Source organism: Hippopotamus amphibius, chromosome 1 (assembly GCF_030028045.1).
Source record: "Hippopotamus amphibius kiboko isolate mHipAmp2 chromosome 1, mHipAmp2.hap2, whole genome shotgun sequence".
Lineage (NCBI taxonomy): Eukaryota > Metazoa > Chordata > Mammalia > Artiodactyla > Hippopotamidae > Hippopotamus > Hippopotamus amphibius.
In genome coordinates this window covers 89708713-89780801 of record NC_080186.1, presented here as the reverse complement: position 1 = coordinate 89780801, position 72089 = coordinate 89708713, and positions in this window count along the sequence as shown.

Sequence of the window (72089 nt, the reverse complement as noted above, 5' to 3'; positions counted from 1 at the left end):
TGACAAGAAATAATCTGACTAGAACGATACTAAGCCAAGAAATACAGTCAGTAATATAAAGATGTTCAACAAAAGAAAGTCCAGTCCTAGATGGACACACTATTGAATTCTACCAAATATTTAAAGAACCTTCCAAATAATAAAAGAGGAAGGTTCACTAACCAACTCATTCTATGAAGGCAGTATTATCTTTACACCAAAACCAAACAAACACATCAAAAAGAAAGAAAATCATAGACCAATGTTGTGTAAGAATATAGGCACAAATACCATTCATAACATATAGGCAAACTGCCTCCAGCAACATATAAAAAGCATTATATACCATGGCCAAGAAGTATTTAGCAGGACTACAAGGTCACTTCAACATAAATCAATCAATGTAATGTGCCATGTCAATAGGCAAAAATATAACAAAAAAACAAGTTATCTCAATAGACAACAACAAAGCATTTGACAAAAAATCAGTACTCTTTCCTTCTGAAATCATTCTACATGCTAGGAATACAAAGGAACACTCTCACTCTTATATAGGGCATTTATGAAAAACCCATAGCTAATATCATATTTAATGGCAAAAGACTGAAAGTGTTCCTGTTCAAGAACGATACAAGGATGTTTATTCTCACTACTTCTATGCAATGCTGTACTGGAGGTTCCAGCCAAGGACACAATCAAGAAAGTGAAAAGATGACTCAGATAATGGAAGAGAACATGTGCAAATCATATACTTAAATGACTCTTATTTATAATATATGAAGAGCTCTTACAACTCAACAATAAGAAAGACAACCCAATTGGAAAATGGCCAAAGTCTTTGAATGGCTATTTCTCCAAAGACATACAGAAATAACCAATATGCACATGAAGATGTGTTCAACATCACTTCTTAAGGAAATGTAAAATAATTGAGATAGCACTTCACACACACTAGGATGGCACTGATCAATATAGACATAATAACAACTGTTGATGAGGATGATCAATTGGAATCCTCTACGTTGTTGGTGGGAATGTAAAATGGTGCCACCACTTTGGAAAACAGTTTGGCCATTCCTAACAATGTTAAATATAATTAGCATATGACCCAGCATATTTATTCCTAGATATACACCCAAGAGGACAGAAATCATATGATCACACAAAACACGTGCATGCAGATTTTAATAGAAGCTTATTCATAATAGCTAAAAGGCAGAAACAAGCCAAATGCCTACAAACTGATGAATGAAGAAACACAATTTCATATATCCATACAATGGAATAGTATTCAGCCATAAATAGTAATGATACACTGATATATGCTATAACACGGATGACTCTTGAAACATATTATGTAAAAAATCAAACATAAAAGGCCACACATTGTACAATTCCATTTATATAGTATGTTCAGAATAGGTAAATGTGCAGAGACAAAAAGATGAGTGTTTGCTAGAGACTGGGAGAGGGTGGAAAAATGGCTGCTAATGGGTATGAAATTTGCTTTGGGGGTGATGAAAATGTTTGATACTGGTGATGGTTATACAGCTTTAGAATATACTAAAATTCACTGAATTCTATACGTTACAGCATTAGATTTTACAGTATGTTTATTATATCTCAATAAAAAATAAACTTAAAAATCAAGCCTAGAAAAGATCAAGATGTTACACAAATTAAATATTAGTCAAATAAAATTGTAAATTCTAAAAGAAAAGAACATAATTTAGGCACAAAATGCATAATGTGATAATGTTAAGCATAAACACAAAACCTAATAGACGTGCAGAGAAGTACGTATTAATGTGATACATAATGAGGAACATAACCAGTCAATAGAAACAGAATAAAATTATGCACATGAAAAGATATTAGCAAACAGAATCAAGCAATACAAAAACAGGCTAACACCTCATTACCAAATAAGGTTCATCCTATAATTGCAAGGTTTGTTTAACATTGAAAATCTATTAATATTGGTGTAATTCATTTCATTGGTGAAATATTGAATACTATAACCTTAACTTCATGAAGAAAGAACAAAAGTTTATTGATACCTATTCAAGATAGTATTCATGAATCTCTTCCATGATACAAAAAATAAATTTATAGTAGTTATCTTAGAGAAGGGGTGGAGGGAGTCACAAATTAGTGTGAACTACTTGACTTTAAAGATATTTTAATAAGAGAATGTTTCTTCTGAGTTACTGAGAGAGTTTACAGGTCTCAGTCCCCAGAGTTTTGGCATATGCCCATCATGTTGAACAGTGGGCAGGGCAGGTTAGGTAGAAAAATGAAGTTATAGTGCAATACACTGTGTGCAAAATTTCTTTTTCCTCTCCCCTAGACCAAGCGTGCTTCACCTCTTTTTCTTTAGAATGGGTCGTTTCTCACATATATTCTAATTCTTCAGTCAACAACATCCTGATAATTTCTAACTCACCACACTGTCATGTGGGAAGACATTCAGGAACCTTTCTGAAACCTTGAAAATGTTAAAGTATGTGGGCCGAGCGATGGGATTCAGAATGTCCTGCTTGAGCAGTGGAGGAGCTGAGGGTGCAGGGCGTGGAGACTAATATCACCCTGTTTGGTCCTGAAGGATGGCTGGTTAGCCAAAGACGGGTAAGATTCCTCAGAGGAGGAACAACCTAAGACAGGCACAGCCGCAGAGGGGCCAACAGCGGTGGTGCATAGAGCCTTCCTTATATCACCCTGTTTGGCCCTAGAGGATGACTGGTTAGCCAGAGACGGGTAAGATTCCTCAAGGGAGGAACAACCTAAGACAGGCACAGTCGCAGAGGGGCCAACACGGGTGGGGCACAGACCCCCAATATCTGAGAGAGGTCTCCTGCCCCCAGGGCTGTTTTGCTCTCCACCCCCAGCTCAAATCCACACCTGCTCAACTCGGACCCAGGAAGTAAACAAAGATAATTGCCTCAGTCATGTGAGGCCTTTGATTGTTTATGAGTGTAACCTGAGAATGTTAGCCCACGAACTCAATAAAAGCAACCTGGGATGAGTCAGCAGGGCTCTTGATCCGAGAGGCCTTGAGCCCCCCGGTCCCACTTTTCTCTTCAGTCTGTGTCTGTGTCTTCTTCAAGCTTGCGGCACCCGTCACTCGCCTCGAGTTGCCGAGCTGGTCTCAGCACTGTCATCTTCATTTGCCCAAACGCATTTGTTTTCCCAAAGCGAAATATCCAGACAATCCATTTCACAGACAGTAACTTATGGGTCATTAAGAATTTTCTAAAATGCAGTTCTCATGTTACTGAGTTTTGTGCTTAAGCATTTTAAACATCTAGTTCCTCTCACTATTGTTTATCTACTATATTAGAAGACAATTCTCACTATAAATATAATTAATTATATCACATTTTAAAATGTGAGAATATATTCATGTTAACAATCTGAGAACCTCTATCTGCATGTGACCTGTTTTGAAATTCTATGTACCTACTGCTCCTGTTTCAGTTAACATTTTTTCCCCTGGCTTTGGCTATCTGAAGTCCCAAGTATTTTCAAAAGTCTAGTCAATAAATTATTTCACAGTGTCTTGATTTGAGGTTACTTTTTCCTTAGAGTATTTTAAATTTTATATTAAAGGGAAATGGCTCAGATAATTATATGTATTCTTTTACTTACTATACCTAAATGTGATAATTATTATCACACTTTGTAGTACTCTCCATTAATATGTGTTTCATTTTATGCATTTACATCATCTTAAGGATCACAAAAAAACAGCCATTTCTATTACAAGCGTACATCCAAGATGTTTTTGAGGAGACATGTAGGAACTGACTGAAATGAAAATCAAAAAACTGTTTTCAAAGCCATAACTGAGAGCTTCATTTGATGTCTAGATGTGATAAGTAACTTTCTTTGTCACAAGTATGTAGAATTTGGAGTTATTCCATCTTTAGTAGTCACTTATAGTACATACTAGATTCTTAAATATGTGATATACACTTTTGAGCCAGATATTCTTTTTCATTAGAATTCCTCTTTATCATTGTGGCCTCCTACACATACTGATCTCCAGTCACAAATAATTTTGAAACAAAATCTTTTAAAAATGACTATATTTTTCAAAAATGTTAATTTTTTTAAATTATTTTTTTGGGGGTACACCAAGTTCAATCATCTGTTTTTATACACATATCCCCATATAAAAATGTTAATTTTAATTTTCAAGTATAGATCAAAGCAAATAAATATGAAGATTAGCATTTTGGAGACAGTATTAATGGCTAAAGATAATAAATGATATTTCAATAATGTTTAATGCAATCTTAACTTTCTGCTAGTTCAAGTGTGACACCTTCTTTTAACATACAGCAAAATCACCAGCATTGGCCACAGTAATTGGCTGTTTAACTATAAATGCCATACGTTACTGAAATACTAAAAATAAATTTGGAACTCAAAATAGACTATATACCATAATTATTATTAGCAATGCTCTGAGGATATATGCAGCCCCTAACAAAACCACAAGTTCATATCAAGCAGTGCTAATAAGAATTGAATAAAGGATACTTGGTAGTCCTAACTAAAGCTCACTTCTTTTACTTCTTGGCATCAAGAAAAGCTTAGTTAAACAGAGCAAGAGGCAAAGGAAAACATGACCTCCCATATAGTACTTGGTAAAGAACTTTGGTTCATTTCGGTGTAGTTTTCTCTTTTATCCTTCATTGGGCACAGCATGATTTTCAGGTGATCATTTTATATAATAAACAATTATCCAATGAGAGCTCCAAAAGACAATTTTCCCAAGGGTAAGTAGTACATTGCATTTGGAGAATGGGGTGCATATAGGACATTGCCAGAAGACATGACTCAAAATATATTCTCAAGTTTATCTTCCTATAAAAAAATACCATATCAATGTCTTTCTCACACATATTTAAACAGGGAAAATATGGCAAAATGTTAACTTAGAGGAAATTTGGTTGACGGTTATACAGAATTCTTTGTACTACTCTAGCAACATTTCTGTGTTGAAATTTTATCAAAATAAAAACAAAAAGGCCCCACTTTCTAAAATTCTTGACTCTGTTGAACTGTCATTCAGGAGGATAAAAACAGACATACACACTTTTATGAAACTTAAATAAAAGAGAGAAATCCAAGTTCTATAAAAGACGGAAGCGCAAACCCATTTAAATAATAGTTTCTTTCCAGAGTTTATAGGGGACAACGGAAATAAGTATGTGAATACCAGAATCTTCCATTTTACACAAAATATTTACTAATAGTTGTTTCTTAATTCCATGAGGCATACCTTTCGGGGGGAAAATACTGTTCCAATGTTCTGATTTATGAAATGCAGTAAGTAGTACTATAAATCTCTGACTTGGTAATGAAGAATAGAAAATGAATTCCTGTAACTTTCTCCCGGAGAATAAAATATAATCATTTTCTCTATTATCTATGTGTAATAGAAATTTTGTATCCTAATTAGATTCATATAATAGTAGGTGTGGGAAATATATATAATAAGGAAGTGAATATCAATTTGTTCCTGCTATATTACTGCCAATATATGCAGGCACAATTTATGGATAAGTAAATGGACAGTATGACACATATCCTCTCTTGCTTGATTATATTTCAGCAGGATTTTTTTTTTAAATCTACATTTTAAAAAAGTGGGGGATTTTTATTCCTTCTTTAGTATAATACATAGTTAAACTTGTCATATTATAGAATAGTAGTAATCCTGCTGATAACAGAAAATCTAATAAGTTAGAAATGGATCCTCAAAGTCCTTGTATCTTTACAAGGATCCCAATAAAACCATACAACTGTTTGCCAACCTTGACTATCCTATTATACAAACAAACAAAGCTTTACAAGTCATTTATTCTTTCAACAAACATTTGAGTGTCTCTTATGTGCTAGTGATTCTCTATTCTTTGGAGACTGGTAATTAACAAAATGGAAAAAGTAAAATAAAATCCCTGCTTTTTATTGAGCTTACATTTGAATAGAGGAAAAATAAAAATAGATAACTAAATACAATACAATGTATATAGGATAATTAGTGTGGCACATTAAAAAATAAAACAGCACAAAGGGAAAAAAATCTATCTATCTATACCTATACCTACACATCACAAGGGAAGGCCACTATTTTAAATTGAGTGGGTAGGGAAGTCCTTTCTGATAAACCGACACTTCAGTATCAGTGAAGGAGTAATCTATGCAGATAATTTGGAGAGAGCTTTTCAGTGCAAAGGTCTTAACACACCAAGGACTACTTTGGTCCTGTCAGGGAACAAAGAAGAGGGTGTAAGAAGAGAAGAGAGAGAAGGTAAGAAGATTGCTAAGATCCCAGAGGTAGCGAGGGGCCAGACCATGCACTGATTTCAAGAACTTTGGTTTTACCTCAGAATGAAATGGAAAGCCACTGGAAGGTTTTGAGCAAAGAAGTGATCTTACTCTGCCTGCTAATAATTCATCTGGGGCACAGCTGGGAGGGAGACCATCTGAGAGGCTACAGTTGTAATGCAGGAGCCAGACAGTAGTGGATTGGATCAGTCAAATGCCTCCCAGCTATTGCAGACAAGGTTGGTCCAAACTTGGAAACTCTGTCCCAGTTTCTCCATCTAGAAAATTAGTGAATTAGATTTGATGATCTCTTTGTTTCAAAGCTTAATATCCCATTAGCCTTTGAGCGCCCTAGAATTAGGTAGTCACAGCCAACTAGAGTGGAAAATAAGTTCAATAAGACAAGCAAAATGTTATCATGTATATCAAGATGCCTACTGCTCCTCCTTCTTTTAACATTTGTATTTGTATTTGCAGAGCAGCAGTGGAACTGAGTATATTTGTCACAGTCTTAACAGAAGACAGATGCCACATGCAAATTAGGATAATTCGAAGAGAATTTATAAATACGGAGACTAATTACTGAGGTGTGGGCAGGGTGCAGAGGACCCACAATGGAGAGGGCAGAAATCTTGGCCAGCAGCCACGGAGCAGTCACCATTTGTAGGACCAAAAGAACAAGGAGAAGAAGAGGTTACTGGAATTACCAGTGAAAGAGAATCCCGTAGATCAGCCTCATTAAAGAGAAGAATGATCCATTAGGGAGAGAAATACCAGTTTAGGATTACCTCTCAAGGACAGAATGATCCTTGGGCAGTAAATAACCCAGTCTCACTTTCTTCCCTTACTGTGCTTCCTCCCTCTACTTTCCATTTTCTGAATGGAGATGAGAGCCCCAGGCCTCCAGAAACTAATGCAATCTACACGGGTTACCTCTCAAGGAAAGAGAACAGGGGAGAGAAACTTTAAGAGAAGCTCAGAAGGGACAACTGGAAAATACTTGGCACAGAAGGCCATGAAAATTGCTCTTGTTTATTTATCATTCGTATATTTATTCACATATTTTTTAATCACGAAAAAAAGATTATGGAATATCCAGTGTGCCAGTACTGGTAATAGATATAGGGTTTATGGTGACAATTTGAAGAAAGGGAGGTTTTCTAATAATATAAAAGGCACAAAACCCCAAACTTTATTCTAGTCCATTCTGTATCTTACATTCAGTTGCACAGATGAAGATAAACAAGAAATTATGTACTATTAGCTAGTCTAGCTTTTATTTCATTATTTTCTTCTAATGAAGAGGAGTTTGGACCCTTCTGGAAATCCTATCTGAAAATAAAAGGAACGCCAACCAAGATTTACAAGAACAGTTTGAGGTATGAGGAATCCTTGATGGAAATCCTGTATCTTTGACATGGATGGCTATACCTGCACATGAACACATAGAGACAGCATACTGCCAATTACAGCATAAACAGTCATCAGGGGCCCAGGTCTGATTATCACACCCAAACTAATCAAGCCCATAGACTAATGGCCATTTTTACTGATGTAGATACAAATTAATGATGTAGCCAAAATAACTTAAAATCGAAATCAGATCACATCATTCCTCACTCACAATACCTTAATGGATTGGCAGATCATTGAGAATCAAAGCAAAATTTCTGAATAGCATCTATGAGAGAAAAAACTTGGGCCTCCTCTCCTTGCTATCTCTCCATCCTCATCACTACCTATGCTCCACAACCCCTTGTCCTCTGCTTCAGTCATACTGCCTTTTTGCTGTTCTTTGAACATGCCAGGCTTCTTCCCAACCCATGGCCTTTGCACTGCCTGGTATTTCTGCCTGGAGTATTCTTTCAATGATATCAGCAAAGCAAATTCCAAAACATTCTCATATTTCTGCTCACATGTCACTTTATCAGTGATGCTTTCTCTCACCATCTGATGCAAAATAAGAATTTCTCACTCCAATCCATTCCCACCAAGATTATCTCTAATTTCCCAGCTTTATTTTTCTCTGTAACATTGGTCACTATTAGTACACTTATTTACCTTATAGATTTCTATTTATTATTTCCTTATATCTTATTTACTTATTTATTTAGCTTTAAAAATAAAACACAACTAAACCTTCATTGCCACAAGGGCAGAAATTTTTGTCTGTTTTGCTCAAGGTTTTACTCCCAGGTGTTAGAACATATAAACACTGATATATGGTAGATACCCAATGAAATTTGTAGAGTAAATGGATAATGTGAAGTTTGGGGTAGTAAACTAAAAGATATGCATGACCAGGTAATAATTTTACAACTCTAAAATTTCAGTTTAAAAGTTAGAAGCAGGCAAGGAGGTTCTTAGAAGTGGCTATATAAATGATTTCCTACATCATAACCAATAATACCAGAATAAAGGTCTCCTAGAAAGTAAAGGAATGAAACTCAAAGAGACAGCAGAAAAATATGAAGAGAAACTACAGAACAAAGCATTATTAAAAACAATGTATGTTTCACACAAATAAGCAGCTTAATGAATATGATATTATAATAATGGAAGAGTAGGTTATATCACTTTTTAACAGCTACTAGATTATGAATAACAAAATATGTATTTTGATTTCCTTTCCCAGTTTATTTATATATCTAAGATATTTATGTCTAATTATTAAAAATAATTTAAAAGTTAGAAAGTACAATAACTATGTAGAGTTAGCTTTTTACCAGATTATTTTAGTCTATTGAAAGTTTAAACATTGTTCTTAAATATACTGTTCCATGAGGAAATCCTTTTTACAACCCAGTGAGATGAACAAGAAGGCAAGAATTACTGCTCTTCTTTTGCAAGATCATAAAGTAGCTTCAGGTAAAGGTCTATTTACTTAATCACAGATGTACTTCTAGTAAGTGTAAAACTGAGACAAATTCAGGTCTTCTTTTTTTAGCCAAGATTTATTCATCAAGATACTAACATATGCATGTAAACAACGTATCCTAACAGATTGAACAAATGTTCATATGCAATACACACACAGTGGTGGTAAAAGTCATGATTTCTTTGGTTATCTATAGAGTACCCTACTCAGAAAAAAGCAGAGTAGTTACCAGATCCTTGATTTGCATGACAGTTCATCAGAGCACAGAAAAAAACATCATTGTAAATGTTATCCAGGACTTGATTTTTAAACTACACAGAATTAATTGATTTTATGCAAGTATCAAGAACCTAGGGGGAAAATAAAAACTCAGAGATGATAATAGTCAAGAAATTGAACTAACGTGTTTAATTTCAGAAAAGCAGACATCAAAACCATTCTTGGAAATGTACTAGATTTCTTTCTGGGTAGCACTTGGAAGGATAAGTCCACTGTCAATATCATTCAAGCTATATCTTAAAAATCTGTGCATGTTACTAAAAATAAGCTACAATTCAAGTGCATGTGTGTGCGCGCGTATGCGTCTTTGTAGCAGGGGTCAGCAAACTACTGCCTTTGAACCAAATTCAGCCTGCTGCCTGATTTTATAGGTAAGATTTTACTGGAATACAGCCAATTCATTTATTTATATATATTCTAGGGCTGTTTTTATGCTACAACTGTTGAACTGAGAAGTTGGAACAGAAAACTTATGACCCTCAAATTCTAAACCTTTACTATCTGGAATTTACAGAAAAAAAAGTTTACTGAACTCTGATGTGTAGCATTTGATATATAACTAGGTCTAGATTTGGAAATAGATATGAAGAACCAATTACTGCTTCATATAACATTTTTTTAAAGTCCATTTCCTTAAAATAATATGAAAGTCATGCAATAATTTTAAATATACCATTTTATATGGAAATTGTCAGTCTCAGTTATTGTTGAAATATTACAAAGTAGCCAGATCTTATACCTACAACAGGAATCACTTTTAGAATCTCTGTGAATGCAATACTAACAAAAGAAGGCTGACTATGTTGTGTTGTATGTAATAGCTCCTTAAATACTGTGAGCAGGGTTGTAGACAGGGATGTGATTTTATGAAATATTAAACAACAACTTAGTAAGCTTTTAAGAAGATACTAAAATAATTTCTTGATTTACATGTCACATGCATTCCTGGAAAATTTGCTGCATATTAAAACCTTGCAAAAACATTGTGTGCCTACATCTGAAATGGAATTAGTGTATAGATTCAGATCATTCAGTCCTTGTGCAGGACTGTCCTTAGAAGCATAGGGGACCTAGCATCTCTGACCCCCCATCAGCAGCACTCCCCAGGAACTGGGACAATCAAAATTGTACCAAGTTTCCAAAAGATCCCAGGGATTGTAACAGAGAAGAACAAATCTGACTCCATATTGGATCTATTCCTTTAGTTCTAACCTTTGTGCTCTATTGCCTGTGCTTAGTCATGCTGGCTCTTCACCTTTGTAAAAGGATGCTGCCTATAGCTGGAAATATACATAATAGCCCTTTCTCAATGCTCTGCTTCGGAATATTGTGTCCAGACTTACATGGACAAAGAGCTGCCACAAGAACAAAGGATTACTGCAAGAACAAAGGATTACCACATCCCCTCTGGGGTCTGGCCAGCACCAAGAAGCCTAAAACAACTAGCCACACCCCTCTCTATTTAGTATAAAACAAACCTGAATTCTAACTTGGATAAGATGAAACTTTGGGACACTGGTTTGCCATCTCCTCAGTCTGCTGGCTTTCCTGACGAAGTCACTATTCCTTGCCCCAACACCTCTTCTCTTGATTTATTGGCCTGTCATGTGGCAAGCAGTAGGAGCTTGGACTCGGTAACAGGATCAGTGCCACTTCTATGGAGAACCACTGGCATAAGTGATCTGATTGTACATTACTACTGTCATGATTAGTTTTATACTCTTGATCATATCTTATTATCACAGCTGAATCAATCAACAAATCATGTTTATTGAAGCTATTTTATATAAACCTACTTTCTGTTCTTTTAATGTTTCATAGATTCAAGTACTGGAGTTATATGGTTATCTGGGAGCTCCAGAATAGTGCAAACTATAAATGTCCACCATCCTTGTTAAAGGTCAAATATCATGTCATTGTCATCACTAAGGTTAGCTGTGGTAAGTGTGATGGAATACAACAGAGTGTGGAAGTACATAACACTTGAGGGAGTGAACATTCAATCTTTTGGAACTGAAACTCCTGTGAAATTTCCAGGTTCACACCCAAAAAGTCCATTGCTTGTGATTTCAGAACAATATGTGGAAAACTATACAAAGAATTTCTTTGCAAAGAATTCTAAGTACAGAAAATTTACACATTTGGGCAGAAATGAGAGAACTGCGATCCAAATATAAAATTACAGATCTGCCAAGATTTGTTTGACTTTAAAATTGCAAAGAGACAGTCTATGGTATAGTGGTTGAAAGATGTGTGATCAAGAAAAAGAGTTCTACTACCCTGTAAGTATGATCATTGTGGGCAGTGAAGATATCCAGGAACATGGTCCTTGGGCACTTTTTTTCTTATCTGTCCACTAGTTCAAGAGTAGAGAGCACACAAGATAAATTACAAGAATTTTAGGAGGAAAACTGTAACATCTTTTCTTTACACAGACTGTTTCTAGTCATGATCTTGTTGAATTTTTGACCCCACTCAGTGCAAACATCTGTATCAAATTCTCTGAACATTCTATGATTTTTCCTAAAAATATCTTTAGATATTTATTTTTAAAATGCCCTTCTTCCTAAATGATATTTTTCTACCATTGGAAGACAATATTATATAAATGAGCTGATTATTATGAAACAAGAAAAAAACATACTATGAAAGGAAGACAGAGTAAAAAGCATTTCGGAAAGAAAGATAGTTTACTAGTAAAGATTATGTGCAGGAGTACAGAAACATATCAGGTTTTTCACAAGATTACCAAAGGAACCAAGTTTGTAGAATGTCTGTTCATGGTGGAAAAAGAGCAGTTTTTTTACCAAGATATTCATATCTGCAAAAGTCATCATATATTTTCAGGCATCAGCATCACAAAAGTAAAGAAAAAGTTGTTTTGGTTATAGACTGATTTACAGAAATGGCCCCCCTTTTTTAAGCCTAATTTCCACCACACTCCAACACTTAAAAACTTTTCCACTTGCCTTTGGAATACACAATATGTCATCAATACAATTATTTATGTCCTCAACCCCTTCTCTTCTCCTCTGTGTAACAAAGCTTATTTAACTAAGCCTGATTCTCCTGTGAGATCACAAAAATCTATAAATTCTCTTAGATGGTAGGTATTTGCTTTTCCAAATCCCTCATACCAATAGATCCAGATTATTTCTCTCCTCATTTTCACTGCTATTTTCAAACCACTTTTTCCATTTACTCCTTAAAACTACCATTTTCCAATCTCATATCAAAACCTCTGTTCCTCTCTATTGTGGTCACGTAAAAATCTCCAAAACGTTAAGTCCTGCTTCATGATCAGTTTCTCCACCACGACTCCTGTCATAATTGTCAATGGCACGCTGTCCTCTCATTTATTTGGAGTGCTCTTCTCAAAATACCACGTTTTCCATACTACTTTAGCCACTTATTTCTATGGTCACAGCCTAGTCCTTGCAACTACCAATAATGGTAACCATTCCATAATCAAAATTTCAAATTCCTGTGACTGCCACCTCCAGTTTTTCAAGCTAATTTCATTTAATACTGACTCCAACAATAATTTAGAACTCCACTGTGAACAATATTTGATCTTACTATCTTCTCCATGTTCTTTCACTTCCTTCTTGTAATCACTTACATCCTTGCCTGGCTTAAATTCTGGTCCATCTTTGTAATCATTCCCTCGCATGTACCCTTAATTCCTCATTTCCTCTCTTGCTTCATCACACCCTCATGGCAAAACCCAGCTGTGTTTAATTCCGGCTTTGTACCTGTCACACATTAGCACCTGTAAAACTACATATGACTAGAAGAAAACAGAGCGACACATTTTATTCTGTTCAGTAATAAAACATTAACTGCTTTGTCCATTTATTCTCCTACACTTCATAACGACTCTTTCCTAACTTTTCTTTCTCCTCAGATGTCTAAATCTTCTGGCAATAATCACTGTCCCCTGATGATGTTACTGACAAAATAGAAGTAAACTTAAGAGAATTTCTATCAGCTCCTATGGCTAAATTTACTCACCCACCTACATCTTGCTATATACTCTGCTTTTTTTCCTATTACTAGGAATAAATTGTTTGAGTTCCTAGCAAAGTCTAACCTCTTCACTTTTTCCACTAGATCCCATCCCTCACTGTCCTGAATCAACTTTCCCTTCCCTACTGAATTGTTCCTATACGTATACAAACATGCTGTAATGTATCCCACATTCAGTAAGGCTACGGTGCCAGCTTAGTTCTGACTATTCACATGTTTACTCTTGGAAAACAGAAAACAACCACCACCACAAACCCCCACAAACTTTATATCATAAGGAGGCTCCCTAGGAAATAGACTTTAAGGCAGAGATTATTAGGTAGGAGGTTTATCAGAGATTTCTCTCAGGATTAACACTTATAAGGAGTAGACACCAGGATTGGGCAGAGGGAGAAGTTGAAATGTAGGTACAACAGAAGCCTAGTTATCTACAGAGGATTATGACAGAGGTCACAAGTCTGGAGCTAGGATGGCCCTTCATATTGTTCCAAAACAAGGCAAGATGTTTTATATTGCCATGTTGCTGAGTCAAATGTATGCAGCTGCCTTGGGGGAGAGGCATAACCCTCAGTGAGCCAAGCCCTTTAGCTGAGGATGATTCCAGGAGAGGAACTCTGTGCTACCTGGAAGAATGACTCTTGGTTACAAAGGGATGCTTGAGTGGCACACCAGAGGAACAGTTCACACTATATTTTCAGGAAAATTAGGGCACACAAAATTTGCATACACTAAATTATGTGTAAATCATGCCTAAGTTAGAACTAAACAGGAAACCCACGTAGGTGATCCTCCCTTTCACATCCCTAAACAATCTGAATTGTATCCACCTCTTAGCATTAGCACCAGTGTCCAAGTAATTTTTAAAATCATCTGAAATACAGTAATAGCCTCCTAACTGATCTCTGAACTACTACCCTTTCCCTACTTCATTTGATCCTTTTACAGAATATTAAGTGATCATATTAAAATATAAGTTAGTTTTTGCCACCTCCCTATTCAAAATTTCCTATTTCATTCAGACTAAAAGATAAAGCCCTTATATGGGCTTTCACGGCCCCCTGCAGGATATAGCCCTGCAGATTGTGGCTTAACCAGATATTCTCCTTGCCACTGGATCCTGCCAACCTCACTGTTCCAAAACATTCCAGCTTTTTGCCTCAGAGCATTTTCAATTGCTATGTCCTCTCCCTGGTATGTCTCTTCCTTCGTATAATAGCATTACTCACTCCCACATCTTCTTTATTTCAGTCACTTTCTCAGTGAATCCTTCTCTAACGACTCTATTTTAATTCGTTAAACCCTAAAGCAACTTAATACTAAATATTTTACTTATTTTTTTTTTTACTGCCTGCTTCCTCCAACTAGAATGATAGCTGGACATCATCCTTAATTATTTTCTTACTCTCACAGGAGACATCTGATCCAAAAATCTAAAATTTGCCTCTACCATCAAAATACATCTTGAATCTTTTTGCCATATCCATTGTTGTCACTCTCATCCAAGCCATCTCATCACCTTTTGCCTAGAATTCGCCTCCTAACTGCCCTTGGAATTTCCAGTCCCCATTCCCACCCCCACCACACACAAACACTTCTGTTTCTTCCCCTCAAGGAGGCAGAGTGATATTGAAAATATAAGTAAGACCATATCATTTCCCTGCATAAAAGATGTCAGAGTTAGAAACAAAATTCAAATCCCTTAGCAGGTCCTATAAGGTTCTGTCTACTCTCCTGACATCATCCCTCCCCTATCACTCTTCTCTTCACTCATTTCACTAGAATATAAAACTCTTAAGGAAGATAAGTGATTTTTGTCTCTTTTGTTTACTTTGGTATCTCTGGTATTTAAAAAGGCACCTAGCACATGACACAAGCTTAGTGGATACTTTGTGAATTCAGTTCTCATTTCATTTGTGTGGCACACTGCATTTTCCAAAACTGGTTTCAACAATACTTCCCATTCCACTTTCTCTTCTCACAAGATGACCTGATATTCCTCCTATCAGAAGGTAAAATTGATGTTTCCTTTCCTAGGAATCTGGATAGAATCCTGACTAGAGCAGAAGAGATGCCCCATGACCTACAAATCTAGGTCATTAAAAGAAACACAACTTTTTCCTGATATTCTTGAAATGTTCATTCTTAGAATCTAGCCATTATACTGCAAGGAAACTCAATTAGAATGTGGAAAAGCACACATGTTAAGGAACAGACATAATGGCCCACAATCCCAATTGAGTTCCCTGACCATGTGAATAAGTTATCTTGAAAATAGATACTCCAGTCCTAAGTTCTCAACCCCTACTGAAGTGAAAACGAATCACTCTCACCAAATAATGTCCAAATTGCAGACTTATGAACAAAATAAGTGATTATTTTTTAAGCCACTAAAATATGGGGAAGTTCGGTATGTGGCATTGGTAATGGAAACATCTGCATACATTCTACATTCAATAACTTCCCACCCTCAGGTCTTTTCACTTGCAGTTTCCTCTGCCTAGAATTTCACTCAGAATTCACTTGTCTTGTGTCTTCAGGTCTCTGCTCAGATACTACTTTCTCATTCACTCAGCCATTGGGTTTAGCATCATATACACAGAAGTCCAAAATAGCTGGATGTTGGGATTTGTTCAACAGATCAAAGACGTCATGGATGAGCTTTCTCTTTGTTTTTTTCTTCCATTTACATACAAGGAAGTAAGGGAAAGGACAAAATTTCCCTTGCCAAATGAATCAACTACTATTAAATTATTATTCAGAAACTTCATACAATGAATTCTATTTTTATTTCATTGGTTAAAATTTGTCCTAAAGTAATCCCTAACTATAACAGAATATGATATATTTTTAAAAAGAGTGTAAAATACCATATTAATCATTTTATATTAATTACATGTTAAATTATAATATTTTGAATATATTGAGTTAAAGTCTACTGTATTATTAAAATTATTTTCACCTGGTTTTAATGTACCTACTGATAAACTTTAAATTACATATATGGCTCACATTATATTTGCATTAGACACTGTTATTCTAAATGGGTCAACCATGACCACATACAGATCTCATATTGAAGGACAGCACAGTATAACAGAAAATCAAGAATTTTGGAATCAGACAGACAATAATGAATTTGTTAGTTATTAAGAATATAGACTTGGATTCATAACTTCTCCCTAATGTTTAGATTCTATATGTGTAAATTAGGAATATCAATATTAGGCCTTCAAAATTGTCAAGAATAATCATTTATAGGATATTCCCAGGACAATACCTGGAAAAATAATAGGTGCTCAAAAATGCTAACACTTATAAGTACCTTTTAATAGTGTGGTTTAATAGCACTAAATTTTACAAGTATCACAATATTTATTTTGTGCAGGGCAGTAATGCTGGCAATGGAATACAGCAAAATTTAACAAAATTTGGCCTAGGACTACTTCTTAAAATAATGGAGAAGATGCATGACAAGAATCTGATATGATATCAAAAGGGATTGTAATGATTAAAAACCAAGTATTATGGGAAGTAGTGTGAAAAATGACAGATTTCACTTGAAGTGCTCAGGAGAAATAAAGAACATGTCACACAAGATGAGCCTTGAAGAATAATATGAACAGTTGACGAGTCAGGGATTATAGTACTTTCAACAATTTATCAATATTTATTACCATCTTTACTTGCATTATTTCATTTAATCTTTACAACCTCTTATGAAATTATCATTATAACCCCCACAGTAAAGGTAATTAAATAAAAAAATGAAAATTAAAATGACTTGTTTAAGGCCACCATGGCATAGTAACTTAGTAGATGGAATTCCAAAGGAGGTGTAACATGTGGAGAGTTTGGGACATGTGTTGAAATAGTAAGCACCTAGGACTAACATTATCTTTGACTGAGGGAAAGGATGTATTTGATGTTGAGACCAAAAGGGTATGCTGTGGTTGAAATAATAGTTTAAATGTCATATTCAGAGGTTTGATCTTCATTTATTAAGTAACGAATCACCTTTAGGGGGTTTCAGAGAAGCATTATGAATGTTTAAAGTACATTAAGAAAATAACTGGTTTGGGAATTCATGAAGTTTGTAGGAGAAAACAGATTATTGTATTAAAGCAGTAATTTTCAACTGGCGACAATTTTGCCGCCATCTCCAGGGAATATGTGGCAATGTCTGGAGACATTTTTGGTTTTCACAATTGGGAATGAGGTGCTATTGGCATCTAGTGGATAGGGGCCAGAGATGCTGCAAAATATGCTGCAATATATAGGACAGACCCCCATAAAAAATTATCTTATTAAAAATGCTATTAGTGCTAAGGTTGAGAAAAAAAAATTGTGTCATAAAATTGGTATCCCCTAGTTTGTGCTCATCTAGTACCTATAACTTCTGAATTACACTTAAAGCACTAGATAATTACTTTTTTGCTTTCCCACAAAAGACTTCAAAAAGTAAACTACAAGAACTGTTTTTTTTTTTAAATTTCAATATCCCTAGTACCTTGCACAGCTCCTACCTCATAGTTAATAATTAATGGATGATTGCTGATGTGAATGAATTAAAGTAATGAGATCCTAAACTAGGACAGTAGAACTGGGAATAAAAAAGAAGTAAATAGCTAAGAAAGGCATTGCAAAGTTAGAATCAATGTGATTCAGCAATTGATAAGAATGATATAGGAGAGTTTAGCATCAAAAAGATTTTGACACAAGTAAGCAAGGGGGTAATAAATACAATTTTGAAAATATTTTGAGTTGATGGGAGAATATCATAGTAGGTTCCTCAACAGACAGGAACAATACAAGTCATAAGCATATAACAGTTTTCAGAGTGATCAATGCAAATTACTACCTCACCTATAAATATGAAGATATGGTAAGGTATGAAATTGTCTAGGGATATATAGAATAAAGAAGAATACTGGCTGAAGACAAACCCCCAAGAATACTTTTACTGTACTTAATGTGTAGCTGGTGGAGGAGTAGGAAAAAGAGTCTTAAGAATATTAGTTATAAAAATGGAAGGAAAATAAGAATACTATAACATAAAGCTGCAGATAAATCAAGTATGATAAAAAAAATCCAGAAAAGATCATTACATTAAGCAATTATATCTTAATCTCATAAAATTTTTTAAGTGCATGAAGATTAAGTGATTGCTTTAAGGCCAATCTTCTTTATCATTATTTAGTTTTATGTAAAAGTGTCATAGTCCAGACTCTACTTTAAGACTAATCAAAATCATGACACTTAACCAGCTAGAACTCCTCCTGAAATTTCAACACCTAAAAGTGAATCTGTCAGCGAGGGTCAATTTATTTCCTTCTCAGTTTTACTCAGTTTATTTCCTTCTATCACATTCACAAATATATTGGGAAATTCTGACCTACATTAATGAGTATACTAAAAATTCAAATTTTCTTTTCTTTGGGGAGGATAAGCAGACCATCCCTATCATTTTTTAAAAAACATTTAATTGAAGCAAACATAAAGTACACACACAATACTTATATAAATCAATCACTTAAGTGAATATTCCTGAGTAACACACTGACAGAGAAATAGAACATAATCAGCATTTCAGAAGCCCCACCCTGTCCCTGACCTTTTTCTGCAGTCACTATCCTGCCATGATTAACCATGTATTTGTTTGCCTATTTTGAAATTTATGTAAATAGAATCACACAATGTGAACTCTACGTATTTGGCTTCCTTAACTCAATATTGTGTTTGAGATTCCCGCAGAGTATGTGTCTCTGGTCTGGAGACATGTACATTTCTGTATATCTATTTCATTAACCCATGTATGTATTTCTATTGGATATATAATTAGAAGTGGATTTGATGTGTCATAGGGCATACATATGTTGAGCTTTAATAGATACTGCCAAAGAGTTTTCCAGAGAAGTCAAAATGAATGCTCACCAGCTGTGTATTATAATACTGGTTGCTTCACATCATTACCCTGAATTTATTTGTTTGTTTTAATCTTTTTCATTTTAAACATTCTGGTGGCTGTGTAGCAGTCTCCCATTATGCTTTTAATTCATATTTCTCTTTTTTATTTTTCCTATTTTTTTAAGCTCTTTCACGGAATATAACTGCTTTACACTGTTGTGCCAGTTTTTGCTGTACACCAAAGTGAATCAGCTGTTTTTATACATATATCCCCATATCCCCTCCCTCCCATGACTCCCTCCCACTAGTGAAGTTGAACACATTAGTGAAGATATACTGGGCATGTCAATGTTTCCTTTATAAGGTGTACTTAATATTTTTTTCCTAATTTTTCTATCAATTTATTAAACTTCTATTAATTATTAGTAGTTATATATTCTGGATGTAAGGGATTTGATAGATATGTGTATTCTAACTATCAATCAATCTTTATTGATTCAACTTTCACATTTAGTTCTGGAATCCTCCTGAAACTAGCTTTTTTGTAATGTGAATTTGCATGATATACATACACACACACACACACACACACAAAGATTTTCAACATTTTGATATCCAATTGACCTAGAACCTTTGCTTAAAAAGACCATTTTTACCCATAGTAGGGCAGTGTCACTTTTTTCATAAATTGGATGATCATATAGGTGTGAATCTTTTCTTGGACTCTCTAGTCTGTTTTATTGTCAGTTTATCTACCCCCGAAGTAGTATTCAATATTCTAATTTTATTAGTATACTGAATAGAAGTATATATTCTTTTAGTCTCCTTCTTCTTCAATTGTCTTAACTTTTCTTGATCATTTGCATTTCACATGATTTTTATAATAAGATTTGATGTACACACAACTATTGGGATTTTTAATGATTTTGTGTTATAATACAGATTGATTTGGTGAAAACTGACATATTTACACTATTGTTTATTCAAATCAATTTTAAGTTTTCTTTAACATATCTAAACTATGTATGTACACATGTATATACACACATATGTGTTTATACACATTTTAAATTAGTTTCCAGTAATAAAATCTTACACATCTTCCATTAGATTTAATCCTGCAAACTTTAATTTTTATAAGATAGCAACTGTTATCTTTTCATACTTTTAAAATATCTTTGTTTATCTATAAAAATATAATTGATCTTTATGTATTGATCTTATATCCAGCAAGACTGCTAAATTTACTTCTAATTCTGTCAGATTATTTCTTTTTTAAGATATCTTCCTTTTCTTACATAGATGATAAAACTGATATTAGGTAGGTACTTCACATTGAAAATGAGCTGAAGAATATCAATCTGTACACGTTTTATTTTACACTTTTATTTCATTGCACCATCCACTTCTCCCAATTGGTTAAGTAGAAGAGGTGGATGGACAAGTTTCCTGTTCTGGACTAGAAATTTCTTATTGAAATTGGTGCCTATAAGCTTGAGAGACTGGCCATGAGGAAAGCTAATGCTTACAGATTTCTAAATGATCCTTCTATACTAATTTTGTGAAAAAAGACAAAGAAATGTTTTATATTTAATCAGCTTTCTTTCTGAATACCTCTTTAATCTTGACTCTTCTCCCATTTATTCATGCAATAAATAATTAACTAAATGACAACCATGTGCCTTGTACCTGGGGCATTTATGCTATTTTAGGCAAATCTTTTCTCCTATCTTTACCATTTATCACCATCGGACTAACTTTTCTATTTTTAAAGTATCCTCTCCAAATTTTCCTCTCCTTCTTTATCTGGATTTTTACTCGGTTGTGATGATTTATTTATTCAACAAATTTTAAGAGCATCATATGCTAGACACTGAACTGATCTCATTAGAGTTATCTGCCATATGCCAGACTGACATAAAAAATTGTCTCTCAAAAGGAAAGTGTTCACCAAAGTTAAACTCTAATTCAATGTATTTCTGGTACATAAATAAATGCCCTTCACTGTGGATGGGGTCTTAGTAAGGCTTTGTTATTGCTGGAAAAGTGGATTATCCCTTCATGTGTTGGAGCTGGGGTCCACCGTTCTACCTGGTGAAGAAATATTTTTGAGGAGGAGGAATTTCCTGTGATTCTGTCTGCCTACTTTACTTTGAAAATGATATTCATTCCCTAATTTTCTACTGTGCCAAAGAAAAAATATTAGATAAATTTACACTCACGGTTCTCTCTTATCATCGCAGGTAGAACTCAAGAGGTTTAAAAAAAACTCTAAGAATATTTATGGAAAGCAATTGTCATAATAAATCAGAATAACAAAATAAAAAACTTGGATGGTCTGAATGGTTTACTTGGCTGTAAGTACAGGGCACAAAATATTGACATACCCAGAAAAATTATGTAGACAAGGGGATAGAACCACAAATTGTATTGTTATTATTAAGGATAGAAGTAGTACTAGCAGCAACAGTAGCAGTATTAATTCTATTTATATTGTAGAGTTTTATATTAGTCAACAGTAGCCAATTTATTTTAATCCTTCAAATATCCTTGAGATGTAATCAAGCAATTTAATATACAGACAAACAGAAGCGCAGGAAGGCTTAATAACTTCCTCCAATCCTTATAACTTGTCTCAGGACTAACAGGCTGGCTGCAATAGCTGTCATAAACAATAGATTACAGCATACATAATAGACTGTATAACACTCTGGAACAAACAACATTTTTATGATAGTAGAACATAGATAACACCTGATGAATCACTACATTTTATACCATATAATGAGCAAATTAAGGCTAATCTCTAGGACCCGTTGAAAGAAATAGCTCATTAAATTACAATATTACTTTTTTCCAAGGAAAAGAAAATGCTTTATTAGTGTTTCAAACTCGAAGAAACAGAGTGTAAGCAAAGGGAGAAAGAAAATAAGTGGAAGCAGACATATGATCATTTAATATTAATGATATACATTGATTTCACAATAATTGGTGAGTTTCTCCATGTATCTAGCATAGAATTACATACAGGAAATATGGAGATGAGACTCAGGTTCTCTAAACAGGCAGCACAAGAGATAAGCCTATTTGGTCTTTTGCAGGAGATAAACACTTTAAAAGCAAATTATGCAATATAGTGTGAAAGTTTAAATAACAAAAATAAAAATATATTAGAGGAAGGGCACGTGCTCAATTAGTCCAATAATATCTGTGATAGGCTGAATAATGGCCCTCAAAGATATCATGTTCCAATCCCTAAAATCTACAAATGTTACTTTATGTGGAAAAGTTTTTTTGCTCAGATGTGATTAAATTAATTGTCTTCAGATAGGGATATTATCCTGGATTATAGCCCCTAAATGCAATCATAAGTTTTCTTATAAGAAAGCAACAGGAAGAGATTATACAAAGAGGAGAAGGCAGTGTGACCATGAAGGCAGAGATTAGAGTGATAAGGTCACAAGCCAAAGAATGCAGGGAGTTGTCAGAAGCTGGAAGAGCTAAGGAACAAATTTTCCACTGGAGCCTCCTGAGGGAACATAACCTGTCCATATCTTGATTTTGGCACAGTGAAATTCATTTTCATTCTCTTGCATCACGAACTGTGAAAGGTTAAATTTCTTTAAAATTTGATATTTTAAACCATCAAGTTTGTGGTAATTTGTTACAGTAGCCACAAAAAACTAATACAATATATACCAAAAACAACAAGGAAGGTCAATTTCAAGAAAAAAAGACATCTAAACAACTTTAAGGTGGAATAGTTCTTTTGGACTTTGATATCTATATGTCTTTTTGAAATTTTCAACTCAGTTTTGAACATGGATTTTTCTGATCTCTTATGGATACTCAAATTTGTACAATTTAAACAGAGCAAATATCCATCTATATATTCTCTCTTACTATTTCCATCTTGTTGGATATTAGGAGGAAGACCTGAGAAATACTTCATGGAAGGGATGGAGGGAAGGGATCTGAAGAAAGAATTCAAGTGAAATGAAGAGAAAAAGGCACTCTAGGCAAGTATTTTACATGAGGAAAAGAACAGAGAATCTGTTCAATTTGTCTCAGTTGATTTGGTTGAAGAGATAAAACAATATTTAAATACTTTGGAGTGTTCATTTAAAATTAGTGACATCCCTAAATGGTGGTAGTGGATAAAGCCACATTAGGTAATAATGAGGAATTTGGATGACATTTTATTGTAATGAAAGTGAAAGTATACCAGGGACTTAAAGTTGATGATTCAGGGAATTCTCTGGGGTCCAGTGGTTAAGACTCCACTCTTTCATTGCCCGGGGCATGGGTCCAATCCCTGGTAAGGAAACTAAGATCCCATGTGTGGCCAAATAATGATGATGATAATAATAATAATAAAAAATAAAGCTGATGATTCAAACACAGTTCAGATGACCATCCCTGGGCTCCTGTTCTGTGGGTATGCAGCCTACAGTTGTTGCCCTTCCTAATAACGTCATTTTTGAAATTTTGTCTGAGGGCTTTTTTTCTGCTGAATGAATGTCTTTGTAGAATTCTAGTCCTGGTAGCTGACCTCAACCAAACACAGACAGGAATTGATTATAAATACCCCATACCCTTCACTCCTCAGGTGAGACATCTCTGAGGTGAGTGTTTTATACTGACTCCCAGAATCCCCAGCAGGTTTAAGATCTAGTTTCCCACAGTGGCAATCATTGTTTAATCACAGCGCTTACTGTCTGACTAGCTTTCTCTGTCTCTTTTTCTGATTCTCCGACTCTTGATTCCTAAGATTACCTCCAAATAGCCTACCTGCTCTCTAATCCTTGTCTTAAGAACGGAATCAGGAAAGGCCAAATTAAGACAACACTTTTTCAACTTTATTTTTCCATCACATTGTCCCAACAATTAATTTTCATATAGTAGACATTCTGTGTAATATTGTGTTAACTGCAGGGCTTACAGATAAAATATAGTTCATTCACTCAAGTTTGAATTTCTGATAAACAATGGATAATGCTAAAATATTATTCATTGTTAATATGAAATTCAAATTTAACTGAAAGCCCTGTATTTTTATTTGCTAAATCTGGCAACCCTAGGAAAGGGGTATGTAATTGCCAAATTTGGAAGGACTTAAATGTCAGACAAAGAAGAACTCTAACCTGAGTGAAGCCAACTTTTCATGTAAGAGACTCATTAAAAATTGAGATGCTTTTAAACTACAGTTTCTAATGTGTCATCATTATGTGTAGGTTAGTCTACTCTGACACTGAGTACAACTTGCAATAAATTTGATAGTTTCTCCTACAGTATCTTTTACAGACCAAAAATGTGACCTCAATTTTTTATTATTCAATTATTTTAATAGTCAATTCTTGATGAGTTAAAAGCATGTGTGATAGTGCTGGACCTTGAAACATTTTGTGTGGTTTTATTTCCTGTCTCAGATAAGTTCATGAGCATAGAGCCATTTTGTTTTCTTTTTTTTTTAATATAATGTCTCTTTCTCTTCCACATTCCATATGGTTCTCCTCTGCTTTTGTCTTTCTCGCTGACAAGTTTAAAATTACACAGTATTTAATAGAACCAGCTATATTCTATCTGAAAATTTATTTTATTTATTTGCTCCATCCAGTGCATGTCACTGTGCATTATATTCACCGTTACCTTCCCCTGGATCCATTCCAGAGTGAAAGTGATGTTTCCAATGGTTTTGGAAACAGTACTTTAAAGCTTGAAGTTAATTTTAAGAACGATTAAACCCATTAAAGTAAAATACTTCAAGCATTTACCTTTGATATTCTCTACCTTCTCCACTCATCAGTTGTATTTTTTTTTCTTCCTGTAAAGCAGTGAAAGTACTTGGTAATCTACCTATGGAATTATTTTAGATACTCCCTGTTCACTGGTGTCTTCCCTCCCTAAATTTCCATATCATTTAATAATTACAATGTAATCATGCATTACATACAGCTTGCTTTTTTGGTGTGGATTTATGCACCTGATTTAAGACCTCTGAAACAACTACACACTTCTTAAGAGAAAAGTGCATGGTTTTGCTTTAACTCATCTTTCTCTGACCAAAAAATATTTCCTCCTCTGTGAAGAACCGTTTATTAGTTTAGCGAATGAATAAACGAACACATTTGTGAAATAATGAGAATCCCTCAGATTATTATTCATGAACTTTAAAAATATTTTCTATTTTTAATATACACAATTGTTTTTACATGATGGTAGCTCATTTTTTTCATTGTGGTAACTTCTTACTATAGTTCTGTAAAATAAGGACATTGTAATTTGATTTATCTTCTAATCAAGCAAACATCTCCCATCTTTTGAATTACAACACAGCAAGTTTGTGCTGTCTTGATAGTTCTAAGATTCTATTTCCTTACTTCTCCACAACTGTTAATAGCTTCAAATCCCTTGTCTCACTTCCCACATTTTTTCATTTAAAAGAATCTCTTAGCTCAAACATTTATGTCCCATAAGATCTCACCACAAACCAAAATAGATGCTGATGAATATCCAGATTCCACTTTAGAGAATGATTTTTTTTTCCTATGCAGTATATAATTCTCCAATGCAGGAGTGATTTGCATGGAAAAGAGGATGCTAGCAGATTCTCCACTGTACACACTGGGACAAAGTAACAGCCATAATGTGCAGTGTATCTGCATGTAGAAAATTCTTTAACACATTACTCTTAACAGAATGGTCTATAATGACCACGTTAAAGAGGTTATTCTGATATGTTACAGATAAGTAATCCAATTCTTAGCAAGGAGATGGCAGTGCTTTCAACCTGCAGCCAGGTTCCCAGTCTTGCACACAAGATTTTGGCTTTAGGACGCACGAAAGCTCTTTGGTAGACCCAGATTTTGTGTGCAAGTCCAATGTTATTTATGCACAGAGTTAGTAAATAATCAATAAGGTGTAATTTGAAGACTGTTTGAAAATATCTTGCTCTGTGATAATTTTATTATTAATGTTTGAATTAATCAAAAGGTAATTAATATTTATTGAGGGTACTGGGATAAAGATCATACATTTAAATACTTATAAAAATACATGAGGTAGGTAATATTATCTTCATTTACAAAAAAGTAAGGTTCAGAGTGCTGAAATGGTAATAAATCATGTATCTGAGGAAAATGTGACTCAGTGAAATTCAATAAATTGCCCAAGTAGCATCAGAGCCAACATTCAAATCCAGGGCCTTCTGACAACTGACACTGATATCAATCACTATCTTAGTTTGTTTTTCTGTTTATTTATTTGTTTGTTTCATTCATTCTTTCTAAAATAATTAAGATTTAAGATATAATGAAAGATGTGAGTGTAATTAGCACTTGCTTACAACTTTAGATTTTATCTTACGAGTTGTGTTTTGTGATATTTAAATTTTTTATTGATTTAAATTTGCAATTTCAACTTTGATTTGCTACAAAGTTTCAGGTATTTGGATGTTTGTTGTTATTTCTGATATCTAACCATTTATAATCAATTTCCATTACAGTTTTTTTCTTTGAATGTCAAATTTTTATGTTAATACTCCTACTCCTTTATTTAACTTTTGTCATCTAAAATTTTTCCAGCTATTAATTTCAATATGCATTGCATAATTTTGTTTATAAGAATTTTTTTGTAATTAATATTATCCTAAAGTAGGTAAGTATGCTTTAAATTCTGTCAGGGAGACTTTTTTATATTGAAATAAAAATTAATTATAAAGTAAGCATATGCCACATAATTATTCAAAAATACTGAGTAATATAAAGGAACAAATTGTTTTCTTTGCATAAAACTCATTCATTTAAACTGATCAAAATTAGATTAGATTTATTTTGAATCTTTCTGCACCAAACAATATGCTCACACAACACAATTAAATATATTTTCATGTAGTTTTGTTTTGTTTTTTAGCAAGGTAAAACGTTCACTTTGCTCTAGAATATTCTTTTATTTTTCACTTAACAGTATATTAATGCTGTTCATTCATACCAATACACACAGTCTACCACATATTTTCACTACCTGTAAAATAACTTAGGGAATAACTTAGTCCCTCAAAATCGAATATATATTTTAATGCTATGGAAATATTTTTGTACATATATTCTTATATTATGATGCTTTTATTTTTATCGCTATATTTCTAAAAAGTGGGCTTGATTAATGAAAATATAAATGAAGTTTTGTTTTTAACTAATACCACCAGATTGCTTGCCCTCTAGCAAAATAGCATTATGTAGTTCATAATCCAGTCAGCAGTATTGTTGCAGAACTTGATCCCACGAGAAACCAAGCACCACACTCAGAGAGTTGGAGAACTCAGCTTTATTGAGCCGGCGGCACCAGACGAACTCTCCAAAAATTCTGGGCCCGTTTCCGGCCAGTTTTCTCCTTTTATAGATTGAGACATATAGCTACAGTTGGTACTAACTGATTGGTTACACGGTTTCTATAAATTACAGGTGGTTACAGAACACGGGGGTTGCTAAGGGCTACAGGATGTGCGGGAGTTGCTAGGGGTTACAGGACGCAGGAGTTCAGACAAAGGTGAGCAGAGGCAGGAACAGCACATTTTACACTTATTCAATCATTTCTATGTAATTATTAACAGGCAGGGTTCACAGAGCAGGCCTCAAATTATAGATTTCAAATCTTCCTCATCAGTATGGTGCACATTACAACACCTTCTAAAATACTGTACATTTTCAGCAATTTTAAATTTCTCCAATATAATAGGAAATTGTTATTTTAGTTTGCATCCCTGATTACTAATTTGGTTGAATACACGCTTATATTTTAGTGGCCTGTTCACATTTTTTACACTTTTTTCTTTGACTTAATCATTTTTTTTAAAAAAAAGATTATTCTTTAATAGAGATGTATACTTAATGTATTACATAGCTTTCTCCTAATCCATTACATATACACATATTTTAAATATTTGTTTAACTAAATCAGCCAACATTTTAATTTCAAGTACCTATGTTTTCTATAGTTTTCTTATGTATACTAGCATATTTAACTAATTTATACATACTCATAATTATTGTTTGATTTTTGTCTCTGTCACGTTGTTTAAAAATTAGTATTTGTCTGTTTGTACTTTCATTCCTTGACTCCACCTCAATAAAATCTAGTTACAGTTATTTTTAGAACTGAATCAAGTTAGTCATTCTACTTCAGTCCCTCTAGTGGTCACAATATAATTTTGTAAATACTAATATGTCACAATAGTTATACATGCAAATGTTTAAGTAAACAACAGATATAACCTACAATTTGGAAATTAAATTGCTTAAATACTTTCTTGCACTTTTCTGTTGTTGCAAATTTAGATCTGGAGATAATATATACATTTATCATACATCTCTTACATAGGACAAATAGGAATCAGTTTATAACCATATTCATATCAAGTATAATCTATTCACACTAAATATGTTTGAATATATGGCAACTACAACCTGAAAAATTACATTTTTTTTAAAAGAAAGCATTAACTAGCTAATTGGTCATAGCTAGAAAACTTATAACAATTTTCTTGAATATAATAGTAACCCCAAAAAACAAACCTACATTCTCCTCAGGAAAAGATCCCAGTGATATTTTTCACTGTTTTGAATACACTGAGATTTAACAACATATAGAATGTTGTTAAATGTCTACTTGGAATATTAATTTACTAGTTTAGATAATTTGTTGGAGAAATACTTAACCTTAAATTTGGTCATACATGATATTTACTGAATTGAACTCTTCTAATAAGTCATTAGAGTCACAATTTCCTTATGCATTTTCCTTTTGATGATTTATTTATTTTTAATTATTTTCTAATAGTGACTTATACGAGGGCATCATTATACTATCTATGACCTTGAATATGTGAAAATTTCTATTAACTTCAAACATGTAAACTTGCTGAATCTGGGATTCTTGGATAATCTTTTCTCCTTCAGAGCTTTGAAGCTCTATTGTTCCATTTCTTCTAGCTCTTCAAAGGCAACTCAACTTTGTTCTTTTTTTTGTAAATTGAATTTTTGTTTCTTGAATTATGGGAGATTATTTTCTTTGTTGTTGTTGCTTGAAAATTCCAAAGAAATATAATTTAGTGAAGGTCTCTTGATTACGCTTAAAGGACTTTCTTATGTCTGTAAAATTTTCAGTCAGATTTCTTTCTTTTTAAATTAGGAACTATTTCTTGAATTATTTTTGTGTTTTAGTTCCATTGTCTCTAGAGTTTCAGTCTTGATCTCCTAGAACTCTGTCTTTATTCATTTTATGGTGAAGGGAAGGTGAAAATGAGCAAAACAAAACCCTAGTAGTAAATCGCAAGATGTCAGCTGCAGTGTCTTATTTTTGCCTGAAGGAGACCGAAAGAGCAAGAATCATGGGTGTGACAGCTTCAAGAGGAACTTTGTCTCCATCGCACACAATGTTTATGCTTCTGAACTTGCAACGACTATATGCTTCCCCACTGCTTTTTATTGCCACTTCTAGGATATTCTCCGCTTCCCTTCTATGATAACGCCCAGCTTTATTTGCTTATATTCAGACTATGCCACCAACTATTACAATCATCACCTAGCTCCTAGAGTCGTTCTCTCTGATTTCTCAAAGAAACCCTAAATTTATGTCCCTCACCCTAAGACGGCTCCTTGTTTAATTCTTACTGATTTCAATACCCCAAAAGACACGCCTTCTCACTTACTGGTTTCTTACTGGCTCACTTCTACACCAATGATTTTGATTTTTATTCTACTTCACTCATTTACATGAATATACTCTAAACCTTGTCCATACAGTAATCATTATTTCAGTGTTAAGTATCCATCTTCCCACCTTTACTATCTATCTTCCAACTCATTCTACAGTCTAGTCTTTTGACTGCAACAGTCCTTAGACCCCACTGGAACTGATAAACTGACAAACCATTAGCTCTATGAACTTTCCCCTATTCCTCTTCTGTCTGTATGCCATGACTTATCTCATCACCTAGACTAAAATCAACTCTCATTATTAAACTAATTATTTTGAATATAATCACGTGTCATTATGTTCTTGCTCTATGCTTAACAAAACCCCAACCCAGGTTAAAAACCAGTGCAGCTTAACTTAACCTGGAGAAAAACATATAGCCATACAGATCAAACATAAAATTCCTGGGCTTCCTAGGTGGCGCAGTGGTTAAGAATCCACCTGCCAATGCAGGGGACACAGGTTCATTCCCTGCTCCAGGAAGATCCCACATGCCATGGAGCAACTAAGCCCGTGTGCCAAAAAAACAAAACAAACAAACATAAAATTCCTGACTGTTTTCCTCACTGTGTCTTTAGCTTCCCAGTCAGCATACTATATATTTTCCTGGTCTGTTTAGTCCTCTACTTTCTAGATGACTATTCTATTCATTCTCCTATCTCTTCGAATCTTTAATACCATTTCGGTCTCACTTTCAATTTAGGCTTATTATTTTACTGAGAAAATTAAACAAATGAGATTAGAAATTCCACAAGCTTCACTCACCACATTCATCTATCCTTCACAGCATCTGAAACAGATCCCTTTCCTCTGCTGACCCCTTCATACTAGAGATAAATTGTCTGTACACCTATCTAAGGGCAAAGATACCACATTTGCCCTTCTCATACCTATTCAAAGATGTGGATTCAGCATGTTTCCCTTCTCTTTCCAGCATAATCAATGTCTTCCCTCTCTGCTAAAACATACCCATCTCACATTCATTAAACATGTTAGCATCACTCCCAACCTAAAAGCAAGAATAACACATTTCTTCACCTCACATTCTCTCTGGATAACAACTTATTTTCCACCCCCATTTCCAGCACAACTTCGCACAATATTTGTCTATCTCCAATGCAGCACACAGGACGATGCTTTTAAAATGCAAATTATACCATGTCACTCTTGCAGTGGTTTCTCAACTCAGGGTAAAACTCAAGCCCTTACAACAGCCTAAAAGGCCCTACATCCTCAGTACCCAGTTGCCACTCTGACCTTACAGTCTACCACTCCACACCCCTCTACAGAGTCCATGACAGCCACAATCTGCTCTCACATATGCCTGGCACTCCCTCCTTCACTGCTGGTCCCCTGTGAATACAGCACCAGCCATGTACAAGGCTTACTCCTCATTCCTCATAAGTAATTTTCAATTGTCATCATCTCAAATAGGCTTTCTCCACCCAGCCTATTTAAGATGGTAACTCCCATAATATTCTCTGTACCCTTTGTCTCACTGATTTTTCTCCATAAATCTAGCACTTTCTAATATATTTTAGAATATTTATTTATTTACATAGTTAGTTGCTCAGTTGGTTAGTTAGTTTTCTGCCTTCTTACAAAAGAATGCAAAATCCAAGAGACAAGCACTTCGGGATTCGTTCACTGCGATAGCACATGCTATGTGCTCAATGAATCTTTATTGAATGAACAAGTAAATGAATGAATAGAAATAATCTGCTAGACATAGTCACGTAGTTCCCCATCCATTGTGTTGCTCTTATATTTTCACAAAGTGGCTTCTAGAACAACACATATACCCCTGGGGCTTCCTGGTGTTATGGACAAAGTCCATCTGCTACAGGTATGAAGTTACAAGAATCCAAACAGCATGGCAAAAGCTCAAACTTCAGCATGCTAGTCAGTACTTGCAGGAAATGCAGGCTTAGACAAAGAGTTAGGGGAAGAAATACCCTGGCATCTCCTGTGCTGGAGGCTTCTAATCTCCCACTAGTGGTTTCCAAGGGTAGGCCCCAGCTAGAACACAGCTGAAACAAGAGCCAGAGAAACACAGTTTGCAGGAATTAATAGATCCCTTAACATAGAGCTTGTGTTAGGTAGACAAATAAGGCAAGCATGAAAAATGGACCTGAGGACAAAATTGTCCAGGGCCAGAACACCACTGTTCTAAGAGAGTTTAGAAGTGAGTTGCAGAAGGCAGCTAGACAGCTATTCTCAAGTTACTACCTTTCCAGGAAATTTATAATGGACTTTACATTCTTACCCATGAATAAAATATATTAAATAAGAGTTATATTACCTTAAGAATAGAGGACTGAAATACATATTTGAAAATAGAAGTCTCTTGTAGTTAGGATCAGATGTGCAGTTTGAACTCTCTATGGCATTCATGGTAAAATTTGTGTTACCCCACACTAGTACTAAGTGACCCAAGGAAATACATTGGGGCCTTGCAACATTCCTTTTTTAAAGGAACACTGTAGTACTTCAAAGTCAACTGAGCCCTTGGAGTTATTTCATCTCACACACAGTCAGCACACAGTAATCCCAAAATTGCAGTCAAACTCCAAACTCCCCCTGTCCTCTAGAGTTCCTTCAATCTAGAAATGACTAATGCATAAAGATTCTCTAGGTTGATTCAGAATATATTAAAAAGATTATAAAGGTTAATATTCATGAACAAAAGTAAAACAGACACTCAAAATTCATCCAGTTGTTTTCAGGTATTATCACAGAACTGTCACTAGGGAAACTGCACCCTGACGATTGTGGTCATTTTACAACTTATTCATATTTTTATCTCCTATGAGTCACCTTAGTCTTCTTTCTGTCAGGAATGTTAGATGACTGGATAAACAGATATAAAAGGAAGACACCTTTTCTTATACTCATTCATTTTTCATCAACAGAAATTTGTACTCACAAAGGAAAATAGAAAGGTATGCTGGAGCATGTTTGGGTGTGTTGTGTGCTGCTGGAATATAAAAGATAATAAAAACCGATCAGAGATGCTGTGGCAGGAAGCTAATCCACTGAAGCACGCTAGGCAACTGAACTGACCTGTGAGGCTGCTGGATAAATGCAGTGCACTGTGATAACCGAGAAACCTAATCCTATTTCTGCATTTTAGTGTGTGTGCTGACTGTTTAATCTACTCCTGAGTATATGCTATTGGAAAAAATAGAATCTCTATCAAACACACAGGTTGCCTTGTTTTCCATAACACATTGTTTGAAATTATTTTACATATGGCTTCTCACTAGACAAGACTGAATCTGAAATGGAATACTTCACAGTATGAGATTATAAATTTGAAACAGTACTCTGTTCAGTTTAATTGACGGTGGTTTCTAAAACTAATGATTTTTAAGTTTTCTCTATTAAGCAGTAAATCTACCAGAGATACACACAAGGATATGCACATGGAATATGCATTAAAATGCAATTTACTCTGGTGAAAAACGAAACAACTTAAACGTCCAACAAAAGGGGAAACAGGATGGTAAAATAAACTGCAGTTTATATGTACAAAGAATACTATGCTCTTTCATGGAACATCCTTTCTTCTGGGCCCCTGTTTTCATAATGCACAATGGCTGCTAAAGTAATTCTCTTTTCCTAACCCTTGTACACACTTCCCTAAATGATCAGTTTTGAAAAGAACATGTTCAATCAACCCTTCCATCTTCTCTTTGCAAAGCAAGTCTGTCATCTAAATGTTTATGTTCACAGTTCTTTCATGCCATAAATCATAAGAGCCAACTATACTTCTGTAGGATCCAAGGATGAGTACTACCCTCAATTCAGGGTGAAGTATTAATAAATTTATTTGGTTACCAATCTAGAGCCTGTTTCTCCTATCAGATTATCAGGAATAGAGATAATATTTGATCACCATCTGCCTACCTTCCCCATTTGTTCATCTTTCAATTGGTTCTGTCTTTAGAAAGAAGGAGTAGGTTTCTTTCGGGTTTTTTTTTTTTTTTCAATTTTAAATCTCAAAGTCCCTGTACACCAACTAGCAACACTGAGAAGTAGACAAAAGCTGCAATTTAGATACGAAAATCTATCATGAAGACTGCAATTTCTGTTATACTTGAAGCTTTAGATTTTGTATCTTTTGTTGGTTTGGTTTGGTTTTAGCTTAACAAAACACAGATATAGAAAATGACACAAAACATAAGTATAGCTTAATGAATTATTATAAGATAAACACCCTTGTACCCACACCCAGGTCTTGCCCTCGCACAGTCAACAGAACTTAGTTGGCCACCTCGGAAGTTCTCCATACACCCTATTCTAATCAAAGACCCTGCCACACACCACAAGTAACAACCACCAGCTTTTACAATATTATTTCCATGAATTTCTCTACATTTATATTGCTCAAATATACATCCTTAGGCATTAATAATATGGTCTTTCCCACTGTTTTAACTTGATATGTCTCAACTCTTTTATTAACGTTCAGATTCTCCTTCATAACTTTCTTTTTCATACAATTTATTTGTTTATGACCTGAGAATTGTGACCCATAGAACTACCCATCATCTGGATTCTCTTGTTTGCACACTCATCTTGCAGCTCAGCATGTCTATGTGTCCTCTGAATCAACTTCACATTGGCAGCCTGATCCAGATATTCAAGGAGACATTATAGGTGGTATTGTGTCCATAGGAGATACAAAGTATTTGTTTATCTCTCCTTTTACATGTAAGCAGCTCAATACCTCCATCTATTGATTCATCAGAGTCTCACTACTACAATACTATTATTTTATTAGCCAGAATAATTTTATAAGAAGATGCTCCTCTATATCTACAATTTGGTTACCTAGTGGTAAAATCTGTATGGGAAAGATGAGATAAATACTTTACCCTTTCATTTATCCAGTTGTCTAGATAATGAGTTAGTTCCTTATCACCCTTGTATCATGAATTCTTGGATTTAAACATACTGAATGGGTTAGCTCCACTACAACTTTTATTCTCACTGAAGCTCAAAATATCCCTGCCATCTTTGGCCAGTGGTAGTGTCTTCACATTGGTTTCAGTTACTTTTTACCATGACTTAGTAGTCCTGATAGCTTTCCTTCTTTCCAGTATAGCAAGATTAATATTGCTTTCCATAGATTCTAGCTAATCTACTACCTTCCCCCAAATTTTAATTATCCATTTCTCTAAGAAGCCCTGGTTTCTTTTGTTGAAAAATTATATTTAGAGATCAAAATCCAGGCACCTGGGATGCTTATTGTTACTGGTTTGATCATTGTTTCCAAGTCCTTTCAGTGAAACAGAGCTAGGAAATATCTGAGTTCAAACTGATAATTCCAATTGCAATTCAATATGATTTTTTAAACAATTTATTCTATACTAAATTTCTATTTTTCTCTTCCACATCAAGAATGCTGGTTATCAAAGACATAGGGAATGATACAATAAAACTATTCCATAATTCCTTATTTGCTTTACCCCAAATTGCATGTCTAATAATTTCAGGATAACAATACCAACAGTATCAATACCAATTACTACTCTGAAGCCAGTTATAAATTATTTTTATAGGATTCTATCATTTTTATGTTTATTCTATACCTATCGTATAAGATCACATAGCCTTTATAATCTATTTTAACTTTTATCCCTGTCTTGCTTAATTTTGATTCCAGTTCCCACAGTGTCTCTTCAGTGGGAGGCTCTGTCCTGGAAGTTATCTCTGACCAGTCAATTGTTAAAATTTAGTCTTTACACCACTTAGGTCCTTTGCTGTGGGTTCCTTGCACTCACTAGCTCTTCAATTAGATCAACGCCCTCCTAGTTTCAGCAGCCATTCTCGACATGACCAGCTGCTCTTTTCCATGTAAACTTTTAGGCTCATCTGGGGTTCTCCTGTTGTCTGGCCTGTCAGATGCCCCATTATTTTCCTCTGCTTTTTCTCATGCAGATGCTAATAACACACAGGTCTCAATGGTGTTGATTTTCACTGGCTTGAATTTTAATGTTCATAGAGATAATTCATCCCCCAGTTTTGGGTTTTATTATCTAATTGGTTTAGTTGGTTTTGAATAGGAATTCAAGATCCAAAAGTTATGCTGATACCACCTTCACTAGCTTTCCAGAATCACCTTTAGGTTTAAATGACTTAGAAGTATGGCTTATATGAAGTTTTGAATCTAATGGATTATAGCAGTTTATTCAGGCTCTATTCATGGAGATGTTTCATATAGTTGCACAGTTGACTTTTTACTAGTTTCAAATAAATGCACATCATAATCCTTAATAAACAAGGATGTTGTGGTCTCTGTTGCTGACCTTAACCTAGCCTATGAAACACAAATTTTATTTAATCAAATACGGCTCAGACAAGATTTTGATTATAGAGAAATAACATTGTTTCAGCCCCAAGATTTGTGTGTTATTGGCATTTGTGCAGGAAAAAGCAGAAGGAGGAAGATAGGTTTTATTACTGAACAAATGAGAAAGAAGAGCAGGCCCTTGATATGAAGGGAATATCCTGTCTTCTTATTTTAAACTAGAAAATATCATTTTCAGTAACAAGATTGAAATCCAAGTGCTAAAATTTCCCAATGAGAAATATCAAGGAAGGAATGGAATGTTCTAAAAAATATTCTTTAGCTTTACTATTAGAAAAGCAGTAATGTAAGAATATTAAAAAAAAAAAAAAAAGGAGGAAGATAGGCTGATTAAGCTGAAGAAGGAAATGGGTTTTCTTAAGACAAAGTCAAAATCTTAAAGCTTGACCTCTATGAAAGAGAAACAGCGATACACCTTATTTGATTTTAAACAAGACATTATAAAAGCAAGACATGTTTTAGGCACTACTGGATCAAAACATTACTAGGTTCTGAAAACATATAACAAAAGTACAGAGGCAAGATCACAGAGAACAGATGGGAATGATTTCTTAGAACAATTCAGGCTCCAAGAAATCATTTAACTGTATCCTCTCAAAACTGAAGATAGAGAATCTATAGTTAACAGTATAATAAGGTATTAAAACATGAGTAACTCTTTCTATCTTGTTTATTCTCCTAGATTCCCAAGCTGTGAACAATAAGAATCAAGTAACTTCAACGTCCTAAAGAGAGATAGTACGAATGTTTTGGAGAGAGCTGATGTATGCTTCCTCTCTCCTCTGCATAGAGGAAAAGAGGGGAGTGCGACACCCCTCCAGCCAAACAAAACAAGTGAGAAGGACTGCAGAAAAATCACTTGGCAGCCTTGACATTTACACCCTGGGGTATTATGGAATCATGGACATAAGACTGTTCCTGAACCATGGGAAAATCTCAAAAGAGAGAAGTTATCCATAGTACTTAGGGATCACTGGGAAGGGACAGAACCACATTGAGAAGATCCTTCTGTCCTTGAAAAACCTTCCAATTTTCCTTTCCCCTTGCTTCACCCTGGATGGCCCAACCACTGCATCAAGAAAGCAGGGGAGGATGTGGAAACAAGAAAAAACAAAACAGACTGCTCCCTTTCACACTGCAGGCTTCTTAGCCAGAGTTGGACCCAAGCTATGAGTGGGTAGTAGATTTTTTTAAAGGACTAAGAGAGGAGAGTTGGGTCAGTCTGGATTCTTAACACCTAAAATCTAAGACTACTAACTAGAAGAAGAACTAGGGAAAGATCCAATCAACTACTTTTATAAAATTTCATATTAATCCTACACTTTGTACAGAATTTGAGGGATTCTAAAATATATTACTAAACCATTTGCAAGCAATAACTGTTTTCTCCCTTTCCAGTCCTTATATGTCCTATCTTCTTTTCTTGCTTTACTCGGTTAGCCAAAGTCCTCCAAAACAATGATTGAAAGAAGATGTGGTATTAATTGGCATTCTTACAAGTAACCTGGTCTCAGGGAAATTTTTCAGTGACTTCCCTAGAATGGATGATGTTTTCTTACGGTTTTTTGGTAAATATTTTTTATCAAATTGGGGAAGGTACTTTATAATCCTTCTTTGAATACTTTTTATCCCAAAAATGTGTATTGAATTTTATTGTTTTTCCTATCTATTTATATAACCATACAAATTTCCTTCTTTAAGCCATTAATATAATAGATTTTATTAACAGCTTTTCTAATGATAAACCAAACTTTTATTCCTGAAATTAATTAATTTCAGTCATGATATATATACATGTATACACATACACACACACACACACACACACACACACACACATATGCTGGATAAACAGATATAGATTTATAGATTCTAAGCTTATAATTATCAGTCAGTAATTTTTCATTTCTTCTAAGGTTCTTTCTGGATTTTGGAAAAAAGATTATGTTAGCCTTACAGAGTGACTTGCAGCATGTTCCTAATCTCTGTAATAATTTGTTAAAGTTTGCAATTATTTTCTTTGAATCCTTGCTAGAACTTGCCAGTAAAATCATTATGGGTCCAGAGTTTTCTTTGTGAGGAGAATTTTTATTATTTTTTCTATTTTTTATCTTGATAGGGTAATTCAAGTTTTCTGTTGTTTGTTTGTTTTTGTATCTGGTTTCCTACCTTATTTACTTTTAAGAAAATGTTAACTTTATATTTCATGCATAACGTTACTTACACCAAAGTTTACTGTAACTATGCATTGACTGTATTGCACAACTTTTCACAAACAGTATTATTATTCTCAGCTCAAAATATTTTCTAAAGTGCATTACAATTTTTATTGACCAATTGACTAGCAAGTAAATTAGAAATATGTAGCTTAATTTTCAAATAAATATACAGATTTAATGCAATCCCTATCAAAATACCCATGGCATTTTTCACAGAACTAGAACAAATAATCCTAAAATTTATATGGAACCACAAAATATTCAGAATTGCCAAACCAAAATTGAGGAAAAAAAGCAAAGCTAGAGGCATAATCCTCCCAGACTTCAGACAATACTACAAAGCTACAGTAATCAAAACAGAATGTACTGGCACAAAAATAGACATATAGATCAATGGAACAGAATATACAGCCCAGATACCTATGGTCAATTAATCTATGACAAAAGAGGCAAGAATATATGATGGAGAAAAGAGAGGCTCATCGGCAAGTGGTGTTGGCGGAGATCTGAACAGCTACATGTAAATCAATGAAATTGAAACACTTCTTCACATTGTATGTAAAAATAAACTCAAAACAGTTTAAAGACCTAAATATAAGAGATGACACCATAAAACTCCTAGAAAAGAACATAGGCAAAACATTCTTGGATGCAAATCATAGCAATATTTTTTAGATCAGTCTCCCAAGGCAAAAGAAATAAAAGCAAAAATTAAAAATGATAACCTAATCAAACTTAAAATCTTTTGCACAGCAAAGGAAACCATCAAAAAAACAAAAAGACAATCTACAGAATGGGAGAAAATACTTGCCAATGATGTGACCAATAAGGGGTTAATACCCAAAATATACAAACAACTCATACAACTCAATATCAAAAAACCCAAACAACCCAATCAAAAAACTGGCAGATGACCAAAGTAGACATTTCTCCAAAAAAGATAAATAGACGGCCAACAAGCACATGAAAAAATGTTTGACACTGCTAATTATTAGAGAAATGCAAATCAAAACCACAATGAGGTATTACCTCACGTCAGTCAGAATGGCTATCATCAAAAAGTCCACAATTTATAAATGAGGGAGGGGGTGTGGAGAGAAGGGAACCCTTCTACACTGTTGGTGGGAATGTAAATTGTTACAGCCACTATGGAAAACAGTATGGAGGTTCCTTAAAAACTGAAAATAGAGCTACCATATGATCCAGCAATCCCATTCCTGGGTATATATCTGGAAAAGATGAAAACTAATTTGAAAAGATACAGGCACCCCAGTGTTTACTGCAGCACTGTTTACAATAGCCAAGGCACGAAAACAACCCAAGTGCCCATCAACAGATGAATGAATAGAGAAAATGTGGCATACATATAGCTATAAAAAATGAAATATTGCCATTTGCAGCAATATGGATGAACCCAAACAATATCATACTAAGTGAAGACACAGAAAGACAAATATATCACTCACGTGGAATCTAAAAAATAATACAAATGAATCAATATAGAAAACAGAAACAGACTCACAGAGATAGAAAACAAACTTAAGGTTACTAAAGTGGAAAGGGAGGGGTGGAGATAAATTAGGAATATGGGATTAACAGATAGAAACTACTATACATAAAACAGCCAAGCAACAAGGATTTACTATATAGCACAGGGAACTATATTCAATATCTTATAATAATTCATAATGGAAAATAATCTGAAAAATATATATATATAATTTAATCCCTTTGCTGCATACCTAAAACTAACCTAATATTACAAATCAACTACACTTCAATTTAAAAAAAAGGCAGCAACAAACTGCAGATCAAGGTCTGATCTACTCTGAAGAAAGCCTCTCCCCAACAACTGAGTCCCCTGAAATACTATACAAGAGAGAAAAAAATATTTTCCTAACTTTTAAGAAACTCTGTTGCCTTCATCATGGAGGATAATTACAGTTCTCTCTAAATAAATAAATAAAATCTGAGTTTTTTCTTAAAAGAATAGTATTTTTGAGAATATTAATTGTAGATCATATTAATACAATAACAGTAAGAGTACCAGTATTTTTGGGGTGTGCATGTGTGCTTGGGGACTTGCAGAAATATTCTACCAATTATTGTCAAATGGTAAAACTTCCCTTAAATAAGTATATGAGTAATTTCATTAGGGTTTGTTTGATACAAAATTATAAGAATGTAAAATGTTTCTGTACTACAAATTATTATTAAAATTCACCACACTTGCATCATAGAAGAGATGAATATGCTTTCTTTTTCTTGGATTTATATAAAGACATTATTAAATCAAATAAGAATTTATTGAGCAATTACAAAAAACTAAGTATGATCTAGGATATAATGCTGTCATGCACATGATGATTACATGTAGGTGAGAAAATCTGATGTCTGATGATAAATCAACCAAAAATAACATAACACTCTGTTCTAAATAAGTTAATTGCATATGGAACTCTCACTATAAAGCTCTTTATACTTAATATGTTTTCAGCTATATTATAAGAGTATAAGGAAAACAGAAGTATATTTGAGATTTTCTAAATCAACTCCACTCTCAAAATGCAAGAAAATTCCTCTAAGGTCTATTGCCAAGAACTTTATTCCACCATAAATAAGGAGTACACCATAATTTATTTTACAGCAGACTTCTTAGTAAACTATCCAAGAGTTAAATAAATCTTTTTTTAAGAACTTTTATTGAGATATAATTAACATACAATAAACTGCATATATTTAAAGTGTATAATTCGATTTTTTTTTTCTTATTAGTAATGTATATATAGCAATACCAATCTCCCAACTCATCCACCCCAAAACCCCCACCCAGGCTTTCCCTCCTTGGTGTCCATATGTTTGTTCTCTACATCTGTGTCTCCATTTCTGCCTTGCAAACCAGTTGATCTGTACCATTTTTCCTAGATTCTGCATATATGTGTTACTATATGATATTTGTTTTTCTCTTTCTGACTTACTTCACTCTGTACGACAGTCTCTAGGGCCATCCATGTCTCTACAAATGTCCCAATTTTGTTCCTTTTTATGGCTGAGTAATATTCCGTTGTATTTATGTGCCACATCTTCTTTATCCATTCATCTGTTGATGGACATTTAGGTTGCCTCCATGTCTTGGCTACTGTAAATAGTGCTGCAATGAACATTGGGGTGCATGTGTCTTTTTGAATTATGTTTCTCTGGGTATATGCCCAATAGTGGGATTGCTGGGTCATATGGTAATCTATTTTTAGCTTTTCAAGGAATCTCCATACTGTTCTCCATAGTAGCTGTATCAATTTACATTCCCACCAACAGGGCAAGAGGGTTCCCTTTTCTCCACACCCTCTCCAGCATTTATTGTTTGTAGATTTTCTGATGATGCCCATTCTAACTGGTGTGCAGTGATACCTCATTGTAGTTTTGATTTTCATTTCTCTAATAATTAGTGATACTGAGCAGCTTTTCAGTACCTCTTGGCCATCTGTATGTCTTCTTTAGAGAAAGGCCTATTTAGGTCATCTGCCTATTATTTGATTGGGTTGTTTTTTTTGATATTGAGCTAGATGAACTGTTGATATATTTTGGAGATTAATCCTTGGTCTGTTGATTCATTTGCAAATATTTCTCACATTATGAGGGTTGTGTTTTTGTCATGTTTATAGTTTCCTTTGCTGTGCAGAAGCTTTTAAGTTTCATTAGGTCCCACTTGTCTATTTTTGTTTTTATTTCCACTACTCTAGGAAGTGGGTCAAAAAAGATCTTGCTGTGAATTTTTTAAATTTATTTTTTATTATTTTTTTTATTATTTATTGTTTTTTTTTAATTTTGGCTGCATTGGGTCTTCATTGCTGCATGTGGGCTTTCTCAAGTTGTGGTGAGTGGGGGCTACTCTTCATTGTGATGTGTGGGCTTCTCATTGTGGTGGCTTCTCTTGTTGTGGAGGATAGGCTCTGGGCATGTGGACTTCAATAATTGTGGCATGTGGGCTCAATAGTTGTGGCTCATGGGCTCTAGAGCGCAGGCTCAGTAGTTGTGGTGCACCGGCTTAGTTGCTTCGTAGCATGTGGGATCTTCCCAGCCCAGGGATTGATCCTGTGTCTCCTGCACTGGCAGGGGGATTCTTAACCACTGCACTACCAGGGAAGCCCAATCTTGCTGTGATTTATGTCAAAGAGTGTTCTTCCTATGTTTTCCTCTAGGAGTTTTATAGTGTCTGGCCTTACATTTAGGGCTTTAATCCATTTGGAGTTTATTTTTGTATATGATGTTAAAGAGTGTTCTAATTTCATTCTTTTACATGTAGCTGTCCAGTTTTCCCAGCACCACTTATTGAAGAGACTGCCTTTTCTCCACTGTATATCCTTGCCTCCTTTGTCATAGATAAGTTGACCATAGTTTATCTCTGGGCTTTCTATGCTGTTCCATTGATCTCTATTTCTGTGTTTGCGCCAGGATCATATTGTCTTGATTACTGTAGCTTTGTAGTATAGTCTGAAGTCAGGGAGTCTGATTCCTCCAGCTCCATTTTTTTCCCCTAATATTGCTTTGGCTATTCGGGGTCTTTTGTGTCTCCATACAAATTTGAGGATTTTTGGTCCTAGTTCTGTAAAAAATGCCATTGGTAATTTGATAGGGATTGCATTGAATCTGTAGATTACTTTGCGTAGTATAGTCATTTTCACAATGTTGATTCTCCTATTCCAAGAACATGTTATATCTCTCCATCTGTTTGTGTCATCTTTGATTTCTTTCATCAGTGACTTATAGTTTTCTAAGTACAGATCTTTTACCTCCTTAGTTAGGTTTATTCCTAGGTATTTTATTCTTTATGTTGCAATGGTGAATGGGATTGTTTCCTAAATTTCTCTTTCTGATCTTTCATTGTTAGTGTATAGAGATACAAGAGATTTCTGTGTGTTAATTTTGTATCCTACAACTTTACCAAATTCATTGATGAGCTCAAGTAGTTTTCTGGTGGCATCTTTAGGATTTCTCTGTATAGTATCATGTCATCTGCAAACAGTGACAGTTTTAATTCTTCTTTTCTAGTTTGGATACCTTTTACTTCTTTTTCTTCTCTGATTGCTGTGGCAAGGACTTCCAAAACTATGTTGTATAGCAGTGGTGAAAGTAGACATGCTTGTCTTGTTCATGATCTTAGAGGAAAGGAATTTAATAAATCTTTATAATTCCAGTCTTAGTAATCTGAGTCATACTTGCCTATAGTAATATCACATCAAGAGAAAATGATATTTTACTTCTTTTTACCTTCATATCTCATAATTGTACCTGAGGTTGACTCTTTCAGCTCTTTCTTTTCCTTGAACTTTATATCACAGCTTTTTTATTTGTGAATTTTGGTGACCATATTAGGTTTATATTTTAACACAGATGTCTTTGGAAGGCATATGAGGGTTGTTAAGAATAATTCAGCATATGATGATCAACTTTTATGCACATTTTATTAATACTGAAAATCGAACAGATCAATCTTATGACCTATGTTTAACTAATTATATTTAATTTAGCTCAAGAAAAAGTAGTTTATGTTCATAATATGTGTATGTAAATATTGACTGGTATAATATGCACAATACCATTTTTATATGGTAAAAATCTTAAAAGTTAAAAAGAAATGTATATATTAATAGAAATAAACATTTTCATGACTTTTCTCCTGAAAATAGCTCCTAATTTTTAAGAAACTTTGATGATCTCTGTGTGCATAACTACAGCAAGTATTTGTACTTTCATGTGTTACTATTACTATGCCAGTACTTTCTTAGGGGAAAAAAAAACTTTCTGAACTGTCAGTAGTCCTTCAATACAGAAATAAATTATAGTGTTTGACATTGATTTGTAGATCACTGTTCATGGCAAATCACTGTCAAGTGTAATGGACTTTGCAGACAGCCATAAAAAGTAAGGCCACCTCTTATCATGCATTCAGAACACAATATCACCCAATGACAATATAGATACCACTGTGGAAATTTGTGATATATGGTTTGTGAGATTCCCCTATAATCCTCTCTTCACAGTGTGTTGATTTTTGACTGGTGTAGTAGGATTCTGATTTGTAGAGCCATTAACACCTTTTTTGCTAAGGGACATCACATTCCTATTTCTTGAAGTTAAGTGAGTGCCTAAGGTTTAGATTTTGATAATTAGATATAAGAAAAAGAAACTTGTGTATGGAAACATTATAATGTGAATATAAAAATATGCCTTTACTTTTTGTGAAATTCTATTATTTTAACCCTAAAGAATTAATACATATAAGAATCCCAGAATTTCACTTCTGAAATTAATAACAAAAGGAACTCAGATTTGGGTTGTAGATAACCAGCATACAACAATTTCCTCCTAACTAAGCACAAAATGAATCACAGCCTAATAAAAATGTTAATATTGTGTATGTCAACCTTTATCTGATTATTTGATGAATAAAATATTCTCTCTTGATATTTCAGTAATTAGATATTTCAAAAATAAAGTTTGTTTAGGAAAAATACAAAGTTAAATAGATATGGGCACATGGCAGTGCACATATGTCAATCCCAATCTCCCAATTCATCCCACCCTCCCTCCCCCACCCCATGTCCACACATTCGTTCCTTACATCCATTATTTAAAGTAGATCAAATCTATAATTCAAAGAATCTTCTTATAGAAACAAACAATAATATTAACAAACTTAAGTTAGGTAATATAGTATCCTCTTCATTATCTGATCGCCTAAAGTGAATTTTATTTTCTAAAGTTGTCAGATGTTCTGAATGAAATGCTCTGAACAACAACAACAACAACAAAATAGAACTATAAACATTGTTAGGCTTAGATATTAAAAGAGCTAATATAAGAAGGTCAGTAATGTAAAGCATCCTTATTTGATAATTCAAGATATTTACTAGCTGTATTCCTGCGATGTTGCAAAGTTGCTATTATTTGGCACATTGAGATTACTGAGGCTAGTAATATTTTCAAAACTTTTTCAAGGTTACTAGCCAGAAAGAAGTTGACTCTTATGTTAAAAAATTTTAGGCTTCTTCGGCCAGTCTATTAGAATATATCTCTGTCCTGTTGCTCATCCATGGTTAAACATCTTCTAGTGATGGTAAAGACTCTCAGGAGAATGGCACGTTTTAACCCATGCTTTGCCATCCCCTGTCATCTGCAGTAGTCAGCGTAGTGTCATTTGCTTTATCTAGAGGCTTTCCATTTCCATGAACTCCTTGGTTCCATGTCCATTTATAGTAACTCAAGTTCCTTTCCCCTACTCCCAAGTTTTAGAAGCTGTAGTTTCAAGTCCTAGATATATTCTAAAGGATGCTTAGTCCACCAGCTAGCTAAAGCTGAATTCCCTCTAAAACAATTACTATTACCTCTATTCAAAACATTTCCTTTTATAACAAATACAACTTTTACTCTGTATGAGTTCTCATCCAACCAGTACCTAAAAGAGTTTGAGCATCTTAAAACAAACAAACAAACCAACAAAGGAACAAACAAACCCTCTGTGACAAGCCCTGAAGACCAGTATAAAGAGTTCCACAGAAATGTCATTTGTTTCTAGCCTCAAACACATTCTTAAAAAATAGTATACACTACCAAATGTAAAATAGATAGCTAGAGGGAAGCTGCTGCATAATACAGGGAGATCAACTTGATGACTGGTGATGACTTAGGCGGTGGGATAGGGAGGGTGGGAAGGAGCTGCGGGAGGGAGGGGATATGGGGATATATGTATAAATATAGCTGATTCACTTCGTTGTACAGCAGAAACTGGCACAACAGTATAAAGCTATTATATTCCAATAAAGAGCTTAAAAAAAAAACAGCAACAGAAAGACTCTTAAAGTGGTCAGCCCTTTGGCCCTAGACTCCAACTATCCCATTAGAAGTACTGGCTTACCCAGAATTTTTCTGTGGCAATCTCACAAGCCAGGTATCAATAACTATTGCCCACACTGCTTAAACTTAGAATAGAGATACAAATTACAAATGCTCAGAACCAAACTGTAATTACTGTTTGGAATCCATAATGCTCCAGTGTTACCATAGAAGGGAGATTTCTGCATTAGTTCTAGTTTCAATAAAAAAAAAAAGTCTAAATATATCTGAGAAATATTACTCCACGAAAAAAATCAGTTACATGCCTAGTGTCCTGTAATATACAGTGTCCTTTTATAGCAGTGAAGTGAATATAGGAGCATAACTCTAGATTCTTATGATAAATTGTCAGTATCTTAACCTAGTGATCTCTGAATCATCTAGTCTGTTTGCCGGTTTTAGTGTCATCATAAGAAACAGACATACCTAGGTTATTCTAGGCAATCCTTGGTGGAGAAATTTGTAAATATTTTAAGTGAAGTCTTTCTCAAATTTCTCAGATGTCTACGTAGTTTTAGAATTCAACTGGTTCAAAAGTCCTCCATGTTGAAAATCAACACAAGCCCCCAAATGCCCCTGTAGTCATGTACTCCAACCTTAAATTTCTATATTAACCTTTTTGACATAGTCCTTGGACTTTTCTTTCATAATCTGAAACACTGTAAGATGAATTTAAAAAATCAGAAATTTATAAATTCTCTCCATTATGAAAAATAATCTGAATGAAAGGTAGGAGAGAAATCTGTTGCAATATTCGTATCTGGCTGAGGGGAGCACCAATGGTATGATGAAAAAGCACTAAAAACATAGTGAAATAGTCATTCAAAAACTACCAATATATTGCTTTATCAGTTTAACTTTTTAAAAATCATTTTCTATTCCAGTGTGTATCAATTTCATTATTTTGCATGGCATGTTAAATCCATTACACATATTAAAAATCAATTTGTAGAAAATCTACTGTCATTTGCAACACTCCACACAGAGGCAGATAAACTGTTAAAATTCATTGAGCATGATTATAATTAACAATATTTACAATTGATTTTGAAATCTATAGAGAACACAAAGTTGCGATAACAATATTATAATTTTTCATGTTCACTCCATATGGAAAATAGTGCAATATTCTAAAATCAAATGAAATGAATAGCAAAATACAAATCATTTATTATACATAGAGAAAGGTGGTTGGCATGAGCACCTCCTTAAATATACATGGAAGATACTAATTAGTCTGATGAATTACACTTGCTAAGGACAATGTCCTAAATGAAGTTTAAGCTAAAACAATCTTTTAAGGACAAAAGAAATAATCACACTTAGATTTGTCATGAAAAATTTAATTCAATCTTTCAATCTAAGACAGTTTTTATGATTTTACATCATTTACTGCAGAATGAAAAACAATTGAACTAGATGTCTGCAGAATCATGCGCATGTAAGTATCCAGTCTTCTGGATTTGTGATGTAGGGAACAGAAGGAATAAGGTATATTGATATGTGCTGTAAAAGACACATCCAAGGTATGGACTGTTGGCAGTAGTCACAGCACTTTTAATCACAGTCTATTGGCTATATCTCAGTTGCAGGGCCACCCCTAAATGCAGAGGATCTGGGAAACGTAGTTACCTGGGTACCCAGGATGAAGAGGTATGTTTAGTGGAGACCTAGATGATATTCCATATGCCTATTCCATAGGCACTTAACCTTTATAATTTTTAGTGTCTTCACTCTTTAACAGAGATAATAAACCTTATATATAGTACTCAAAGTTTACAGGAAATAAATGTTAAAGGCCTTGTCTATTTACTTCACAAATTAGGTGTTTCACAAAACACAAAATAATATTTAAAGTTTTAACCTCCTTCCACGGCACAGGAGAGAAAGAAGATGCTTTGATTAGATTCATAAAATGGGCTGAAGCTGTTAATGATGAATACCTCACTCTATTAGCTCTGAGTCACAGAAATAAAGAATTAAGTAAAGTAAAAGGCATGTGGGAGAGTGAGTTACTGAAACACGGAGATGTTGAGTTGCTGAGATATAAGCTTGACTTCTAGAGAAGGTCAATAAATAAATAAAATAAATTGTCAAGTGTTATGGCAACCTAGCTGAACCCTAAGGAAAAGTACTGTTATACTAACCAAGATCACATTTTCCATGTTTCATAATGTGACTTAAAGGACTACATATAAATTGCTACTTAGGGTTCTCCAGACCATTAATTAAAACAAAATATCAGAAGTTAGTTGAATTCTCTATCAAATCAAAGTTGTAGACAATCAGTAGACACAATTTGGTTTTTGACCATGAAACTGCTTATATTTTTAGACACTGAATCTTAGCCTAGAGGTTCTAAATTAACTGAAGAAACTGTTTAATGAGTACTGTCCTATTTCCTTTCTGCAGTGGTGGGGTAGGTGGATAGAGGGACAATTAATCCCAGTTGGCAGTATCTTGCCTACTTCCTTTGAGAGTGTCAGACCAGCAGTTGCTGAATGTAGACTGTGAAGAATTGGTGATAGAAAACAATTAACAAAAGAAGTCCCTCAAAAAGGAAGAGAATGCAGAAAGTTTGCCAATTCGATGCAGATATAGAGAACAGGACTTGAGGACATGGGGGTGGGGGAAGGGGAAGCTGGGACGAAGTGAGAGAGTAGTATTGACATACATACACTACCAAATGTAAAATAGATAGCTAGTGGGAAGATGCTGCCATAACACAGGGAGAGTAACTCGATGACTGGTGATGACCTAGAGGGGTGGGATAGGGAAGGTTGCAGGGAGGTTCAAGAGGGATGGAGGGGATATGAGGTTATATGTATAAATACAGCTGATTCACTTTGTTGTACAGCGGAAACTGGCACAAAAGTGTAAAGCAATTATATTCCAATAAAGAGCTTAAAAAAAAAGCAAAAAAAACTGAGACCAACTGATATGGGAGAAAGCAAAAGAAAGCCTCAAGAAGCCTTTAGGAAAAGCTTGACAGGAGGTATTCATTGTAGCCCTTAGTCTTGCAAATGGATAATAGGGAATGGTGAAGAGTGGAGCCCCAGAGACACCACCTGAAGGGATTCCATTTTCCCTAACTCCACGTAGAGCAAGGGTAGATTTTGTGTAGTTCTGACTACCAGAAAACTCTAAAAGATCTAACTATTTCTGAAGGGAGGTGGAATCTTAAATAGGCAGCTCCATGCTGGATTCAGGTTTCAGACATATTTTGTTTGAGTCACAGTATTTTAATTTGGTAATATTTCACATAAAAATCCAGATTTATGGCATATCTTGAGAAGTAGGATATCTGGCAACAGTTGCTCCGCATATCTTCATATGATCAATTAGTTGTAGCAAACTACAGCTGTCCTCTTTAGACATGGTCTATAGTTTCATGTTTACTACATTTCTTATCTCTTCCTACATTACATCAGATATGGCTTACTCATTTTCATTACCCAATGGCCCCTAAAATCACTTAAATTTGTGACTTCTGCTACTAAAACTCCTGTAGGCTTGGCAATAGACCAACCACTGGGGCTCAATATACTACTTTAAAAATTGCATATTTCTTTGAGTAGTTGAACTCAGGACATAGTGCATCACAGCATGTAGTTGTAGACCACAATCACCGTGGATGAGTAGAGCACAGAGCAACTGAATATGGGAAATAACTGCATGAAAGATTGCCATGGAATTGCCAACTCCTTTGATTTAGATGGCGCCAGAAGTACCCTTCAACTTCTAACAGAGGTTGGTATTGTTAATCTTTTTTCCCTTTTCTTTTTAGGAAAGACAGGCAATAAGTTCTATTTGATCCCTCACTTCTGAGTTATGGAATACATTTTTATTCCAGTTAGATTCATTGTTAGGACTGCATAAGGTAACATAATCACTGCACTGTAAAGCCTATAGTTCTCCAAGTAAGGGACATGGGATGAAAAGTATGGTTGTTGTAAAAAGGGATGTTCTAGTGGATATATTTCAAGAATTATTGAAAAAAATCTAACAGGTGGATTAGCTGTCAGGTGGTCAATGATGGCAGAGCAGAGGTACTCAAATACCTTAAAAGGTGATATATTCTTTAAAGACTACATCTTGCCATCATTCTGAGAATAAAAGTAAATAGAACCAGAAGATCTTGAGCATTTTAACTCCTGGATTTAACCATGCCTGGCTAATGTGAACCAATACATTTGTTCTGTTTATTTGCTTATAAGTCGTGTTAGTTGAGTTTTTCTCACTTGCAATAAAAATAATCACCATAAACACTGAATAATTCTAGCATGTTGTATGATGAAATTCCAAATGGGTTTCTGATTGCACGTAACAATCCTTCAATATCCCCCAAGAAATTTCTCAGCTAGAGATTAGTCATCATAGAGAACTGGGTACCTAAAGATATTGTTTCAGATCTGGGACAACCTAACTCCTGGTGTATTATGTTCAATGTCTTAAATAACCTTCACCGATTTGCTAGTACATGGTAAATAGGAAATATGACATTCTTGGTTGTGGTCTGAATAAGCTGAGACTTTCATCCTCACTGAATTTGCTTGATGGTCAGTGACTCCAGTGGAAAATATAGGGTTGGCCAAAAACTGCCTGCGGTTTTTTAAGTAAAAATAAAAGACACATTTTTCATTTTTACCAAGAACTTTATTGAACAATGTATTCACCATTTTGTTCCACTACCTTCTGCCATTTTTCAGGCAACTTCATAATTCCATCTTCCCAAAACTTTTTATCTTTTTGAGCAAAGAACTGTTCCAGGTGCTTTTTACAGTCTTGCAGGAAATGGAAATTTTTTCTATTAAAAGAAATTTGTAAAGACCGAAATAAATGGAAATCCGAAGGTGCAATGTCTGGTGAATACAGCAGAGGAATCAGAAATTCCCAGCCAGGCTGTAACAGTTTTTGCCTGGCCATCAAAGAAATATGTATTATGTTATCCGAATGGAAGATTATGCATTTTCTGTTTAACTCTGGACGCTTTTTGTCGAGTGCTGCTTTCAGCTGGTTTAATTGGTAGCAGTACTTGTTGGACTTAATCATTTGATTTTCCACAAGGAGTTCATAATAGTGGACTCCCTTCCAGTCCTACCATATAACAACATCACCTTCTTTGGATGAAGACCGGCCCTTGGTGTGGTTGGTGGTGGTTCATTTTGCTTGTCCCATGATCTCTTCCATTCCACATTATTGTACAGTATCCACTTTTCATCACCTGTCACAATTTGTTTTAAAAACGGAACATTCCCATTATGTTTCAGTAGAGGATCGCATGCGGTAATACAGTCAAGGTTTTACTTCACTTAAAGGTTTTTTTGCTTAACTTATGTGGAACCCAAACATCAAATGATTCACATAACCCAGCTGGTGCAAATGATTTTCAATACTTGATTTGGATATTATGAATATGTCAGCTATCTCCTACGTGGTATAATATTGATTGTTCTCAATTATTGTTTTGATTTGATTACTACCAACTTCAACTGGTCTACCTGACCGTGGAGCATTGTCTAGTGAGAAATCTCCAGCATGAAACTTCACAAACCACATTTGACACGTTCAATGGGTCACAGCACCTTCTCCATATGCTGCCCAAATCTTTTTTTGCATTTCAGTTGCGTTTTTATGTTTCTTGAAATAATAAAGCATAATATGCTGAAACTGTTGCTTTTTTCTTCAATCTTCAATATTAAAATGGCGACACAAAAGTTCACCAATTTTGATAAGGTTTTTTTTTTAATGCACGCTGATATGACAGCTTTCACAATACAATCTAACAAAAAATTTTCTAATGAAGTTAAAACAACTTAGCGCTACTAGAGCCATCTTACGGAAGAAGAACGAACGAATATTTTGGCCAACCCTATATAATGAAATGATATGTTTTAGTACAATTCAACATCCCAGAAGCATTCCTGTACTTCATCTGTCAATAGGCAGTTAATTACCTTGCAACATGAATATATTTCTTACTTCAGTTTAGTAGTTTTGATAAGAAGGTGACAGGGACATTCATGCCTCTATTTTCATATTGAGGTTTACTAAATCTAAAATGCTGAAGCAGAGAGTAAGGATTGGAAGTGATGTTGATGTTTAACTGAAAAGTTCCTTCCATAACCCCTCAACACTTTCCAACCCACAGCCTTCATGAGCACTTTGAAATATTAGAGTTAACTAGAAAAATATATCAAACTGTTTGGTAGCATTTGAAATTCTCATTATCCCCCTATATTATATTTTTTGGTTATGAGAGGGAGCCAAGTTATCTCTTAGTCCCCTGCCAAGAAGGCATTACCCTGAGTTACACACAAGATGAGAACTCAGCATTTCTAGTATTAGTTGTAGCAGAGAGCATAGTATCCTTAAGGAATTCTTTTATTTATTTTTTTACTGCTGGAAGAAGAAACAGTGATGCAGACAAGGACCAGTCTGTGGCTGTCAATAGTACAGGTCTAGGAATTCCACTCAAGCTCTTGCCAATAATGCGTGAAGTATTCAACGCTGGAGGGAGCCATTGTGTTGTGAGAAGCTGAGGTCAAAAAAACCAGAATGACATTCTTAAACCACTGCCCTTTCCTAAAAGTATGTGGGTGGAAGCCCAGTAGCAGGTAGGAAAGTAGGGATTTTTTATTGTTTGGGCCAAAACACTAACAGGGTGCAGAGAGATCAGCTAGTTGTCTCTTAGCATATAGGCTATATACAGGTCATGATATCTTTGCTCAAAGACGCAGAGAGAAGAGCTTAAAGCAAAAAGAGGTAGAAAATTGTCAGAAGAGTTTACTCATTCAGAAAAAACATATTGAATGTTTATTACTTTTCAGATGTTCTTTTAGGTTCTAGAGATACATAGTTCCTGCTTGTTACATAGTCCATGAGTTCCTTCTGTATGGAATGGTAGAAAGTAAGGTTTTGGAAAGAGGAGGCAATAATTGAAGGGCAGAAATGAGAGGGGCTGAAAGAAAACCAAAATCTCCCACATGGCATAACCCAGAATTTATAGTTGCTAGCAGATTAAAGTTAGGCACCTTTTTTTTTCTCAGGGGTTAAGCAAGTAATGAATGGTCAGTACAATATCTTCATGGATAGATAATGGTTTCATTCAATGCTTGGAGGAGCTGAGTCGTGGGCAGATGTTCAGTAGTAAGGCTGAAAGCAGGTATGTGGAAACAGTGAATTTCAACAAGTCAAAATCTAAGATGGGGAGCAGAGTATCCAAAAAACAACACTTTCTCAAGGGTTTAGAAAGAAAAATTTAGGAGATTTTTCAACTTTGCATAATAAGGTCTAGTTTTTCCTTTCTCTTACCTCTTTTGTAGGTCAATGCCACGTAACAACAAGAAGAAAAAACAAAACAACCACACCCCAAAACTCTTGCTAGTCTTCAAGACTATGGTACATCTGACATTATAGACATATACTGTAGAATAATGAATAATCTAGTTTTTATTCATTCGTTCAAAAATATTGATTAAGCACCTAATAGATGCTTAGTTACTAAGTGCTGCAGGTGCAGCTGTGAACAAAATAGCCAATGATTAATCTTTGTAAGTCCCCTCTTACTTAATATACTTCCAAAATCTCTCTCTGGGCCTCCAGCCATTTGCTTTTATGACCTAGATACACCTGAGGACTTCTCTCATTCAAAAACTGACTGAAGGAAAGCAACATTTAGGAGGAGCAAAACACCAAATATGTCAATACCATATCAAAGCAAATAGCAGGGAGATGAACCACAAACTATGAAAAGTGTTAGCCAGGTAGATAGCCACCTATTGATTATTCTATGGTATCTAGATAATTTTTTAAATGTTTGTTTATTTATTTTGGCTGCACCAAGTCTTAGCTCCAGCACGCGGGATCTTCCTTGAGACATGCAAGAATTTTTTTTTTTTTTTTTTAGTTGCTACACGTGGTCTTCTTAGTTGTGGCATGTGGGCTTCTGCAGACTCTTAGTTGCAGCATGCATGCGGGATCTAGTTCTCCGACCAGGGATCGAACCTGGACCCCCTGCACTGGGAGCACGAAGTCTTACCCACTGGACCACTAGGGAAGTCCTGGTATCCAGATCTTTTATTATTAAGACCCCAGACCCTAGCTTCTTGTCAAATTGCTTGGACAACAGACATAATGATGAAGAGGGTTAAATGGTAAAGTGCTAACCACTTGGACAGATACCCTCACAACAGTCACTCAGAAAGAAACATACACAAATGCATTCGAGAGGCTGAGCTATGCTTAATCAACCAGAATGTTTATAAAGACAATCCAAATTGTTAGAGTCTTTGAAGATATTAAAGTCAGCTTTTGATGTTTATGTTCAGCTTAGCAACTTACTAATGAGAATATCAATAACAGTTATTCTCTTAAAAGCATTTTTATTAGAAAAGTCTCAGTCTCCTGATATTTCTAATTTCAAATAATTGTACACAATCAATTTTCTTTATACTTTGTCATATCTGGGAATGGAATTCCTAATAGCGTTATCTATGAGTTCGAGGTTGTATCTCTTTTTAAAAATATTTCTATTCTGTTTTTTAGGAATTTTTTGGAAATTTTTATTCATGATTGGAGATCCTTATTCTTATAGGTTTGTAAGATAATGTATGCATGTGATAAAGACTGTAAATTCCATAAAAGAATGTGCAATGGAAGGATAAGCCCCAAGTTACCCTTTACTCACAATTCTCAGTTCTGATCCCCAATGGAAACCACAATAATCTAGTTCATGTATATCTACACTTCTATATTTTCCTCACGTTATATTTAGGAAATTATTCCATATCAGGCTTTAACAAGTCTCTCAAATATAGAGAAAATAAGTCACACGTTGAGCTACTGGATATAAATAATAATAGAGCAATATGAAAGGCCTAAAATAATATAAAAGATAGTTTTTCTAAATGATAGCATGGTCTTGTTAATCCATTGGTTCCATTATTTTCCTGCTTACTTGACGTTTTGTGTGTCAAATGGTTTGAATGCATAATTTTACCCAAAGAACTTGTGTGTGTGTGTGTGTGTGTGTGGCCAGCAGGGGTGGGTGGGGTGGGAGGTGGCAGGTTACTTGAAGTAGTTTTACTTATATTACTCAAATTGGCTGATTCAAAGCAGAAACAACGTGGACTGACAAAGATCTGAATTTGGATCACTGAACAAATGATAAATGGATGCCAGAAAGAAAACGAACAGACAGATTATAGGGTTGCTTGGAATCAGATTTCCATGACCTGTGTTTATCTAATCAAGCCACTGAACAACGGTTCCCTTTGGTAAAATGCCTATTGCAGTCTATTTTTATGACCTAAGAGATGGTACTTCTAACCACTTCACTTAATAGACTGTTTCACAATCCATCTGATTTAATCATTTGGATATTGCTTCTCTGATAGTCAGCCTAACATTTTCTTTGCTTAATTTTATCTGACTTCTACTTTTACTCTTTTATCACATTATTCTAGAGAGATATGACTGGCAGGATTTAATGGATGTATCTTGATGTATACCTTTAATTTGGGGCATTAAAATAATTAGGAAATTAAAACCATACGACCATTTCTCATCTGTCCCATTAATTGCCTTAAATATTCCTATTATGATTTCACATTGGTCCCATGAGTAATGATATAAGGAAGAACTCATTATGCTATGGAAAAAAAAACCCTACACATTTATTAGATTTATACCTATGGGTCAAAGTCCATTGCAATGTTATCCCTGATTAATATTATTTTACTTCCCTGAGTTGCAATTATGCTTTGCATAATGGGTGATCAGGATTCAGTACAATAAAAGAGTCATGAAGGTCATGGTTGAACAAGTAGAATGTGATGAGTAATAGCTCTGAGGTCTAGAGTAATATTTAATATAGACTCCATTATTTTCTTAATGTATGTATCATTCTTTTTATCTAGAAATGAGGACATTATTAATGTTCAGTGACATCATGCTTCTTTTATCAAATGAAAGTCCAAGACCTTTGCATGACATGCTGAAAGAGCAGAAGCACCAGGTTGCAATGCTGTTACATAAACTTCTATGTAATAAAAAGTTAAATTTTAATTTGAGTCAAAAAAGTGAATTATAAACTACATACATCTTTGCAATCCCTCCTTGCTAATCTGTTTCACTGATCAACCGAAAAGAGCCTTGAAGAACACATAGTCACATTTCTTTTTGGAATTTGGTTAGTCAACATCACTTCAGGAACATTTCTCCCCTTCAAGGAAACAGATGAGAGTAGTTGGGCAGCTATGGGAGCAGAGGGTCCCCAAAGCAGAACTCTACTTTGCTGTTTGAGTTACTACATTCTTAGAAAATATATTGGAATCCCAAGATAGAAGCAATTAAAAGAACATATGATTTAATTATTGGACAAGAGATAATTCAGATAAAAACTCTGTCAGGATATAATATTGCCAAAAATAAATCTAACCTTGTGAGGCACAGAATAGAGGTAGGATTTCTAGAAGTCATTCCAAAAGATTCTCCCCATAGAACCTTAGAAAAGAATAAACCTTTGTCTTCCCAAATCTCTTCTATCTGGAGTTACTGGTGTCCTCTGACTGCACTTTTAAATCTACTACATTCTCAGCCATTTCAGGTATAGTTAGAAAATAAACGGGCAACTTCAGATTCAGTGACTAATAGGGCAAGAATTTATTATACCTCTCTTTCTTATCTTGCAATCACTTCTACCTTTTCCTTACCCAGAAATTTAGCTCCTGCTATGGTCTGAATGTTTGTGTATCCCAAAATTCATATGTTGAAATTCTCATGTTCAACATGAAGTGATAAACTTAGAAGGTGTTTAATCTCCTTTCAAAAGAGGCTCAAGAGAACTCCTTTGCCCCTTCCATCATGTGAGAATACAAGGAAAAGTCTGATACCTGGAAGAAGGACCTCACCTAACCATGCTTGCACTGTGATCTCAAACTTCCAGCTTCCAGAACTGTGAGAAATAAAATTCTACTGTTTGTAAGATACCTAGTCTAGGGTATTTTGTTATAGCATCCTGAATGGACTAAGACATTCCTGTGGACTGCAACTCAGCAGTTAAACCCAGTCCTCCTTAGCAACAACACAGCTACCCATCCAGGCACTTTTTAATTTTATACTCTGGAGTATTAAATCTTTCTCCCTGTATCTCTAGTCACAGACATCCTTCTAATAAATTAAAAAAAAAAAACTGTCAGAAAAAATTATGTTTTGTCTTTACATGAATATTACCTGTTCTTTAGAGCATTATTTTCCAGAGTTATTGCCTACCACACTGGACAACTTTAGCTTTCTGTAATTAGCCAAAATACACCTGAACTTACTATGCCCACTTGGGTATTTTTCACTAAGTCTCTGCTGTCCCTCAGGCATTTGCAGCTAATTAATTTCTTCCCACATTCTCCTATCTAGGATGCCCAGCTTGTCTTATCTGGATACTCTCTTAGTGATAACAAGGGTAGTATCCTCCTGATACTGAGATGGAGATTAGTGCTCATTTTCATTTGGCAAGTATTTTGCATGCCAAGGCCTTAGGATTTCTCCAAGAGCAGAACATTAGCGGGATCCCTAACTCACTATAGGCAACTGTTCAATTTCAGTGATTACTGATTTGAGTGGACATTAGTTTCTTGTCAAACAGAAAATCTCGGAATGGGTAAAAGCTATTATCACAGTGCTATATAATGTACTGTCTACACTGGGATTCTTTTGAGACTGAAAGGAAGAGGGACAAATGTTAAGCTTACAAGATGCCCAGGACATAAACCAGGCAAAATGAGTGTACAATCACTCTATTAGGTTTCTGGTACCAGGATCAAGGAAGGTATTCTTGCATACATGTATTTATTGCTTCACTGAATGACCAAAGCATACTAGACAATTTGCTAGACCTTCAGACTACATGGAAATTATGGAAGACACATTTTTTTTCCTTCCTGTACCTTGTAATCTAATAGTGAAAGCACTGAACAATTATGAAGCATGAAGAGGGCTACAAAACAGATGAAAAATATGGTAGGAAAGTAAAATCAGGCACCTAGCCTAGCTTTGAAAATCAGAGAGAGAAATTTGGGAAAGGGGCATAACAAAGCTGAAACCTAAAAAAGGAGTACAATTTAACTAGGTGGCAAGTAGAGGAAAGTGTATTTGAAGAAGAAGAAGAAAAAAAAAAAGTAAAACTGCCAAGGCTTTAACATTCCCCTCAGCTTGGCTAAACTTTAGATAGATTTCTTCTTGATTCTAGACCCCTGACCTTTTCTTAGAGCATTTATTTTAGAAAATATAATTGCAAATTCTTTCTCTACCCCTTTGACATGTAAATCTTCCAGCTTATAGCCAGTTTTACAAACCAGGAATGTCTTTCTCAAGGACCTGGGAGCCATCCTTTTGAAATATAATCATCAAGGAGATAGCATCCCTATCTCCCAGTCTCTGTGGGAGGGCAGGAGCTTAATCTAGATATGGGATAATCAGCAAACACAGATGGCCAAATAACACTGACTGCCTCCTACACAATGTCCTCTAGTACTTTTCCATTAGCTCACTCCAGCTTTAAAATTGTCCTGCCTTTTGTCTCAGTGGAGTTGAGTTCAATTTCTCTCCCCTGAAGCAATAGTCTTGAATACAGTCTTCCTTGACTGTTTCATTCTATCCAATGCAGTGTTTCTTTTATAAGACTCAGAGAAAAATAGACAACGTGGTGCTTTTGAGGACCAGAAGATGTCCAGTATGGCTAGAGTATGGAGAATTCAAAGGAGTGGTCAGTAGTTTTTATGTTGCTGGAGAAGGCAGAGCAATTTTCATTTAGTGAGAATCTGTAGAGAAAATGACTCACTGTGATGTTTCTGTCAAACTTCAATAACTTAAGCCCTAAACATCTGGTACCAATGAATTCTCTCTTTAATGCCAGGTTCCTCTAAACATTTGTTTTAGCCACTTGCTCAACAACATAATTAAATTCTATATAGCATAAGGTATGCTCATCATTGTGTATTAGAATGTAAAAAAAAAAAAAAAAATGTGTTGACTTAAAAAAATATATCCACAACATGAAAGTTGGGAGTTAAGTTTTATTTGGGGCAAAATAAGGAAGACAGACATTTCTGATAACTCTGAGAAACTGCTCTAAGGAGGCAAGAGGAGGAGCCAGGATATAAGGAGTTTTGCAACAAAGGACTGGTAGTCTGCACGTCAAGAGATTATTGTTAATTAAAGAAAACCAGATATAGCAAGTTAAGGAATTTAGGGCTATTCTATATATGGGAAGATGCAAGCTCTGGGCTCACTGAAATCATTCCTTTGATATGCACCTTAGCTCTCTGGGGCCTGTATTTTCACATCCTGGGTTTTACTGGGTGCTAGATGGCAGGTATTCTTTTCAGCTCTGAGTTTTCTGGGCTCACCAGTTCACTTTGGAGGGCTGGAATCCTTGTTGACTGTGACATCCTTTGTTTATTGATATGGCAGGAAATATTCCATTCATCAATGTTCATCTGACTTTTGGAATTTTATATTAAAGTGAAGCATTTATATAGCAAGATTCAGAATGTACCTGCAATGAGACACCTAAAAGACAGATATTTTCAAGCTGAAGTTGTCAACTTCAATGTTTTTGGAACTCATACCTTACCTACTTGTGAAGTCATTTAAATTACTGGTCTCCTTTAAAACCTCTTCCTATTTATATATTTTTGTGATTATTCTGTATTTTTGTAGTTGTATAATTGGCTTGGTCTGATAGAAACTAGTAAGAGATTTCATAGAGCAAGTGTTATCTATATCTTGTGACATTACTTTGAAATCATTTACTAATAAAGTAACTAATTCAAATGGTTGCCTCCTTTGCCACATTCTCCTTTCTCTACTCTAAATATTTAGATTTGATCTATTTTTAAAAAATTATTCATTTAGTGAAAATTTAGTGAAAATAGGATACCATATTGAAAATGGTAAAGTACCATTAAGGAAGATCCCAAAGAATTTTTCCCCTCAGCCCTACCCTATACCTCACTGGAAAAAAATTAAAATACTACTATGATTCTATGATTAGACAGTTAAAAAGAATGTATTCATTACCATAATAGAACAGGGAGATTTGCTTGTGAAAAAGAAAGTGATGAGGGAATTTTTAAGTTTATAACTTTATGCTAGCTCTGTTTCTGTAAAATCTGCTTGCTGTGCCGCGATAAGAACAAGATGACCTAGTAATCAACTGTAACCTTAAGATGTTCTGATAAGTATGGAATGTCCTGCTTCTGCTCATGCAAGTTTCTGTTTGGAACCCCTCCTTGCATGTAACCCATAGCAACTCCCCTGCTCTGTAACTGCCCATAACCTATAGTAATTATGTAACCAGTTTGTGCCAAATCCAACTAGAGCCTTGTTTAAACCAACCAATCAGTCTGTGCCAATTATAGCTATATGCCTCAGCCTATATAAGGAAAATATTCCCCTGAAACGGGACCCAGAATTTTGGAGCGTTAGCTCATCTGGGGCCGCCAGCTCAATAAACCTGAGTTCTCCAACCCTCTGAGTGTGATGCTTGGTCTCTTGTGGGATCAGTTTTCTGCACCAAAAGGAGTTAAGCTATGATTCTCAACTCTGGTTTTACACAAGAGTCACAAGGGAGAGTTTTTTTTTAACTTAACCCAGAGCATAAGCCACACCTACAGAGATACAAATTTAATTGTTTTGTGGTAGAGCTGGGGTGTCAAAATATACACTTCATATATATATTTTCTATGTCTCCAGGGGAATCTAATGTGCTGTTACAGCTGTGAAAACTGATTAAAGATAGAGTCTATGCAGGTTGATCTCTCCTAGTATTTCTATCCTATTTCCAATCTGAGAGGCACTGCAAAGGAAATAAATTAGTGTTTTTTCTTCCTCCTTACTGACTGCTTCCCACAGCAGGAGAGAATGGGTCATATTATGGCATATATTTGGGGGCATATCTCAAACACTTATCTGAAATTAGTTCTGCTTTGTTTTGGCTTTCTAGCCTGTAATACCTCTCTGCCAAGTAGATTACCATGACTAAGCAAAAAAGGGTTTCTTGCTGTACTGTAGCTCATTAATTAAAGTTCTGTAAGTTATGTATGACTAACATCTCTATAAGTAGCATTATACTCTGCCAGCATCATTTTATGTACATAATTTCTCCCATTTAGATGAGATGAATGGTTCCAGAGAAATCTGTGATCCTGGAACCCTTGGCCAAACATCATATTGATGTCAACCTCCTCTAATACTATCTCATAGATCTGCCTATATGAAAAAATTTCTGTCTAAATCAATTTATGCTCTAGGTGTGTGATAGGCACAATTTTAAAATAACTGAATATGATAACACTTGATATTAATAACAGCACTGGTAATGTTACTATCAATACTAATAATTATTACTTACTATAACTTCAAGTTATTGAGGGCCTATGATGTTCCTAAGCACATACTAGTCTCTTTATATTCATTTTCTCATTTAACCTTCACTATAAACCCATAAAACAAATATAGACTCATTTTTCAGAAGATAAAATGAAGACTTAAATACTTTAGGAACACAGCTGAAATTTGAAATCATATTCTAAAATATGTGATGTTTTTACTACAGTAAATAAGTTAAATATTAAAATTTCACTATAGTAAATATTAAAAGCTACTGTTTATTGACTATTATGTGTAAGGCATTCAGTAGATTGCTGATCCCCACATTACCGTTTTAAATTAGACATTAGTATTTATTATATATTACAGAAAAGAACAGGAGACAGATATTTTATATAAATTGCCCAAGGCCTCCTCACAATTTGGTTACAGTCTGGGTCTGTTGGATCTATAGTTTGCATACAAATAATGGCTTGTTAAGAAAAAGGAATAGAAACAATTTCAGGAAGAGTGAGCAAACTATTGAATATACATGTAAAGACTGAAATTTAAAAGTAGTATGGTATAACCATGGCACTGGGCAGGCATTGGGCAGGCATAAGAGAATGCAAAAAGAGGAATAAGGAAACCACACGATACCCAATTATATAAAGCTTTGTTTTTTTTAATAGATTTATTTTACTATTTATTTATCTATTTATTCATTCATTTTATTTGTGGCTGCGCTGCATCTTTGTTGCTGCGCAGAGGCTTTCTCTAGTTGTGGAGAGCAGGGACTCCAGATTCTCATTGTGGTGCGCCGGTTTCTCACTGCAGTGGCTTCTCTTGTTGCGGAGCACAGGCTCTAGGCATGCGGGCTTCAGTAGTTGCGTCACGTGGGCTCAGTAGTTGTGACTCGCGGGCTCTAGAGCACAGGCTCGGTAGTTGTGGCGCACGAGCTTAGTTGCTCTGCGGCATGTGGGATCGTCCCAGCCTGGGATCGAACCCATGTCCCCTGCATTGGCAGGAGGATTCTTAACCAATGCACCACCAGGGAAGCCCCAAAGCTTTCTATATGTCATTCTTTCAAGCTTGAATAACAAATATCAACATCTATGGATCACTTTCCATGCCATATACTCTGCCAGATGTTTTATATAAGAAAATAGAGTCCAACTCTTTGATTACATCACCCTCTTGACATTCACTTTATGAAATTATATATTCTGTATTATACAATTAAAACCCTTTCACATAAAATAAAGTCGTTTTCCAATCTGTATATCTGGAATAAGAAATACTAATCTGATGCCTTTTCTTTTAGGAGTCCAGAGAGGTTGAGCTCATAAAAAAGAAATGTTTAGGTTCTCAATTCTTAGTAAATTTTGTTTAGGTATTACAAGGGTGAGTCAAAAATTATCCGCACTCCAGTTATATTAAAACTTCTGTTGGCTGCACTGTCTTATCAGTGCTTTCCGTTCAAGGCTACTGTCTCCCCAGTCACTGCTGTGCAGATGTGAACATGTTACATCAGTTCATTTGTAACTGAGGTGCGAGCAAAAATGGATGCCCCACTTGTGATTTGCAAGAAAGAAAAACAGCATGCAGTGATTCGTTTTTTGTGGTCTGAGGGTGTACCTGGTGCCGTTATTTATTGAAGACTTCGTGCACAGTATGGAGAAAGGGTTTTGTTGTGAACAAGTGTGTATGAATGGATAGAGAAGTTCAAGGAAGGTCGCACGAGTGTTAGCCATCCAGAAGGAGCCAGATTCCCGTCCATGGCTGATGACAACATTGAGTGTACCTGTGAAATGATTCTGTTTTCTGGGATTCTCAAGGGCCAGTATTGGAACATTATCAGGAAAAAGGTTCAACAATCAACAGTGCTCGTTACAGTGAGATGCTTATTAAAGAGCTAAAGCCTAAACTTTGGATTAAACGCAGAGGACTGCTATCTAATGGCGTTGTGATCTTGCATGACAACGCATGTCTGCACACGTCTGCCCATACTGTTGACATTCTTCAAAAATTTCATTTCGGGGTGTTAAAGCATCCCCCCTATAGTCCTGATCTTGCTCCATCAGACCTGTTTGGTCGTCTGAAAGCAGCCATACAAGGATGAAGATTCACTTCTGATGAAGAAGTGAAGACAGTGGTGCATTCTGGCTTGCAGCTCAGCCTAAAACATTTTTTAATGAGGGAATATAAAAGCTTGTTGACAGATGGACAAAGTGTATTGAAAAGCAAGGAGATTATGTCGAAAAATGATGTATTTGTCTTTTCTGAAAGTTAACTAAAATAAATTTGACAGCCAGAGTGTGGATAATTTTTGACTCACCCTCATAATTAAACAATGAAAAAGGAGAAAGAAAGAGTAGAGAGTAAACTAGAAAAGACTTACATAGATGACAACACAGTTGAGAATTAGATCTGGTCCCAATCTAAAGCATTACCGCATCAAGCAAAAATCAGGATCAAGTTTACCTATGAGACATAAAATTCTAGAAGAACCAGATCTCTCCATTCTCAGAAAATCCTTTCAAATTTTACATTGGAACATGACTAATGAAGAAGTTACCAAGACTATGAGGTTTTGGAGCACAGTGATTACTCCTCAATGTCTTTTGTTATCCCCTCAATATACTTTCTAAATTGTTTTATATTCAACTAATTATAAAAGCAGGCTGAAAAAGGACCATTGCTTTCTCTTTAGCATTAAGGAGTGACTGATCAGATAACCTCTAATGAGACCCTTCCCTGAGCACCCCATACAAGCAGGTATCCTCACTTAATCTTTACATTATTCTCGAACACTAGTGCCTATTGTTTTCTTCACAACAGTCATTTATAAGTATTTATTTATTTTTCTTGCTTAATTCCTATTTTTCCCACTAGAAAACCAGCTCTGTAGAGCTGAGGAGCAAGTCCTTTGGTTCATCAACGCGCCTAACAGTCTACCTGGATTTAGACACGTACAATAAAATGTCTTGAATGGGTTATCAATCAGTCACCCCCAACACATAGTCCCTCTACATCCCCTAAACATTAAAGCAGATATGAAACAGTTTTTAATGGTGCAATAAATGGATAAATGTAATAATAATGCCTAAGTATATGCATATACTAATAAAAAGAAAAAAAATAAGAATTGAGAGCCATTAAGCTATCATCAGCACGGCATGCAAAATATGTTTATTTCTTTTATTACTATTGTTATTAGTCTACTGACCAGAAGAATTAAAAATGATTTTAGAATTCATTTAACAGACTTCAGAGTAACAGCTCACAAGTAAATTCAATCTGCTCTTACACTTCTGCCAAAATTGGGGAAAGTTTTAGCACTAGAAGCTAAAAAAAATGCTATCAAAAGAATAGGAACTGAGAAATTAGTGCTTGAAAATGCAGAAGTAACCAGACTAAGGAAAGACATCAATTCCCCTCCAAACAACACACTAAATCACTGTAAAATAAGAAACTAAAGAGGATCCTGGCAGGATAATTGAAAGCTGGTTACAGAAATTTGACCCATAACCATAATCCTAACTCAGTTTCATCAAGCCCAAAAATGAAAAAAAAAAAAAAAAAAAAGGTAATAGTAGAATACAAGCACTAATACTCATAATGTTACTACTACCACTAATAGTTATAACGAAAATAATAGCTCACCTATATTGATTCCTTCCTATGTTATAGTCACTGTAAGACTTATTATGTATTAGCTTATTTGTAACAGCAACAATTATGAGATAGGTGCTATTATCAATAATATTTTAAAAAAAGGAAGTTGAGGCACAAAGAGGTAAAATAACTTGCCTAAGTTCTCACAGGTAGTAACTGGAAGACCAAAGCTAAACCTAGGTAATGCCAATTCCTCTCAGGCTGAATTGGTATTAAAAATATATTCCAACCAGCCCTTCAGCTTAAGATCTGGTATAGATTAAAATGTGGTAAAAATTGAGGGAATTGATTTTTCTAGAGAACACACTTTTTGTTTTGATAGTGAGTTTTTAGGTACAACAAAAAATATATGATCTAGAAAAGAAAATATTGACAAGTTGGAAAAAATTAAAAATTAAAAACTTTCACACTATGACAGACACTATTAAGGGAATAAAAAAGAAAAGCTATAGACTGAGAGAAAATATTTGCAAAACATATAAAATAGAGGGCTTCTATCTAAAATATACAAAGAAACAAACTTCAATAAAAAGAACATAAACAATCTAATTAAAAATGAACAAAGAATCTGAACAAACACATCACCGAATAAGATATATAGATGGCATAGAAGCTTATGAAAAGATGCGTAACATAATTTATCATTAGGAGATTATAAAATAAAGCCATAATGAGATATCACTGCATACCTATTAGAATGGATACACCAAATACAAAACAATAGTAGAGAGGATGTGGAGCAACAGGAACTCTCATTCATTACTGGTGGGAGAGCACAATGGTAAAGCCATTTTAGGGTATGCTTTGGCAGTCACTTTAAAAACTAAATATATTTCTACCACAAAATCCAGCAACTGAGATAATCCTCAACTGATCTGAAAATGTATAGCCACACAAAAACCTGGATATGAATGTTTATAGAACCCATATTTATAATTGTCAAAAACTAAAAACAAGTGAGATATCCTTCAGTAAGTGAATGGACAAACTGTGGTACAACCATATAATGGAATATTATCAACAATAAAAGAAATGAACTATCAATCCACAAAAAGATATGAGGAAAACTAAAATACATATTTCTAAGTGAAAGAAGCCAGCCTGGAAAAGCTTTATACTGTATAACTTCAATTACATTATGAACTTCAACTTGCATTATGGGAAATGCAAAATTATAGAGACAAAAAAAAAAAATCACTGGTTGCTAGTGGTTTAGGGTAAAACTAGCTAAGCATAGGGGCTTTGGGGGGCAGTTAAACTATTCTGCACAATATTCTAATGTTATATATTTGACCTTAAGCATTTGTCAAAACCCATAGATTTTTACACTACAAAGAATGAACTTTAATTTATGCAAATTAAAAATTATTTAGAAGATGATTATGGGATCCCAAGAGGGAATGTACACTGTGACAGGAGACTCTAACTGTATTACAAATATATAAACAACTTCAGTGAAGAGAATTGGGGGCGGCAAGTGCTAAGCTAAGTAACCTTGGTCATAAGTAGACTCTGTGAGACTGAAGTCAAAAGGAATCACATATAATCACTGTGTTTTAGTTGATAAAGTTGCTTCCCATAGGGGTACAAGTTATCAATTCTGATACATTGAATATGAACAATTAACAAAATGCCTGGCCAATGCTGAGAGCGAGATCTCTCACTGTTGGAGCAGGAATTTACAGACAAGCAGGGGGAGGAGCCTAGGATGATCCATATAGCAATGGATTAGAGTTGAAACATCAGTATAACTGATGTTTAACATAAATGCAGATGATTATATAAACAGGCACAGATGAGAAAATTTACACACACACACATGCATATTTCCTTGCTCTGTCAGATGAGACTGCCTAGAAGCAATGACACTCGAGTAGCAAAGAACACATCTAGCAATCAGATCTTGCTCTCTAATATCATTCTCCAATAAAAGGAAACAGAGGTCCTCAGAGAAATGGCTGATTCTAAACTGGGCAAGATGCAAAACAATCTTGAGAAGGAAAAATGGAGTTGGTGGAATCAGGCTTCCTGACTTCAAACTATACTACAAGGCCATAGTGATCAAGACACTATGGTACTGGCACAAAAATAGAAAGGACGATCAGTGGAATAGAATAGAGAACTCAGAAGTAAGCCCAAACACAAATGGGCACCTTATTTTTGACAAAGGAGGCACGAGTATACAATGGAAAAAAGACAGCCTCTTCAATAAGTGGTGTTGGGAAAATTGGACAGCAACATGCAAAAGAATGAAATTAGAACACTTCCTAACACTATACACAAAAATAAACTCCAAATGGATTAAAGACCTACATGTAAGGCCAGACACTATCAAACTCCTAGAGGAAAACATAGGCAGAACACTCTATGACATCCATCAAAGCAACATCCTTTTGGACCCACCTCCTAGAATCATGGAAATAAAATCAAGAATAAACAAATGGGACCTCATGAAACTTAAAAGCTTTTGCACAGCGAAAGAAACCATAAGCAAGACTAGAAGGCAACCCTCAGAATGGGGAAAAATAGTTGCCATGAAACAATGGACAAAGGATTAATCTCCAAAATATACAAGCAGCACATGCAGCTTAATACCAAAAAAGCAAATAACTCAATCCACAAATGGGTGGAAGACCTAAATAGACATTTCTCCAAAGAAGACATACAGATGGCCAACAAACACATGAAAAGATGCTCAACATCACTCATCATCAGAGAAATGCAAGTCAAAGCCACAATGAGGTATCACCTCACACTGGTCAGAATGGCCATCATCACAAAATCTGGAAACAACACATGTTGGAGAGGGTGTGGAGAAAAGGGAAGTCTCCTGCCCTGTTGGTGGGAATGTAAGTTGGTACAGCCACTATGGAAAACAGTGTGGAGGTTCCTTAAAAAACTACAAATAGAACTACCATATGATCCAGTAATCCCACTCCTGGGCATATACCCAAAGAAAACCATAATCCCAAAAGAAACATGCACCATAATGTTTATTGCAGCACTATTTACAATAGCCAGGACATGGAAGCAACCTAAATGCCCATCAACAAATGAATGGATAAAGAAGATGTGGCATATATATACAATGGAATATTACTCAGCTATAAAAAGGGATGAGATGGAGCTATATGTCATGAGGTGGATAGACCTAGAGTCTGTCATACAGAGTGAAGTAAGTCAGAAAGAGAAAGACAAATATTGTATGCTAATTCACATATACGGAATCTAAAAATGGTACTGATGAACTCAGTGACAAGACAAGAATAAGGACGCAGATGCAGAGAATGAACTGGCGATCTCGAGGTTTGGGGGGGTGGGGGGTGAAGGGGAAGCTGAGACAAAGCGAGAGAGTAGCACAGACATATATATACTACCAACTGTAAAATAGATAGCCAGTGGGAAGTTGTTGTATAACAATGGGAGTTCAACTCAAGGATGGAAGATGCCTTAGAGGACTGGGACGGGGAGGGTAGGGGGGACTTGAGGGAGGGTGGGGGGGAGTCAAGGGAGGGAGGGAATATGGGGATATGTGTATAAAAACAGATGATTGAACTTGGTGTATCCCCAAAAAATAATAAATAAATAAATAAAATTTAAAAAAAATAAAATAAACTGGGCAAGATGAACTTGGAGCATCTTGCAGTGACAGAAATTAAGGAAGGTCTCAAAACAAAAACAAAACTTACACTGATGGGAATATGTCAGAGCGACACAGAAGCCAACTGAAAGGGCTCCCCAAAAAATCAAGGCTGGTACAATTTGAGTAACAAGATAAAGTAATTTTGGACTATAATCCAAATTATAAAATAAATACCCAGAATCCACATTTACATAAATAAACCACAAATAAATTACTGGCTAAATTAAAAATGGGGGAGAAGAGACAAATTTCCCTTGCAGAAAAATCCTCAAAAATTGATATGCATACTCTATCCTTAAGAATGAGAATCATAGGGCTTCCCTGGTGGCACGGAGGTTAAGAATTCGCCTGCCAATGCAGGGGACACATGTTCAAGCCCCGGTCCGGGTAGATCCCACATGCTGAGGAGCAACTAAGCCCGTGCCCCGTGCACCACAACTACCAAGCCTGTGCTCTATAGCCCTTGAACACAAGTACTGAGCCCTCGTGCTACAACTACTGAAGCCTGCATGCCTAGAGTCTGTGCTCCGCAACAAGAGAAGCCATCACAATGAGAAGCCCCCACACCACAATGAAGAGTAGCCCCTGCTCACTGCAACTAGAGAAAGCCCACACATAGCAACGAAGACCCAACTCAGCCAAAAATAAACAAACAAATAAATAAATTTATTTTAAAAAAAGAATGAGAAGCATAAATCCAAATTGTGTGGCCTTCACATTGTGACTTCTTCCAAAAGAGTACAGAATGGAAAGGGGAAAAAAAGATTAATTTTATAGTGATAAAACCTGACAAACACCACCTCAACCAGTTGGTCAAGGTCAATATCAAAAGTAATAAATCATGTTGCCAGTATAACTCCTTGATATGATGTGATGAAAATAGCACTTTAGTCATGTGGTCTTCCTTCCCAAACCCGTAACTTTAATCTAATCATGAGAAAAACATCAGACAAATCCCAGTAGAAGGTGTCCTACAAAATGCTTGATAAGTAATTCTCAAATGTATCAAGGTCATCACAAACAAGGGAAGTCTAAGAAAAACTTCCAAAAGGAGCTTAGAGACATGACAAGTAAATATCAGGTAGTATCCTAGATGGAATCCTAGAACCAAAAAAGAATTTACTGATATGTAAAAAATAAGGAAATCAAAATAAAGTATGGACTTTTGTTAATAATAATATATCAGTGTTGGTTTATTCTTTGTAACAAATGTACCATACCAAGGTTAGATATTAATTATAAGAGAACATGGGTGAGAGGGTATTTGGAGACTCACTGTACTGAATCCTTCAGTATTTCATTAATTTAAAACTATCTTAAAATATAAAGTATTTTAAAAACCAGCATTTTATGTCAGAGAAGCAGTTCCTTTATATCCACTTAATTCACTTGTCCACACTGTACAAAAACCAGAATGGCCTTGGAGGATGGCAGCAGACTACTTCACTCAAACAGGAAGTAGCAGCAATCACAGCCACCATACCAAATGTGGAATCTTTGCTAGAGCAGATTGATATATTATTTAGCCACTGCTCTGGAAAACACATTCTTTTCCATCCTTTTAAGAAAAAAAAAAAGATTAGTAATGGTTTGCATGCAATCAGAATAAAAGACAGTATTCGTTTAGTTTTGGAACAAGGCTGTATTAACTCTCCCATCCTAAGGCATAACACAGTCTGATACTATCCAAATATTCCTGTATTAGTTTCCTGTCTCTGCCACAAATTATCACAAAGTCAGTGGCTTAAAACCACAGAAACCTATTCTTTCTTAGTTCTGGAGCACAGAGCTTTGAAATCAAGACGTAGCAAGGACCATGCTCACTTCGCAATCTGTTCCTTAACTCTTCAGCTTCCAGAGGTTGTTGGCATTCCTTGGCTTGAGGCCATATGTCTCTGCTCTATCTTCACATCATCTTCTATGACAAAGGTGAATACTCCTTTGTCCTCTCTTATAAAGATACACATGATTGTATTTAGGATAATCTATTAATACATCTACATGTACATATTTAGTATCTATAAGGGATCATTCAATTCATCAGAATAAATAGTTTTGAAGACAGAAAACAGAGGTGAGGGGCAGGGGAGGGGGAGCGAGAGAGAGACAGAGAATAGACATTGTAAAGAGAAAAGGAAATCAATGAATGAATATTGGAAATTTTCTATCTCTAGGAATTAGGGCAAGAAAGAAAGAAAAGGAAGAGCTGGTTTCCACCTTTTGCAAAACAAAAAGCTTAGATTAGTTTTCTATTAAAAGAGCTAGATGGAAGAAGTAATAGAAAAACTAATATGACCATCTAAAGCCAAAATTCAAAATTCCAGAAGCTAAGGAATGCGTGCAATATACATATATTTCTATAAAAATATAATCTGGGCTTCCTAGGTGGCGCAGTGGTTAAGAATCTGCCTGCCAATGCAGGGGACACGGGTTTGATCCCTGCTCCGGGAAGATCCCACATGCCGCGGAGCAACTAAGCCCATGTGCCACAAGTATTGAGCCTGCGCTTTAGAGCCCATGAGCCAAAACTATTGAGCCCATGTGCTGCGACTACTGAAGCCCATGCGCCTAGAGCCCGTGCTCCGCAACAAGAGAAGCCACAGCAATGAGGAGCCCACTCACCACAACAAAGAGTAGACCCCACTCAATTCAATTAAAAGAAAGCCCGTGCACAGCAATAGAAGACCCAACACAGCCAATAAAATAATTAATTAAAAAATTAAAAATATATATATATAATCTACAGAA